This window comes from Bombyx mandarina, chromosome 10, assembly GCF_030267445.1.
Source record: "Bombyx mandarina strain Sakado chromosome 10, ASM3026744v2".
NCBI lineage: Eukaryota > Metazoa > Arthropoda > Insecta > Lepidoptera > Bombycidae > Bombyx > Bombyx mandarina.
The window spans coordinates 7,048,651-7,120,739 of NC_143217.1; the positions used below are offsets into that span (position 1 = coordinate 7,048,651).

The 72,089-nt window shown below is 38.3% G+C and overlaps 1 protein-coding gene across 6 annotated transcripts; it reads right to left on the bottom strand.

The window, feature by feature from the left end:
* Positions 1-7,878: 7,878 nt before the first annotated feature.
* On the bottom strand, positions 7,879-55,468 carry NGR-A13 (neuropeptide receptor A13). 6 transcript variants are annotated; one of them, XM_089730341.1, is made up of 8 exons: positions 55,274-55,468; positions 30,451-31,313; positions 26,667-26,847; positions 12,664-12,830; positions 12,493-12,585; positions 11,391-11,457; positions 10,817-10,893; positions 7,879-8,476 (listed from the first exon to the last, which is right to left on the bottom strand). In XM_089730341.1, the coding sequence occupies exons 2-5, from the start codon at positions 31,210-31,212 to the stop codon at positions 12,529-12,531; spliced, it is 1,167 nt and encodes a 388-aa protein (XP_089586467.1). In that variant the 5' UTR covers positions 31,213-31,313; positions 55,274-55,468; the 3' UTR covers positions 7,879-8,476; positions 10,817-10,893; positions 11,391-11,457; positions 12,493-12,528. The 6 variants fall into 6 exon arrangements, with proteins under 6 accessions (XP_089586467.1, XP_028041415.1, XP_089586466.1 ...); XM_028185614.2 differs by lacking the exon at positions 12,493-12,585; XM_089730340.1 differs by lacking the exon at positions 11,391-11,457.
* Positions 55,469-72,089: the final 16,621 nt, after the last annotated feature.

Here is a 72,089-nt window from a genome sequence, read left to right on the forward strand (position 1 = left end):
CGCCCCCAGCCCGTGCCACTCCGTCGCCGCGTCCGGTGGCACAAAATAAAACCCAGACCCCTCCCTCGGTTATCCTTCAGGAGAAGGCAGCTTGGGATCGAGTTTGCCTGGCCCTTAAGGCCAAAAATATAAATTTCACGAATGCCCGTAACCTCGCGAACGGCATTCAAATTAAGGTTCAAACACCCGACGACCATAGGGCCCTCTCTTCTTACCTCCGTAAGGAACGTATAAGTTTCCATACTTATACGCTCCAGGAGGAGCGCGAACTCCGCGTTGTAATACGCGGAATCCCTAAAGAGTTAGATGTAGAGCTCGTCAAGGCCGATCTGTTAGAACAGGGCTTTCCAGTGAATTCTGTGCACCGTATGCACACCGGTCGCGGTAGGGAGCCATATAATATGGTTCTAGTCACCCTCCAGCCTACCCCCGAGGGTAAGAAAATCTTCAACACACAGACCGTCTGTAGGCTCTCCGGTATCGCAATCGAAGCCCCCCATAAAAAAGGCACTCCTAGCCAGTGCCATAACTGTCAATTGTACGGGCACTCTTCCCGTAACTGTCACGCGCGCCCCCGATGTGTTAAGTGTTTGGGCGATCACGCCACGGCCCTCTGCGCTCGCGACCAAAAAACCGCGACGGAATCGCCTAGCTGCGTCCTGTGTCGAACACAGGGTCACCCCGCGAATTACCGTGGTTGCCCCCGAGCCCCTAAAATAAATCGCCGCGTCGCCCGCCAAAACCGCCTCCGAGCTTCCGGCCCAGACATCAAAGCCTCGGCACCCTCTGCGTCGCAGGCTAAGCCAGCGTTCGTTCCGGCGGCGGTCTTTCAGTCGATCAACTTTGAGCGCGTTAACGCTTTGGGCGACGCCATTCGCGCTGCCTCCACCGCACAACACTTTATCGCCGTTGTGCAAGAATACGCCGACGTATACGCGTCATTAAATACGTACGTCCTCCCCTCACTCCGCCGGTAATCAATGGCGTATATAAGTAGAATAAAGCCCCTATCCGTAACGATAGGATTTTTTAACGCTTACGGTCTCGCAAATCAACGTGATCAGGTTTCTAACTTTTTGCGTGACCATCAAATTGATATCTTTTTAGTGCAGGAGACCCTACTTAAGCCCGCGCGCCGTGACCCTAAAATCGCGAACTATAACATGGTCAGGAACGACAGGCTCTCTGCTCGTGGTGGTGGTACCGTCATTTACTATAGAAGAGCCCTGCATTGCGTCCCGCTCGATCCTCCCGCGCTCGCTAATATCGAAGCATCAGTGTGCCGAATCTCACTGACGGGACACGCACCGATCGTTATCGCGTCCGTTTATCTTCAACCGGATAAGATCGTTCTAAGCAGTGATATCGAGGCGCTGCTCGGCATGGGGAGCTCTGTCATTCTTGCGGGCGACCTAAATTGTAAACACATCAGGTGGAACTCACACACCACAACTCCGAATGGCAGGCGGCTTGACGCGTTAGTCGATGATCTCGCCTTCGATATCGTCGCTCCGCTAACCCCGACTCACTACCCGCTAAATATCCCGCATCGCCCGGATATACTCGACATAGCATTATTAAAAAACGTAACTCTGCGCTTACACTCGATCGAAGTAGTTTCAGAGTTAGATTCAGACCACCGTCCCGTCGTTATGAAGCTCGGTCGCGCTCCCGATTCCGTTCCCGTCACGAGGACTGTGGTGGATTGGCACACGCTGGGCATCAGCCTGGCTGAATCTGATCCACCATCGCTCCCGTTTAACCCGGACACTATCCCGTCTCCTCAGGATACCGCTGAAGCCATAAACATCTTAACGTCACACATCACCTCGACATTAGATAGATCATCGAAACAAGTTGTAGCGGAGGACTTCCTTCACCGCTTCAAATTGTCCGACGATATTAGGGAACTCCTTAGAGCTAAGAACGCCTCGATACGCACCTACGACAGGTATCCTACCGCGGAAAATCGTATTCGAATGCGTGCCCTACAACGCGACGTAAAGTCTCGCATCGCCGAAGTCCGAGATGCCAGATGGTCTGATTTCTTAGAAGGACTCGCGCCCTCCCAAAGGTCTTACTACCGCTTAGCTCGTACTCTCAAATCGGATACGGTAGTAACTATGCCCCCCCTCGTAGGCCCCTCAGGCCGACTCGCGGCGTTCGATGATGACGAAAAAGCAGAGCTGCTGGCCGATACATTGCAAACCCAGTGCACGCCCAGCACTCAATCCGTGGACCCTGTTCATGTAGAATTAGTAGACAGTGAGGTAGAACGCAGAGCTTCCTTGCCACCATCGGATGCGTTACCACCCGTCACCCGATAGAAGTTAAAGACTTGATCAAAGACCTACGTCCTCGCAAGGCTCCCGGTTCCGACGGTATATCTAACCGCGTTATTAAACTTCTACCCGTCCAACTCATCGTAATGTTGGCATCTATTTTCAATGCCGCTATGGCGAACTGTATCTTTCCCGCGGTGTGGAAAGAAGCGGACGTTATCGGCATACATAAACCCGGTAAACCAAAAAATCATCCGACGAGTTACCGCCCGATTAGCCTCCTCATGTCTCTAGGCAAACTGTATGAGCGTCTGCTCTACAAACGCCTCAGAGACTTCGTCTCATCCAAGGGCATTCTCATCGATGAACAATTCGGATTCCGTACAAATCACTCATGCGTTCAACAGGTGCACCGCCTCACGGAGCACATTCTTGTGGGGCTTAATCGACCAAAACCGTTATACACGGGAGCTCTCTTCTTCGACGTCGCAAAAGCGTTCGACAAAGTCTGGCACAATGGTTTGATTTTCAAACTATTCAACATGGGCGTGCCGGATAGACTCGTGCTCATCATACGGGACTTCTTGTCGAACCGCTCTTTTCGATATCGAGTCGAGGGAACCCGCTCCTCCCCACGACCTCTCACAGCTGGAGTCCCGCAAGGCTCTGTCCTCTCACCCCTCCTATTTAGCTTATTCGTCAACGATATTCCCCGGTCGCCGCCGACCCATTTAGCTTTATTCGCCGACGACACGACTGTTTACTATTCTAGTAGAAATAAGTCCCTAATCGCGAAGAAGCTTCAGAGCGCAGTCCTAGTCCTAGGACAGTGGTTCCGAAAATGGCGCATAGACATCAACCCAGCGAAAAGTACTGCGGTGCTATTTCAGAGGGGAAGCTCCACACGGATTTCCTCCCGGATTAGGAGGAGGAATCTCACACCCCCGATTACTCTCTTTAGACAACCCATACCCTGGGCCAGGAAGGTCAAGTACCTGGGCGTTACCCTGGATGCATCGATGACATTCCGCCCACATATAAAATCAGTCCGTGACCGTGCCGCGTTTATTCTCGGTAGACTCTACCCCATGATCTGTAAGCGGAGTAAAATGTCCCTTCGGAACAAGGTGACACTTTACAAAACTTGCATAAGGCCCGTCATGACTTACGCGAGTGTGGTGTTCGCTCACGCGGCCCGCACACACATAGACACCCTCCAATCCCTACAATCCCGCTTTTGCAGGTTAGCTGTCGGGGCTCCGTGGTTCGTGAGGAACGTTGACCTACACGACGACCTGGGCCTCGAATCAATTCGGAAATACATGAAGTCAGCGTCGGAACGATACTTCGATAAGGCTATGCGTCATGATAATCGCCTTATCGTTGCCGCCGCTGACTACTCCCCGAATCCTGATCATGCAGGAGCCAGTCACCGTCGACGCCCTAGACATGTCCTTACGGATCCATCAGATCCAATAACCTTTGCATTAGATGCCTTCAGCTCTAATACTAGGGGCAGGTTTAGGGACCCCGGTAACCGTACTCGTCGAACTCGACAAAGAGGTCGACGTGCAACCTAACCCATGCATCAGCCCGCTGAGTTTCTCGCCGGATCTTCTCATCGGGTCGCGATTCCGATCCGGTAGTAGATTCATTCGCGAAACAATTGCTCTTGAGTTGTTAGGTCTCCTTCGGAGGCGCTCGGGCAGTTGTTAGCAAATCCCACCCCTCTTGGCTGAGCCTTTGCTCGCCCACCTGTTCTGGTGAAACTGGAAAGGCCTTCGGGCCACCAGTAAACTTTCAATCATAAAAAAAAAAAAAAATCGATAAACGAAAGACCTACACTTTTGTGTAAAATAAACTTAAAACAAACAGAAGGAATCCGTCCGACGGGGGACACATCAAAGGGAAAACAAAATGCATTTTCATATTTATCTACCTTTTAAAGCTTCTCTGGACTTTCACAAATAATTCAAGACCAAAATTAACCAAATCGGTTCAGCCGTTCTCGAGTTTTAGTGAGACTAACGAACAGCAATTCATTTATATATATATATAGATTTTTCCATAATTTGTCTTAAATCAAAACCAAAATCCTGTTCACATGACTCTTAAGGACTATTTTTTTATTTTACACTTTCAATGGAGAAACGAGGAGACAAGCTTGCGGGTCTGGAACAGCGGCTCTCAAAGCTCATATACATCGTGACATGAATCAGACCGCTTAATTTGTGCCTTGAGGTCGAACTCTCAACTGATTTGACACACATACTATTGAAAAATGTTAGAATCAGAACAAGTTTTATTGCAGAATGAGTCTTGATGATTATACCGACCGAGCACAGTTATAACGTCGTCTCGAGACAAATATATAAATTTCGAAGTTTTTTAATCTTCATCTTCTTTCGAAAATAATTATTTTGTCAATCGGTCTGATTTAGCTTTCGAAGGCCGTAAAGCTGACGGTATACACCAGTTATTATCAAGAATAAATGATTGTACTATTATTATTTGGCTTTGTGATTTACAATCCAAGCACCTACTGCGATCACCGTATTATCGAAAACCTATTGTGAGACCCGCAGTAAATTGCTTATACGTACAAATCTGTTCGGCTCTCTATTACCTTCAGAAGGTTTGTCATTACAATATTATTTTTCACCTGAAAGGTTTCACCGTAACCCTTTGAGATCCTTGCACCATGTGCGTGAGCGAACTAATATCACTATACAGGTTTATTTTAACGAGTATTCGACTATAAATGTGACTTTGGATATGCTTTTGGGCGACGTTTGGCATTTCTGTAATGCGAAACTCTGTGTCTAAAAAAATAATAAATGTGTCGCTAGTAATTTAAGATAAGATAGACATATAGAATAGGATAGAATTTATAGTGGAGAAATTTATTGATTCGTTGAAATTTATTGAAAATATTGATCTCATAAACAATTCAACATTTTCACTTTTACGTTATGCCGCCTAGGATTTGATTTAAAAATTTGTACAGGTGCTATTTCAAGATATGTTATTATAACATATCCAACTTATTCATAAATTAAAACCGGGGACGTTAAAAAATTACATAGCCGCGTAAAAAAATTGCTATACTTAACTTGATATGTGCGATCTCATAAAAGTCCTAATAGGCCAAAATGAACGAACGAACTACTCATAGATACACCAACAATTAACCACACAAGACATTTTGTGTTGCTATCCATGTTTACCATGTCACATTTTAGTATTATTAAGATTTATTTAGTGATAATATTGAAGGATCTTTCTTATAAGAGATCCATTTTTAACAAGTTTTAGTTTAATTTAAAACCACGTTTACGGCTTTACAACTTGTTTTTTTTGTTTTTTTTTTTACCTAAGCTGATGGTCTGCTGAGAGAGATGCTGAGAGACCATGACAGCGTCGCCGGGCTAGTAGGTGAGCTAATAGGCTGAGCTCACTGGGCTCAAACCTGACGATGCTGCTAACATGAAGAGAGAGAAGTGCTGTTCTTCGCAGAATCTACCAACGGATCGGAAACGCGACCCACTGAGAAGATCCGGCGAGAAACTCAGTGGGCTGTGTCTGTGGGCTAATTTATTAGGCAAGCCCTTCGTCGCAAGCGACGGGTTCGACGAGAACGATGCTTGGGGTACCTAAAAGCACCGTTAGTGGATCGGGAAGACCCGATCCGTGTTTTGGGCGACGTCAACTGTTTACCATTTGGTCCACAGGGTCGGCTATGTAGGCGGCCACGATGAGAGGGTTCTCGTGTCGTACCGCTTTATCGAAATGTACGACGACGAACGTAAGCTTACGGCTTACGTTTACTTTTACTGTATTACTTTACAGTAAAAGTAAACATACTTTATTCGCGGTAAAATAGCATTTATATCGCTAACTTTGTTTTGTTATTAGTGTCCAGTTGCTTATTGCAGCTTAACATTGTCAGCCAATTAAACCTAATAAATAAATAAATAAAAACTCAAAGACGAAAACAATGTAAATGTCATGTAGTCAAGTTACGTATTATGAAAATGAATGGGAGCGGTTTCACTCGTTGAAATTATGCTAACAACATTCGTACGTTTCGTGACATAAATTAAAAACGAATAGGTGTGTCCGAACACAATCAACCCTTTCGTACCATTGCCGTTTAAATTAGCGTACGTTTTGTAACATATGAGTATATAACATGATTTTAAACATGAAAAACTGACCGGGTGTTTTCTGCTAAACATGGTGTGCAATTAAAAACCATGCATAGTAAGGTGCTATACCGGCATTTCGTTTTTACCATCGCACCGCCCGCCACCGGAGTAGATAGAGTTCATCCATACTACCTGGAGCCACTGCGGTCGGATGACCGCATTGTGTATACAATGCGTTTCCAGAGGTCTTTTTTGCCACGTACCATCCGGCTATGGAATGAGCTCCCCTCCACGGTGTTTCCCGAGCGCTATGACATGTCCTTCTGCAAACGAGGCTTGTGGAGAGTATTAAGCGGTAGGCAGCGGCTTGGCTCTGCCCTTGGCATTGCTGAAGTCCATGGGCGACGGTAACCACTCACCATCAGGTGGGCCGTATGCTCGTCTGCCTACAAGGGCAATAAAAAAAAAAAGGTGGCTGGTTCATATGTAGACATCGAGTCATGCGACTATACTGTGATTCACATTCTATGTCCTTCTTAAAACATGTTTATTCACTGATGACTTTAACATTAAGCAAAACCAAAACAGGCACAATTTTATCCTCTGTCTGTGTGGTCACTGTTGTTTGCGGCGAGGCTTGGGGGACGCTAATGTCTTGTAGTGGACGTCTGTGGGCTGGAAGATATATTGATAGACTGTTTATATTTAATATTATCTATAACATTTTCGGAAGTAGTTTTTTTTTCAAATTCTCAATTGAATACTAAAAGAAAAAAAATTAGACTTAATTTAATTTTCGGTTTTGAAGTTGTATCGACGATACTTAAATTTCAAATATTGAGCGAGCACTAGTCTGCAAAACAACGTCAATGCTACCGTCCGTCCACCTTGGCATCAGAGCTGGAATACTCAATAATATTTTAATACCTATATTTTACATCGCAACACACGATTGCAGCAGAAAAAGCTATTATAGAAATATCCACCTCGGCGTTCAATGAGCATCCAGTTTTTAGTGTATGAGTGAGCAGAACCCATGATATATACTATCCTAATATGACCTTAAAGTATATTGTAATAACGACGTGTGAACGCAAAAAACAAGAACAAAAACAAAAAAGCGACTGTTATCTATGTGCTGTCAAAAGATAGTAGAACAGAATATAAATGACTAATAAGATAATTATGTTCGATAATTTCTAAACCATTTCCGCTGGTCATTTGAATAATAAAATGAAACTAGATCGTTTACTTGACTAAAAGCTAAGAGTTGTTCTTTTATTTACGCTGAAGGAATAAATACCACCTGAGATGTTTGAAGATAGAATCGAATGCTAGTTCTGTTAATTACTACTACTACTACTGTGATAGGCACTTTACAACGTGTGGCGATGTTACTTTGAAACAAAAATTTCTAATTCAGGAAGGAACGGAAAAATATATGGATCTTTTTCAATTATCATTTATTTACGACACAAATCATGCTGAAGTTACATAAATTACAATGTTCGTTTTTATTATCGTTACAATAACTAGATACGTTTAATAATGTTGAAATAATAAAACTATTAAACTTTAGACGTTACATATTTACAATTATTATAATAGGCACATAATACTATTAAAAATACGCGGTTTTATATTTAAGAATGAATACAAATTTAATTTTAGACATATATTTAAATTCGTTAAAGCTACCTTTAGTTAACTATGAAAACATTTACGGATACAAAACATTGATTACAAATATTCATTTTATTTTAAACATAAAATTGGACCCTACGTAATATGTATGTACACAATAATTGAAATTTCTTTCGAAAACTTTAGTAGATGAAAATAGGTAGATTTACAGGTTTAATGTTTGCGTCGTGGCTCAAAGACGCAAATATTAAGTAAATCATCAACAATCATGTAACTAAGCAATTAATGATTGCTAAGAATAAATTAATCTTATTCATTAATCTAAGATTACATTCTTAATTAAAATAAAAAGATGTTGCTAAAATTCAGCTATATTCCTACGAGTTTAGAGAGCGAAGCTACCTGGAAAAGAGACAGAATGGGCATGGATTAAAAATTAGATCGTAGTATTTTAATCAGTTTTGTAAAAATAATATATTGTTTTCTTTCAAAGAAATTTTTATTAGTTGTATTGCTGGGAGGCTTGTCAGTTTTGGTTAAACTTGAACCTGGAGGCTGTCAGAGAAATTAATAACATTACAAACTAAACATCTTCAAAGTGGCTTTCTGAAGTTTTGAGAGTTCAGCAGGAGTTTTCAGAGCTTTCGTACATTATGAAGATTTTTTTCTGAGAAAATATTTTTAGAGGTAACCTTCTGGACATTCAATATTATTCTTATCCGCTTCACCGGATGTAACATTTACATAATATTTCGTAGCCCTTCTACAACTCTGAGATTTCATTACCATATAATTAAATGTTTTGGAAATACCATTTGTATTGTTTCATTGAACAGGCTGACGTAACAGAACAAACAAAGTAAATACTAAATCGACTGTAAACAACAGTCACTTGTGAAATATTCGGCTAGTTATTTTAATAACGAACGGTCATGATGAAGTGAATAGCTTATGCATAGTACATCCGTAATAGGTGTAAACAAAATGGAAGTATTATTACATTTCAAATCAGAAAGACGATTTATGTAAGTTAAGTAGGTACGTAAAACATTCGAAACTTATCCTCGATGTTTGTAGCACTAACAAAAGGCATTAGAGTAAAGTTCCATGAATACTAGAAGATTTTTGCACGTAATCTGTTAATGTTACGTGCGGCTATTACGGGCTCTAGATAGATAAATTGAGGTAGCTCCAAACACAAAGTTCACAAATCCACCTGTGACTAATGCGTCTGGAACATCCAATCCTTTAGTCAAGGTTAACGTGCTGAATTAATGTTGCTTTATTAGTTCTAAATTCCAATTTTCAATAGTATTGTTACTGATTGTTATAAGTAAACTGTCTGGCCAACGGCAATCAGGAAAAGATAAGTTCAAAAGTTTCATACTGTGTTTATAGAAATATTGGTTTTTAGAACTCTTTGTGTTATGTGGTTACTGAAGCTAATAGACATAACGCAAAATATCGTCATTCAACTGAACACAATAAAGTGAAGTCATAATTTCTAACGCATGAGCCATGAGGTCTACCATGACCGTCTAGTCATGAGGCCTTACAATACGGTTTTGCATTAGTAAATGCCGGTTGGTGATCGCCTTACCTTGGAAAGATACACATAAAATGCTGCTATATACTGATTGGTAGCCCTTAGTCGTCTTTTATACCCGGGGGAAGAGATGGGGTGGTTCTATACTAGGTTAACACGATAAAAATATTTGTTTTCTCGCATTGTAGACAAGTAATGAAAATGATAATTGAGAGTAGAACAGGTCAATAAATGTACAACGAGTACGATGCTTATGAGACGTATTTTACATAAAGCCCATGTTCAAATGCTCTTAAATCTAGCGCACCTACCAAAACCCAGATTTTTATTGGAAAGTATTTATTATAAATCAAAATCATGACGATTAACTGCGCTATATCAACCCGTCCTACCAGTATGCTAGTAGTAAGTAGAAAATCTCGATGATTTTACTTCTCGATTCAGTCTTAATATTTCTAGAGTAGCTGATGTCTGAAGAGGGATGGCAATAGACAGAAGACTGGACGAACAACTTAGATGAACGAGGGATCAAATAAAAGAGAAATAGAAGTGAAGTCAGAACCGCTCGTTTTTTATCTTCTATGCACTTCTTTATTGGTCGAAGACTTGGAAACGGCCCATCATGAACGCATTGAAGGATTCGGATTCTTGTGCTGGTGAATGCCAAGAATATTTTTGTATACCCTTAATTGGATTGAGAATGAAACAAAGTTGACACATGTACTAGTGACTAATGGTATACAAATTGTTGATGCGTAAATGAGTTTTAGGTGTGTTTCCTTTTAAAATTATGTTTTTAATTGTTCATGCGGTGGTATGTTTTAACATGAACGTAATTTATAAACGGAATACGTAATTATGTAGATAGCAACTTCAATCCATTTTTTGCATACACTATATAAAAAATATAACGTTATATTTAAAGTGAAAAGAAGTCGGAATAAATTTTTTAATTTTTTTTTTTTTTTATTGCCCTTGTAGGCAGACTAGCATACGACCCACCCGATGGTGAGTGGTTATCGTCGCCCATGGACTTCAGCAATGCCAGGGGCAGAGCCAAGCCGCTGCCTACCAAAATACGATACGATATACTTATATTTACATTATAAATAAATACGATATACCTATATTTCAACTTCAAGTTTAGTAAGCTACACAAAAGAACATCTAATGCGATAAAAGTCGATCTAACTCACCTTTTGAACACTTACATGATACTCTCCTCAACCACCCTAATGAGGGCGGGAATTTGTCGCTAAAGCGGCCCAGTGACCTGTTTGTGACAGAAATAATAAATCATTAGACATTGCGACAATATTCGTAGTACGCAACGGTGCGATCCATCACCACACAGAGCGTGTCCATATTACTCAAATTAATTCATAGCGATAGACATTTTAAATGTATTTTTAAGTGATCATTTTTGTCAAATATAGATAAATACCTATCTAAAAAGGTATTTATGTGTGTTTTAGATTCATAATTATTTGTGTATTTGGTAAGAACTCATGTAGTTCAGACATACACGAACGTAAACTGTTTGTATAAGAAAACCAAACCGATATAAAGCGCAGATAGAGTTCTTTATAACGGTTAATTTTTTTGAAAAAATATTTCCAAAAACCCCAACTACATATATATTTAAGAAATATTCGGTGATTCGCATTAACTCCAAAATTTAGTAACGAATGAGAGAACTTTTATGGTTCCTTCTCAAAAACGTAATTGTTTCAATACATCACAAGACATAAATTCCATAGATAATTTTACCTATTGGTCAGGATTTGTAAGAACGCATGCTCCGGCACACTTCAAAGTATTTTTCAAGCTTTCCTTTCTGGAAACCATTGAGAAATTATTTAAGGTATAATACAGAGCTTCAACAATTTTCAACGAAGGTTGAGAACGGCTTCTTTGGAATGTAGCAAAAAATTACAGTTATATTTGGTTACTTATCATTATTATTGTATGTGTAATTAATTTCTTTTGACTTGGTAACTAATAATTTTCAAGGTTATTATAATTAGAGCTCAAAACGTCTAAGTGTATGTAACTGGAATCTGAATCTTTACCGACAAAATCTAGTATTTTAAAATGTAGGGTTGGAAACCTTTGCTAAATATTTACGTATAATATATATGTACATCCTAAATTAGCAACATTATATACTTGACATTGGCGAAATCTAAAAGGAAACGCCATAATCCTAAGAGATATATTTTTCGTTGAATTCAAGGACCAAACATCTCCAGTAAGGCAGTGAGAAAGATGTACGCTGTTATCTCGGTACAACAATGAAAATGACTTTGAAAATCTTTTCGGTTTTGCTGTATAAATAATTGGCACATTATGGATTTTCTGTCCATTTTTTTCCTTTTTGTCGCATTCTCCAACCTTGGATTAGTGTAAGAAAATGCCGGCTTAGCCAACCCGCATTTCACTAGGTCCTATCTCATAATCTTTGGCAGCTGGTCAAATGGACAGCAAAACCATATATGTATATGTATTTTAACACTAGATGGATAAACGAGCACAAAGCTTACCTAATGTTAAGTGTACCAAAGCCCATGTAACAACATAAATCCCTCTGCATACCTTGAGATATGAAATAGACAGAATAATGGAGACTCAAATAACGCCAAGTTAAACGAATATCTAATTACTTTATTTCAGTTCACCAAAAATCTCCGACGCGATTTCAGCATAGTATTGAGTTTTTTAAGATCTTCTTTATTTGAATAGCAGACAACACTAAAATAAGAAGCAATAAATTTTCTTCTGTGACATTTAGTTATTAAAGTTAGTGTTTAATTATTGGATGTTAAATTAGTTATTTTATCCACATTCACATATAAAGAGGATAGGTACCTACCTATGTGTCTGTATACCGCTAATCCTAATCTCATCTTTACTTCTTCTCTTCATGACCAAGGACGTAATCGCATGTTTCGTTTCCCAATTTTGCCTTAAATTCATTGAAACACATCTATAATTGCACACATGATTTGTGTACGCTGCTGTTATTGAATTGAAGCTTAATTACTTGAGTGGTAGGCTCCAATTTCGCAGCAAATTTGGCTGGTTCTTCGGCGGCGTACAACATTCGTCTGGCCAGGCGAGCGAACGTGCACCTGAACTGACGGCTCATGCTGCAGTACAGCACGAAGTTCACGGAGGACGTGAAGAGCGCCAACATATCCATGAGGTCGCCTGATAACAAACACAAGTTTTTTATACTTCACGCTCGCAAACAAGACCGCTTTTGATTGACATACTGACATTCTTAAGAAATCTATTATTTTTTGTGTATGTCAAATTTATTTTAGAACTTGCTGACCAGCCAGGCTTCGTAGTGCAAAATACATAAACTTTTGTATAAAATAAACTTAAAACAAACAAAAGGAATCCGTCCGACGGGGGACATATCAAAGGGAAAACAAAATTGTTATTTTTATTTAATTCCGAGCATTTTTATATTTATCTACCTTTTAAACTTTCTCTGGACTTCCACAAATAATTCAAGACTAAAATTAGCCAAATCGGTCCAGCTGTTCTGGAGTTTTAGCGAGACTAACGAACAGCAATTCATTTTTATATATATCGATAGATCGATAGATTACGTTAAAAAAAAACTCCGCTACGGGATATAATGGGCAATCTTTTTTTTATGATTGAGAGCTTACTACTGGTCCTGAGGCCTTTCCAGTTTTACAAGGACAGGTGGGCGAGCAAGGGCTCAGCCAGAAGGGGCGGGATTTGCTAACAGCTTCCCGAGCGCCTTCAGGGGAGACCTAGCAACTCAAGAGTAGCTGCTTCACGAATGAATATTGGGCAATCATATACTCTCACACACTCTGAAGACTATTACAACGCTTCTTGCAGAAGAACACGCAATTATTAATTACAAACTACATTAGAATTTATTCAGATTATTGTGTATTTATTTATCATATATGTATGTACAAATGTAGTTAGAGTAGATTAACAAATAAGAAAACTGTCAAACATTCGAAAAACTTTTAATTTACGGCACCGAAATAGTTCCCGAGGAACGTCGCTTCTCTCATTTCTGGTAATGTGGTGCTCAACTTTTATAACTTCCAAGAGTAGTTCGCATTAACGTTGGTAACATTTTAGCCAAACTAAGTAGGATGGCTGAAACGTACTTCTAACTGAGTTTTAACCCAGAACTATCTCTTTGTTGTGGAATCTTTAGTGTTAAACCAATAAAAAAATTAATAGAATAAGTTTTGGACAGTTACAAATTTACTATACTCAATCTACAAAATTATATTATTAATAAAAATTACATCAGTCTTTGAGATTAGCTAATATAATAAAATAGTCACTAGGCATGACCTTTTAAACCCTTAAGACGAGTTTTTTGGGAACAAAAAGTCGGGTGGGATATTTCAGAGTACAATTTACCTCATTCGTTTTTACTTTGCTTATTTTATCTGACATAAACAACATTTACGGTTTGTTAATTTAAGTAGTGGATTTTTTTGTCTCCTTTCTAACTACTATGGAGTGGTATCAGATGATTTAAAAAAATAAAGCCCGCATCTAAAAGTCTTTAGTCGTCTTCGGACGTGGAAAAAACCCATTGCATTGGAATAGCTGTTCTACAAAAAGTTGAAAATTTGACTACCTCGTAAAGGACATTGGCTGGATGAAGGTTTCAATTTTCTGGGGTACATGACTTCACTACAGATGTTTCTATTAATTAGGCTCATATGATTTCACCAAACCATAAAAACCTTTAAATTTACCAAAAAAGAAGTCTGTTAAAATTATTACTGAAAAGCTCACTTGATACTCAATTTCTTAGATAAGCATAAAGAGCTATTTGTCGTTTTAATAAGTTCCTATTTCACGAATAGGAAATCTAAAGAGAAGGCAGCGGATCGCCCAGAATCTGCGCCGCCGTGTCGCACTAGACTAATCTAAAATATAACTTTTGGATCGCAACGTTTTAATATCAACATTTAAGAGGTATCCACCATTAACACCAATGGTCTTGGTTTTAATTCTCATTTGATTTTTTTTTTTTTTATTGCTTAGATGGGTGGACGAGCTCACAGCCCACCTGGTGTTAAGTGGTTACTGGAGCCCATAGACATCCACAACGTAAATGCGCCACCCACCTTGAGATACAAGTTCTAAGGTCTCAAGTATAGTTACAACGGCTGCCCCACCCTTCAAACCGAAACGCATTACTGCTTCACGGCAGAAATAGGCAGGGCGGTGGTACCCACCCGCGCGGACTCACAAGAGGTCCTACCACCAGTAATTACGCAAATTATAATTTTGCGGGTTTCATTTTTATTACACGATGTTATTCCTTCACCGTGGAAGTCAATCGTCAACATTTGTTGAGTACGTATTTCATTAGAAAAATTGGTACCCGCCTGCGGGATTCGAACACCGGTGCATCGCTTCAACACGAATATACCGGACGTCTTATCCGTTAGGCCACGACGACGATTTTGGATGCTACGCGTCATTTAATCACTACATTTAATGGTTACGTAATTCCAATTAAGTATTCTCATGTTTGCTACACGTGCATGCATGACAATGCGATGATATTTGTTTTATTGTTGATAAGTCAAGTCTGTTGTATGTAGGTGTTGTGATCAAATTGATTTGATAATTCCCTTGTTCGTGTAACATAGTCATTAATTTAGAAAGCTAACGTATCTTCTTTCCTAATGTTCGTAGGATTGCGGAGTCGGATTAGGGCGCTTAGGGGCAAGCTATTGTGTTCACGTCTTTAGATTATCTCTGTTATTTGAGTTGTAAATAGCGCCCATTTCTCATCTCAAGTATACTAGGTTAACGGTGAGTTGCTCATGCTGATTTTAAAAACTCTGTAATATAGAGGATTTTCCAGATAATTCCTAATCACAAAATAACTTAATTTTTAAACGAAATAAAAATACGCTGCTTTCGAGAATAATTGAATATTTAAAATTCAAGCGGTTATAGTAGAGAGTTACAGCAGAGATTCACATTAATATGTACCTCAATTTACTTTCCTTCCTTTAAAAAGATTTTTCATTAGACGAGTACTAGTAGGGGGATCAAAATTTACAATGACCAGTTGTTCAGCTATTCATTTACCCTCTTATTAATCGCTTAACCAATAAACAATTTACAAGATTGAAATCGGAATATTATATTGATTTACACAATGAAAACTATGAAATGAACTGTAGTATGGTACTGTAAAAATAATTTTAATTATGTCAAAGACTCGCAATCGTGGCGTCGATGCTTGGCGGCGATGTATCCTGGAAGGCTATACTGGACTTCTGCGAGTGCACAATCTCGCAGAAGGAGGCGGCGGGGCGAGTGAGGCAAAGCTCTCCTCACTACGCAGAAATCCACCGTCGCCGAGCAGGGGGTCGGGACCGGGGTCGCTTCCGTGAATCGGACCCCTAAGAGCCTGGGGTCCCACCCGCTTCGTGCGGGGAGGGACCCAGGCATGGGGCGGCGTGCTTTGCACAATCGCCCGCAGTAGGAAGCCGGGTGATGGCAGATCAAGTTCCCCCGACCGCTCCGAAGAAGGTGTAGCGCGGCGCCATCAAGGTGGGCTCTCGGCTCGCCGACCGCGGGAACCTGTGGTCGTGTCGCCGGTCCGGTGTCTGGGGGACGGCGGGATGGATGTAATATGCTCTGCGTCAACACTGTCCCGCCGTCTCAATAGCCACGACTGGGCTTCGGCCCGGTCTGGGGTAGGGCGCCGGTTATGAGCGGCAGGAGTTTTTAATGAGGTTCAACTCCCACATACCCCACCTGCCGCGTGGGTAGGGTACCGGCGATTCTCTCATGTGGAAAAAAAAACGACTCGCAAAATAGGAAAGAATGAAAAAATGTCTTGGAAGTTTTAACTTCATGGTATTTTGATACTTTTTAACTGACAAAAAAACGTTAGGTAATTATATTTTGTTTTGAATAATTACAAACTCTTAAACGAAAATATAATTGATCTCCCAGCAGCTAGAAGAGGTGCATTTTTATCGCAGAAAACATCCGCTAAGAATGCAATCGCCATACTTCCGACGGAAGCGGTGTTTCTAATTTACCGGAATATACAAAACAGGCAGATGCGACCGAGCGAAAAGATTTTGAACGATTTCAAAATTCCAGGTGGGATTTTTTGTTGAAAGCCTTTGTGTTATACCTATATGAAAAGAAAAACGATATCTTTAATAAATTACAATGTGTGGTAGGGAGTGTCAGCCCCACGTAAAACAAAAATGTATTCAGACGAAATATGAGACAGAGGTGTAGCGCGTTGTAATAGCATGTTATTATTGAACATACATTTTGTTTATTTTTGCTTATAACAAGCTGCTTTTAATCTAGTTTGGTTGTTTTGGCAAATTACTTTGTTTATATTACTAGAACCAAATTGTTATTAGCACCTACCTGTACCGCTTTTGACGTTAAGCGCAAGAAAAATCGTATTAATATTAGATACGTAGAACAGAGCACTATAGGGTTTTAAAATACTAAAACGTTGTTTTTAAATAGTTCTGGAGTGGATATTGCCATTATTTTGTATAAAATCTCGACAAGTTTAATTCGAAAGTTGTTCAAATTCTTAATCATTTATTTTCATCGGTATATAAAACTAGATATGTTGATATTTCGTTTTGCTAGGTAATTTAGTAATGATAAGCGCAGTACATCATATAATTAATATAGTAAATTGAGAGAAATTAGCTCCACTAGATGAGTTAAATAGCTTGTTGAGACTGAGACGTATCTCACTTGATGATGAGACAAGCGGTCGAACCTACAATTAGATACCTTTTATTAGTTTGGCCTTTAACTTATTTCCAAACATTTACACAAAATATTATTTAGTTATCAGCAACATGCTTCGTCAAAAAGTACAATACTTACTTTCAGCTACAAGCATCCTCATACAATTAGTTCGCAATACAATTAGATTGTCTTGCAAATGTCCTACCCTTAACGCAGCACCCACTAATGCTCCGCGAGCGTATTAGACCCTTAACTACACACCTACTAACGCTCCGCGAGAGTATTAGAAATGGGATCTTCTACTATTAGATAGAATTTTTGTGGATCTAAACTTCTATTCAGATTACGTTAGAGAACAAAATCTAACATAGAGCACGTAGCACGGGGACGTGTTGTGAAAATAAATTGGGAGTACAAACAAAATGGGAAATGGAAATATTGAACCATATAATAATAGTATATCAAATTGTCCCTTAAAATAAGCCTACAATTTGAACCAAGGACATTAAAAAAAAGGTATTTTTTCTGATTGTAGAAACTTTGAATTGAGTCTTTTCGAAATGAATTAATTTAATTATTAAGTAAAGAAAATAAGCTACAAAAAGTAATACTTACTTTGTTGTGACAGAGAATGGAATTCTAAATTTCCAAATGAATTTACTAATCCAAATACTTATTTTAAATTACTAAGCCACGGTAGAAAGTTACTATAATTAATTGTTTCACTCAAAAGTAATTAAATCTTAACCCAATCCATTATGTTTTGGTTTAATAAGTTTCTACCTAATTTAAATAACCGAACGTGATTTTCCTAGTGTACCGGTTAAAGTCTTAATCTTTTTTTTTTTTTAAGTTTAATACACGCTTTCTAAGTACTGTAGTTGAAAGCACAAAACTGTTACAATGCATTATCTTTCACAGTGAGAAACATATTATAAGTCATGGACCATGCTATAAATTTTCTAGTTCCAAAATTCAATCAGCTCCACTTTACATGTCATCCGAAGTACACGGAAATGGAATATTTCATTATAATGGGAGGTGACGAAGACCCATGGGAGATGAATTAAGCTGGTTTTCAGCTCACAGACGTCCACTGCTGCCCAAAGGCCTCCTTTAAGCCTCGCCACAACGATTGGATCTACTGATTGGATTTAAATAGGTCGTCCGTCTAACTTGTGGGAGGCCTACCCACGTCTTTCGGCACGTGGAGAGTTTTTGGCCCCAGCAGCCATCTGTTCTATGAGCAATGCACCCTGCCTACTGCCACTTCAACTTCGCAATCCTTTAAATTGTGTCGGATATCATGGTTTTTCTGCGAATCTTCTCACTCCTGATTCAATCTTGCAGGGAGACTCCAAGTATAGTCCTCTCCATTGCTCTTTGGGTGACTTTGAGTTCATCACCACTGGTTTTGGTGGAGCTTTAATCAATACTAGTGGTCCCGCAGTAGTCGAAATTCGACTATAATTAATTGAAATTATAAGCTTGAACATTATTATGGTTATATTGTCAAAGACTACTTCTACAGATTTAGCCAAGACTACACTACAGACAAATAATATTAAAGATAAAATTAACCTATTCTCAATTTTGACCACAAACTTTAAGCATTAACTTTTTTTTTTTTTTTATAACAACTAAGAGGCAAACGAGCAAGACGGGTCACCTGCTGGTAAGTGATTCACCGCCGCCCACGGTCACCAGCGTTTACGCCAGTGCGTTGCCTACCCTTCAGATAAGAATATGCTCTTTTCTTGAATAACCCAATGTCGCAGTTGTTGGGGAAGACCGCTGATGGCAACGAATTCCAGAGATTTACTGTGCGTGGCAGAAAACTGTTTTTAAAACGCATTGTAGTGGAACGCCAACCATCCAGATGGTGCGGATGATAGTTCCGGCGAGACGATCGGTTGCGAAAGTCAGCGGCTTCTATTAAATTGAACAACTCCTCGGAACACTCCCCATTGTAAATTCTGTAAAGTATGCATAGGGAAGATAGATCCCTACGTAGTGCCAAAGGATCTAGCCGATCGGCAAGTACAGGATCGTCGACAATCCGAGATGCCCTACGTTGGATTCGGTCAAAGGGAGATAGCTGATAACCCGGAGCCCCGGCCCAAAGGTGGCAGCAATACTCCATGTGAGGCCGCACCTGCGCCTTATACAGCTTAAGGCGGTGAGCCGGCTTGAAGTACTGTTTGGCCCTGTTGAGTACTCCGAGTTTTTTGGAGGCCATTTTAGCCTTGCTCTCCAAATGACCGCCAAACTGGACAACACTCGAAATGTCTACGCCCAGAATGCCCATGTTCGACTTGGCACAAAGGTGAGTGTTTCCGAAGAGTGGCGATGCGACAAAGGGGGCTTTTTTAGCGGTGAACGCGCAAACTTGAGTCTTGGAAGGGTTAAACTGGACTAGATTTAGTCCCCCCCAATCAGAAATCTTCACAATTGATGATTCGATTTCAGACACAAGTTTGTTCCGACACTCATCGACGTGATCCCGAGAGATATTGCTGCGGCCGAAATACAGTGCATCCACGGTACTGTCATCCGCATAGCAATGAATGCCACTGGTATGCAACAAATCATTGATATGCAGAATGAACAATGTCGGGGATAACACGCAGCCTTGGGGAACACCAGCATTTACGGTCCGGGGGTCCGAGCATGAGCCGTCTACGACGACTTTAACTCTCCGTTCCGCAAGGAAACTGCCGATCCACCTACAACGTCTCTCAGGAAGCCCATAGGAAGGAAGCTTCGATAGTAAGGCTTTATGCCAAACCCGATCGAAGGCTTTCGCAATATCCAAACTAACGCCTAGTGCCTCACCCCTACTCTCAACCGCCTGCGCCCAACGGTGAGTTACTAAAGCCAAAAGATCACCAGCTGATCGGCCTTTGCGGAAGCCATATTGGCGGTCGCTGATCAGCTGATGCTCTTCCAGGTAGCCCATGAGCTGGCGGTTGATTATGGATTCCATAATTTTGGAGAGTAAGGAGGTAATAGCGATAGGCCTGTAGTTGGACGGATCTGAGCGGTCGCCTTTTTTAGGGATCGGGTGTACTAGAGCCGTCTTCCATGAATGTGGGACAACGCCGAGGACATAAGAGTGTCTGAATAAGCGCGTTAAAACCGGTGCCAGCTCTGGAGCACACACCTTCAGCACAATAGGAGATATTCCATCGGGCCCACTCGACTTGTTGACATCCAGGGAGAATAGTGCTTTCCGCACAGCACACTGTGTAAAGCGGACGTCCGCCATTGTGGTTTCACACCTCGGGATGGTAGGAGGAGTGTTCCCCCTGTCGTTAAGAGTCGAGTTTTCCGCAAAGATAGAGCCAAGAAGATCGGCTTTCTCCCTTGCGGAATAGGCCAATGAACCATCCTCCCCGCGCAAAGGTGGAAGCGTCGACCGACAGAAATTACCCTGGACAGCCTTGGCTCTCGCCAGAACGCACGAGAGCCAGATGGCAGGCGCGCCAGTCTCTCGCCAATTCTCCCAACGTAATTTGATTTTGCCAATGCAATTTGCTTCTTAAAGAACCTGGAAGCAGAGTTGTACTTCTTCTTGAGTGAGTCAGAGTTTACATCCTTAGCGGCCTTTGCCCTAGCCCAAGCCTGGTAGCATTCCCGCTTGCGACGATGTGCGTCACGGCAGGACCCACCAAACCAGGGCCGAGACCTGCCACCGACAGGCACCGCTGAGCTAGGAACAAATAATTCCATGCCCTGCAGCACGACGCCGGCAACCGAGTCAGCGCAGGTGCTAGGATCCTCTGACTTGAAGCAAATCTGCCCCCATGGGTAGGATGCAAAGAAAGAGCGCATCCCGTTCCAGTCTGCTGACCTGTAGTGCCAAACACGTCGTCTACCAGATGGAAGTGGTTGTGACGAGACGGTGAGAGGCACCACGCTCCGAACTAGGCAATGGTCCGATGACCCGAGAGGAGCATCGACCCATACCCGAATGGGTTCGGGGCGAGAGGTCAGCAGAAGGTCCAATAAGGAAGGCGAATGGTCTTCCACATCCGGCACACGTGTGGGAGAAGGCACCATCTGCGTCAGACCATTGGCAATGGCAAAATCGTGAGCAGACCTTCCCGCATGGTCAGTACGTGTTGACCCAAGCCAGTCAGAGTGGTGGGCATTAAAGTCGCCCAAAACCACAATTTCTGCGGTAGGAATTTGCTCAAGTATTCTGTCAGTGGACACCTGCAGGTTCTCGAAGAGCCGGTCAATTTCCGAATTTCCGCTATGAGACCTGTAAAGGCACGCGTAGACGCGAATGTGATCCTCACAATCGACGCGCACCCAAAGGGTCGACAGGTCTCTGCCTTCAAGACTGCTGAGCCTACGGTAACAAATTCCCTCCCTGATGTACACACACACGCCGGCGCGTGGCACAAAAATGTGCTCCAGGCTATAGGCCGGGTACTTTAGATATGAAGTGTCAGTTGGGGAGGAAATCTGCGTCTCCGTCAGGAAAAGCAAATCTGGCCTTTCCGTCTCGAGATGGTGGTGGACGGCATTTAAGTTCGAGTGAAGTCCCCTGATGTTAGAAAAATCCACTGCTAAAGTGGAGGGGGACTTCCTCGTTATTGGGCTCAGTTTGCACCCAGCAGCTGTGATAAACGACGCTTGATGTGCCCCCCCCAGAATACGATGGGCAGCCTGAGCCAGAGCGAGAGGATAGCATCTCTCGCTCTCGCTCAGAGAGGGATTCTCCAGTCTCTAAGAGACTGGTACCCTCCTGGGGTATTTTATTTGTATCACTCGTCGCCATCACAAAAATCAAAAATAGCATAAGGGGTGGGGAAGGAAAGGGAAGGAGAAAGGTCACAGAAGGTGAGGAATTGTGGGACAGGGAATAAAAAGACAGGAAGGGGCCAACTGATACTCATTCCCACACGCAACGCAACAGTCCCTAGAAAATCTGTTGCGATACGTGTAGTATAATGAAAGTGCCAGTTGCTATTTGGGCCCCGAGGTAGAGGGATAAGGGCGCCGGGACTCTCACTCACCAGTCGAAACGCGGTGGCCTCTAGGAGGCCACCACTTCACGCTGATTTTCTGTGAGATTTCTGTGAACTAAAGTTTGACAATAAACAAAGAGTATATATACATATGTGTGTGTGTGTCAAATACATGGCAGTGTGTGTAATGTTCTTTTTAATGATTTAATGTATCTTTTATGCATTAATTAAAAAAAATATTAGCATTGTGCACTCCTTCTCTATATTCTCTATAAGTGTGGAAAATTTCATACTCCTCCGTCCGCGCAATTTTCGTAAAAAGGGGTACAAAGTTTTTGCTTCACGTATTAATTTAAAGATACAATCGAATTTAGAAACATTTAAAAAAAAATTGTCGTTTCTATCACAATTTGATATTATAATATGTATGTCATGCAATTAAAAATGTTGCTAAATTTCAATATTATATTATATAATTATTATATTGTAGTTCATTTAAAATAGACCTTAAATACAAAATCATACAAAATATTACGAAGCCAAGAACTGTAGCAATTTCATATCATTCGTCTGTTGCTCTTTGATCTCGTAAAATATGGAAATTGGAGAGTCGCTATCAGCATATTGGTAGGGCATGAATCGTGTTTTTCAGTCTTACATGTTGAATTAATTGTCAACGATTTCGTAAAGGTTAAAAATTTTAGTCAACAGCCAAGGGCCCGATAAATGGACTAAAATTTTCCAAGTGTCATAACTTCGACAACAATGAAAAAAAAAAATTCTTTATCTATGGAAAGACTTTTTGGCGGGAACGCGAAGAGCGAAGTTCTGTTGTTTTATTTTGTCTATTTAATGTTTCACCGCCCTGCCTATTTCTGCCGTGAAGCAGTAATACGTTTCGGTCTGAAGGGTAGGGCAACCGTTGTAACTATACTGAAATCTTAGAACTTATATCTCAAGGTGGGTGGTGCATTTATGGTGTAGATGTCTACGGGCTCCAGTAACTACTTAACACCAGGTGGGCTGTAAACTCGTCCACCCATCTCTCCTCCTTGCGTCGGTTTCCTCATTACTGAGGGTCGTGGTCATGGCCTTGAAACAGATTGTTTTTTATAGTGCACCGCCAGCTGTTCCTATCTGCAGCTGAGTGCAGAGCATCGTGCACTGTGGTATCCGGGGCTGCACGAATCACCCATCTAAGCAATAAAAAAAAACTTCAGGTTTAAATGTGTAATAACGGTGGTCTATTAACCGTTTAGTATCTTTAAAAATGCACAAATGTGGGTAAAATGTGATAAAGCTGCTGGACGTAGCTTCTCGGGATCCCCCAAAAAGTCCACTGAAAGAGTTTCAGTAAATAGCAACCATTTTGCGGAGATTATATTTCATCCCATACCATCTCATCACATTTTAATTCATTTAATTTCATGCCAATTGATTAATGTTCCATATTAATCAACCTCATTTCATTTCACTTCATATTAACATTTTCCTTAAAAAAACAATTATAAAAAATTTGACTGTATAATAAGATACTCTTGCCTTTTCAGTTGGAAAAATAGAACTGCTACTACTATCTATGAAAAGGATTAACTACAAGTCTTTTTTATTATTATAGCAAAACAATTTTACTATGCGAAGTATTTTTTTATAATACTAGAATGGAGTTAATCGATATTCTATCTACCTTTAGCTACCAAGAAAAAATGTAATACTTTTCTTCTCTCCTGTTTCCAATACGTCCAAATACTGTACGGGAGTATATATGTGAACCATTTAACATATTACATGTACTTATTCCGAGGTTTTATCGTACAATACGGGTCTTCCCGGAATTTCATAAGTTAATTTTGAAGCTAAATTTTGTTACTTTACATTGGTTATCAAAGGCAATGATGAAAATAAATTTTAATTACTGAAGCAACGAAAATCAATACAAGAATACATCGGAGTATTTTAATTAATTAGTTAATTAAAACGGTACGAGATTTCAAAGAACAAATTTACTCTTGAACCTTAATACATAGCTTTATATACGTAACTAAATACGTAAAATACGTAACTTTCAAAAATATCATGAAGCTTAATTAATATTGAAGAGTGTGCGTAAAATATAGCTATATGGTTGCACGCTATGTGTGAAGAAATATGTACATAATATGTACATACGCTAGTTGCATTCATTGTTTAATTTCTTTTTCATAAATGTTATAAAAAATCATAATAAAACTTTACGTGTTAAATATTATAAAAGTGTTCGTATCGGCAACAAAATTGACAGCGAATAGACATTTCTGGAGACGGCTGTAAAAGCCGTAATCTGTTTGATGCATTAACCATTATTACCAGTGATAAAATCATAAATAGTCCGCCACTTTGTATACACGTTGAAACGCCAGAAAAATCCAACAAGGATCGCGCATCGGTTCGTTTTACGACTACCGTGAATTAGCTATAAACATTTTTATTCGGACCCAACGTCACAAACAACATGTACACTTTAAATTGAACAGTTGAGAGATAGCAAAATAGGGTTTCATGACCTCTGTCCGTCATAAAACGAAATGTAGGGACACGACGTCCTTTTCATTAACTAACGGCGTACTCTTTAACGATTTCACTTCAGCGGGATTCAGACCCTCAGACACTCAGACACTCAGACACTCGATTATATAATTATTTATACAAAAATCTTTTGCTGTTTTTAAATTGGCACTGTCAACTTCAAATCTTCATCATTGCAAACATCAAATTCATTGAAACTAATAAGTATTTACTTTCATAAATTTCATTGTTCATTCGTTCATTCAAGGCTCTCAATAATAATCTATATTATAAATTCCATCCGTTAGAGATAATCTAAGCAAAACTTATTTAATCAATGTTGATCTGCGTGTCGGTTATAAGTTAAAACGATTGAGCTTCTAAGAGATTAGTAACCGAAAGCCGATCCTAATTTATTTTGATGAATAGGATACTTATAATAATTAAAATACATAATATTGGTTGAGATAATGCTAGAAGACTTGCTTGAACTTACCAATTATGTAAAGTTTAATTTAACAGCAAATTTATGCTAAATATTTGTTTGTTTGTTCTTAATCTACTATCAAGAATAAAAAAAAAAGAAAATTACTACATAATGACAAGTATACTTAAATATCGTAATATATTTATATTATACCAGTAAGTTAAATAGCTGGAAATATTTAAAAAAATGACCAGAATTTATATTTAACTAAAAGTTGTTCGTAGCTTGCTCAGTGTTTGCCCAGCCCTCTGGCCGACCCCGCCTACGTCCAGACCGTCCAGGTGGTCCGCCCCGTCCTGTCGGACTGGGTGAATGCTGCTGTTTCGGCTGCTACCTGCACTTCATCACCCGGAGGGAGCCGAGAGTACCACCACACCACTGTAGTGGCTGCGACGAAGACACGGCGGAGCACGCACTCGCGTACTTACCTACTTTTTTCTAAGAGAATCTTCCTCTCATTTGCAGCGACATAAGTGTGCCATATGTTAATATAAATTTTGTACGAATGTCATCTAAATCAGTTCAACTATATTTTCGTGATTTAGTAACATACATGCAAACATATAATACAAACTTTTATGAATACTCGTACAATATTAGTGTAGGTGAATTTATCTTAATTTATATAAATCACGTATCACGTTGTTTGTCCGCGATGGACTCCTAAACTACTTAACCATTTTAAATTAAATTTATACATTGTGTGCAGTTTGATCCAATTTGAAAGATAGGATGGTTTTTATTTCGATTAATGGTCGCAATATTTATTAATTAACAATAAAATGATTTCATAAGTTGATTTTTGTTATTAATTGTAAGTTTCATAAGTATAAAACAGATGGCGCCTAAAATCAGTTTTTACAGACAATTGTAATACGAAGTATGTTGCGGATAATAACATGTACTTTTAGGTTAGGAATATTAATATTGTGTTCTTTTTTATAATAAATAAAGTATTTTGTAGATTACAATACTGTCTGACATTAATATCTCATAGATGGCGCCGTGTTAAAAATACCAACATTTCACATAAGCTACATTTTAATGGCATAAACACCACGTGTTGCTGAGGCTAAAGTATAAGTGAAATTTATTTCGTAGTAAACACAATACAGTGAAATCCAATTGTTCTTACTTTGTCAATTTTTGGTATTAATATAGCCGGCCGCGTGTTATTTAGAAACAAAAACCTTAGCCCCAGCAACGCGTGGGCGGTTCTGCTAGTAATAATATAAAAGAAAGAGCTTTATTTCTTACCGAACATACTGTAGCAGTTTTTGAAAAAGTCCGGAGCTACTGCGCTTGCTAGTCCAAGTAGACCTTGAGGCACTTCTGTAGAGAGGAAGAGGCCTAGCACGGCCAGTAGCATCCGTGTGGTGCGGTCTGTTCGGCTGGATCGTCGTGTATTTGAGTCATCTGCAAGACACTGCTTTTCTGGCTAAAAACACAAATAAATAATTTTAATCATTAATCAAATTTTAATCATTTAATCCTGGGAGATTTTTTGAAAGACACGCTTGTTTGTTGTATTTTCAGATTATTTTGCTAATTAAAAATAAATAAAAATTGATATATCGACGCAAATCGTCTGTGACTTAATAGACAAAACGCTGGAAGTATTCCTATTTAGTGACACTATCATCATCGTTATTATTATAATCATCATTGCTCGATTTTGCTAAAATGACTGATCCTGTACCGCCTTTGTCCAGAAAATTCCCACGACTCTCAACATGTCGTCCGTTATTGGAGTCCCACTCACGCTTCGTCTTCCAAGGCGCGGTTGCCACTCGAAAAAATTTTTGGTCTCAGCGGTCATTTATTCGACGAGCAATGTGTCCGGCCTACTGCCATTGCAATGGTACTATGTCAAGGCTCAAATTTTCTAACGGGGACAAATTTTTTGGTAAGTTTTAACATATCTAAAACTTGTTTACGGACGACTGCCAAGATGAAGGACTTAGTCCATTATCGTGCAATAACTTTATATTGTAAGGTATTCTGACCTTCATGAACACTGCGCTGCATTTTGTAACGAAAATATGTATAATCTGGACGTGTACAGCGCATATATACAGTCACCATGTATGCCAATAAGCCGACCTTAAGATATGAAGTCTCAATAAAATTGTATCTTAATGCTATCTTAGAGCACATGCACAATAACAGGTTTTACGTATGAAGTTTACTGTTTTACTATACTGGCCATTTGAAAAGTTTAAAAAAATGAATCCATTATTCTCAAATTCAGTCATTTATGAATTAGTTAGTGTTTTATTTTCACTAAATTTCTATAGTTTTAATCAATATGGACTCAATAACAATACGAATCGTTATGGAATAAATATAATAGTCACCAGTTGCGTCACATTAGCATTGCCCGCGCAAACGGCTCACAACATTAGTGACGTGTACGAAGTAAACACTACAAACTAACACACGAAAGCGTTATTGGTTTAAACGCTTTCTACATGGAAATTTTTATCTAAAAAATGTATCCGGTGGTCGCTCGAAACCTAAAGCCTACCATAACGGATTAAAGACGATAGTGCAAGCTAACGATACTCAATCTACCGCTGAGCTAGTAGCAGCTTTCAATGTTAGCATCAAAACAATATTGGTCCATTTCTGTGAAATTGGCAAGTTAAAAAAACTTGACAAGTGGATGTGGCAAGAACTGAACGATCGCCAACGCGACGAACTTGTTAAGGTATGTCTTGAGTTGTTTAACAGGCCCAGAAACGATGGGGTTTGTGAACCACATTGTCACTAACCATAAAAATAGATTGTTTTTGATAATCGTAAGAGGTCATTACGTTGGTTAGAACCTGGTTCAGCACCTAGGCGATACCCGAAGCGAACATTTACCCCTAAAAACTCATCATCACTGTTTGATGGTCTAGTGTCGGTATAATTTATCATAGATTCTTACTAAATGGTACCAACATTACGTCAGATATGTACTGTGAGGAGGTGGATACAAAGACGGAGAAGTTCGTGAAACTCCGGCAGCCTTGGTTAATACCCGTCCCCACTGCTCCCACAGTACATCGCAATGGAAGTATTGCGTCATTCAAAGCTCTTACCAGATTTTACACCGACAGACCTACTATTTCCTAAGTTTGGACAACTTCTTGGGAAAAATTCAATACGCGAGAGTAAAATGCCCTTGAAAAGCTTGCTGGCTTCCATACACCTAACTTCTTGAAATAGGGCATTGAAAAATTACCACTTCGCTGGCAGAGATGTATCGATACAATGGGTGGACAATTTGATTGACATACATAAAAAAGATTTTAAAAAAACATTAGCTTTCTGTATACTAAACGGTAATTTTGTAATTAAAGACCTAATGTATCTTATGATTAGACCAAAATAATCTATCTTGGTCTAATTGAACATTTATTTCTTAACTACCAATAGTAATTAAATTGTACCCTCGCTTAAATATCCCGCAGCTGTCGTCAATTAATAGGACCACTAATTTGAACGTAGTTGGACCCTTAAAGCTATGTAATTCAGTTTTGTAGTAATGTAATGTTTTTGTATCCGATTGAAGAAAATGATTGCGGCCTTTAGCCATCCTCAAAAGGCAGCTTCATTTATGTTATCAATGCCAATGGTTAAACATGGTAAGGCATTATACCAATAAAGCACAGTCTTTTACCAAGACAAATTTCTCGACGACCGTGATCTCCAAATATCGAATTTGAATGGCCAGTATTTTGACGATTAAAATTCTATGCTTTATTTTAATATCAAATAAAGTAATTTCATATGAAAATCAATGACTGAACAGATAAAGAAAATGGAGTCCAATGTTTATAACACTAAGTTGGTGGAGTATATGTTATTGGTGAGGTGGCGGTGGATTCATAAATATAATGGCACTTGCGTTATGAGCTGCTATGCTATTAATGGTGTCAATAATACTTAGTGGTGAGGCGTCAGAATGTACATATGAAAGCTTCTTCTCGTTGCCAATCGATTTGTAGAATAAACGACACCAGAGTCGACGCATAAAGAATTGAACATATCAATATCTTGAATGAAATGGATTCCTATAGGACATGAAGGGTTGTTTCGCGTAGGCTGCCTGCTCGTATCTATGCAGATACGAGCAGGCAAACAACCCATCACATCGAGCATTTGTATGTTGATCAATCGCAATAAGGTCACTCGACAACTTGAATGAGTACGAACCTAATATCAGAAACTGCGGGCACGAAACTACGCAATAATCTTATCTCTATCATAATTTCAACCCTACTGAGATTGTTTAAATTATTTTTGATTTAATGAGTTGCTGCACCGTGCAACTTTTATTAAATTATAAAACAATTAAATTCTTCTTTTGTATTTTGCAGATACACTCAGTATATATTCCTTAATACATTGTAATTTAGGGTACAAATGCCTTAACTGATACAAACCTACTAAAGTAAGTACTAAATGTGCAGTAACATGGAAAGCTAGCTGTAATCGCCCGCTTCGCTGGGCATTTAAAATTAACATTATTATTAATTGTCATTATTATTAGGAAGTCCAACGCTCAAATAAATATTAACCTATCCATTAAGTACATGTATGTTCTACATGGATACCAAGTTTCAAGTCAATCGAATGTATGGTTCAATAGTTATAACGGAACATCCGTAAAAACCACTGTAGATTTATATATTAGTATAGCTAAAGTGGATAATGTTACGTTATCTACAATAATAAAAACAATATTTTATAACAGAATATCAGTGGAAACGTGAAAATTGTTGACTTATAGGTTTTACGCCAAACTTAATAAGCTTTGAGTTCTTCTTGCTGAATCATGCTTCAATATTGAATATTGAATTTCTATCTAGAAGATCTATCAGATCCCTGACGACAACTTTTTAAGCTGCTATCCAGCAAAATAATGCATTAGGCCAGCGGTATCCAAGTCGTCTCGTTACTTTATTAAGCTCTAAATAAGCTAGAAGTAAGTATGTAGTTATAAGCTAGTAGGAGTAGTAAGTATGCTATCACAGATGTCTATTCAACTTACCTCATTTGGCCCAACTGTTGATCGCTTGAGAAGATTTTGCCTCCTTCTCTCAGTCGTTGTCAACTTAGATATCAAACACGTACTCAGTATCGACAACGCTATACTCGGAACTAGTTTTAATATTACACTGTAAATCCACATGATCGCTGTGACTAATTCAACGTTTTTGGACATTTCTAATAGATAAACGGTCCGATTTTGGGGTAAAGCTAAGTCCTCTGCAAATTCGGAATTGTTCTTCGATGTCACTTCACTAGGCACGATGGTCATAGCGAAATAAATAGGTAAACACAAAAAAGGACAGATCACGTACGCGCTCACTATAGCGGTAATTGTATTTTTCCTGTTGCACCACGTTCTATTTCGTTGTGGAAACGCAATGGCAACATAGCGCCAAACCGCCAAAGTCACAGCCAACCAAATTGAAATTGTGTGGAACGTTTGACTAAATATTGAGTGGAAGTAAACAAAGACTGTCCATGCATACGTATTCTTGTTCACTTGAGGTCCTATTTTGATATTCATATGAAGAGCGTAAGGGATGTATTCAAGCATGACGAGAAGGTCTGCAACGGCCAGTCCAGTCAATATGGAATTCGTGGAGCTTGACATTTCCCGACGACTCAAAACGGCAATGTTTATGGAGTTCGTTGCGGACCCGACGATGCATATCACTAGTGCGATATAGCCGTGAAGTCTGCTGTACGCCTTGTTGAAATTTGTGGCGCCGGGCACGCAATATGCGTCGGTGTCGTTCGCCATACTCTTCAACTAATGTAGCCCCACCACAGCAAATCATCGGCTCTCTTCGAATTTATCTCTCTTCGCTCAATCCGAGTTGTATTCTTCCACTTTCGATTGATCTATAAATAAAATAAGTACTATCACAAAATTGAATCACATGTTTTAAATTAATCCTCTGGGCAGAGGAATGTACATTGTCTGCCTAAATCGAAATTGACGTATGTGACACGTAGAAAAGATTGACCAGCGCGACTGTAATTGAGTAACAATGGGCGCTAAATTCTATTGATGGATACTGAGTAATTTTAGTGACCGTGAAAATTCGACACGAAATCAGAGCACTCCTTTGCAGAATGGCATGCTCTTGTACACATTCGATAAAACCTCAAGGCCGAACGCAAACGTCGAGACGTGTGTGTAACTATTGTAAATATTTTTTGATCATTCGCAAGGCCTCGTCAATTACAAATACAGGTGTCAAACGTGGCTAGAGATCTTCTTTGTCAGATTTTTAATAAACGAAACAAATAAATAAATAAAAACACTTTTTCCAAAAACTGCATTCAAACTAGTCGTAAATGACGTTGCAATTATTATTATAAAAATGGTCTAATGGAAGAGTAGGTGTCTGGGGAGAAGTTTCGTCATCTATCTCGCGTGCCAGCTCTTTAACGATGGGATGTGATGTACCATGGTTTTCTAATAAATTACTTAGTTTTTCGTATTTAAGAGCTACCTCATCTTTAGAGGGGTAAAATTATTACATACCAAAACGAGATTGATAATTAATGGACGTTAATTAATTGTATGTACGAAAAATCTACATTGCTAATATTTACTGGTTTTTTCAAGTAAAAGGAACGAAATCTTTTCAGAAAATATGTCTTTTAAAGTGAAATTACATCAACATGACTAAAATGTGTTAGCATGAATTGGAACCATCTACGTGCTGTGGCGAACACTAACGAAATTATCGGTCGTGGCCCATAGGCGAGGTGAACTAGGTGAATTAATAGAGACATCGTACCAAAATTTGATGGAGAAATAAGAATTTTAATGGCAACTTTAAGCCAATATTTGTCGTATAAAATGTACATGCATTCGAGAAATACTTTTAACTTAATCATTTTATATTAAAATTTTATGTGAGTAGTCACATTAAAATTTTTTCATTAAAGTGCTACACATTCTTATATAAGCTGTTTAAAATGTCTGCATATTTTCGTGTGAATGTGTTTGTGTGGTGACTGCGTATGCGTATCTGTGTTCACGTGGTCCAGAACAATTGGTTTTCAAGCCTTCAACCTCAGTTCCTAAGGCAGAATTCTCCTTATGATATCTACATATAAGCTTTAATAACGTCTTAACACAGGATGTGAAGGAATCTTGTCCATATTATGTTCCTTTTAATGAATATAAATAAACAATCACATCTTATTAGATTGAGTTGAAACTTTGTACAGTTAGATTTAGTGCATCTGAATTTTTTTCCATATTGCAGAATTGTTTTCAACACATAGATATATCTCAAATATGGTGGTAACGAAGCGCAACCGGGGTTCGCTAGAAAACATATTATTGCATGTTTTATAGTTTTAAAGAAGCACTTTCTCAAACTTTCTCAAAAAGGGAAAGAAAGAAAAAGGAGCAGCTTGAAATGAAAAATTTTGTGATATTAACTGACTGACTCGGTGGCGCAGTAATTAAATTGCGCCTGACTCCGGGACAGAAAGTCGTGGGCTCAATTCCCGCATCGGGCAAACATTCGCGTGGCAAATGGTTTGTTTGCTAGTCCTCTGGGCTATATGTATACATTAAAACATATATCAGTATGTAAATCAGTTTCGGGCTCTAATCGTATAGGGAATCCTAGTTTGAAGTCAGATAATGATGTTTGTCTCTAGTTGTTCATTTTTTTTAGGTTACTGCATAGCTTTTATCGTGGGCTTCGAGCGCGGCGACTGAATCAAGAAATTCCGTAACGAAAATAAAACCTAACACTCCCCACTCCGCCTACCATATAGCTCGCGTTCAACTAATTCACACGTTGCGCTTGTGCGGTGTTTGTGAATAAGCGGGACGTTGTACTGCATGCGCATCATGAAAAGTCTGCCCGTCTCTCTCGTGCGATCTTGCTTATGAGTGTGAAGGGGACAGTTAATGTTTTGCTTTTGTTAATGTTTATAAATATAGCGTAGTCTTATTTTATTATTGTTTTAATATTAAATTATTATTATCTAATTATAGTTTGCATAAGTTGATAAAAAATGCTATGCAATAGCTTTACCGCGGCTGTCCCAGAGTGCCACAAAATAATTCAATATGAGTACTGACTTTGGCTATACCGGGCTTTATATTGTTTAAATGATAGTGTGCAAAATAAAACGCATTTCGTTGTATTTAAACCACATTTATCGAGAATGTTTGTACAGTCTAAAAGTGTAATTGACAAAAGAATAGCAGGTAATTTACGGAGTAAATTTTCACATTGGTTACCGATGTTTTTTTATTTTTTATTGCTTAGATGAGTGGACGAGCTCACAGCCCACCTGGTGTTAAGTGGTTACTGGAGCCCATAGACATCTACAACGTAAATGCGCCACCCACCTTGCTACAGCTTGTAAGCTACAAATGTCGTTTCTTTTGTTATAAAACAACTTTATTGATGATTATTCTTTGCTTTGTCTTCATCACTCCTCATCCAATTTATGTATCGCCGTAATAATACTAAAATTGAAAAAATACCAGCGGCCTATAAAGACGGTGTGATATAAAAAGAGTGACACTTTTGGATGGAAGAAGTATAGTCCATATTTTCTCTTAAACTACGAAGATCGATTCGAGCACGGAACCATTTCATTTGAATTTTGAATAGCTTAAAATAATACGAATCTTTAACCGTTTCTTAAATAAGTCACTTACCATCCACGTAAATGGATTAACTTGAATTTACAGAACTTTAAAACGAAATCAGTTATAGCTCAGACTTGATTAATATTCAAATGCATCGAACTCTGAGTACGCAAGTAAGCAAGAACAGAATGAAATAGTAGAATTTAAAGTTTCGTATAAATTAATCATAGACCCTACATCTTGAGACATGAGGCCGTATTCTCCATAATACTGTTTCATGGCTGTCTCAGTTTCACAAACCCAGCTACATGATCGCTTCGTAAGAGAAACTGGTAGGATGGTGGTAAAAATACGTGCGGACTTACAATACGCCTTGCCATCAGTACATGCCAATTAGCGATTGTTTAACCATATAAGTAATAAAAAAGAGGTCTCTCTCTTCCCCTAGTGACACGACTATCGAAATGCACTTCCTAAACAAACATAGTAACGTAACAAAAATAGTAACTTAACTGATTTTATCTATTAGATAATATAAAGCCAATAATAATCCATCACAATCGAAAATAGTCTTTAACACTATATAGGCAATTCTTTCCAAGTTGAACTATCGTCATCACATCATATAATATTTTAGTTATACACGCCGTCATACGTAAGCCGCAGCCAAACACTATGTGTTGAATTTATTACTTAGAATTCCGTTACGACTGAATGTACAGTTTACACGATTCGTTATTTCACTGTCGCGATATTCTTCCCCAAGGCACCCGACTCCATATTTATTAATTTCATTAAGAACTTTTGATCAAAATAAATGATTTTCCGACAATTTTACTTGAACAACTCCTATTATGTATAAAGTTTCAATTTTACTCTGAAAAGTAAATTATTTTTGACTTCAAACATGTACAGCTCAATCATCCATCAATCAAAGCTATTACTGAATATAATGATTTACGTCACCGCCCTATTTTGGTATTCAGCTCGGTATATAACGTACCTATTCGATTTTCATAAAAAAAATCAGCGTTAAACCGAATCGTTCTAAATTTAATTTTAAAAGTATTTTTTACTTTATTCTAGTTAATAATATTTTATGATTAATTCATAAAAGGATGAAAAACAAAGGATTAAATGGAGTAAACTAAAAAAATATTATGTAAGTTGATCGTAAACATACAGACGAGGTTCCATCTTTTAGTTTTGTAATGTGTTTCCTTCGAGATACGTCATTTAAGATTAGATCCGAGATCACGGATTTGGTTGGGTTCGAAAATAACAGTAATCTATACTTACATACCCTTCTAGTTCTGTAACAAAAAGTGGATCTTGTGTGCCGAAATGAGATCTCTGCATTCCTCCAATCTTTCGCCTTGTCATGCTAGGCTAATCAATGCATGATTAAAATACTTTCACAGTTGAATTTCTCGGTTTTTTTTTACAATTTGAGTACTTTATAGTTTTCGGAGACATCATCATCATTAGCCACTGTGTTTTCGATATGGATATATTATATTATATATTCATGTCCAATATGTTATACCTTTAAACGAGCAATTATTGTATATATAATACCTAGTCAGGTCATAAATTCTGTCACATGTTTAATGTAAAATAATTGAAACAAGTTTATTCATTATGTAACCATTCATATACCAAAATTAATTTAACAAAACATAGATTCTTATGACACTAAAGTTTATTCAAAATGACCCCCGTGATTTTGAATACAGGCCTTCAATCTGCGCGGCCAGTCGTCTATCGCAGCACGAACGAGGTCCATGTCAATATCGGCGGCTGCCTTAATCAAGGATGTCTTGAGTGACTCCAAATTGGGATGAGGCTTTGAGCACGCCTTTTCCTCCAAGTGTTGCCATATCTTGTAATCTAACGGATTCAAATCTGGACTGGAGGAGGACCAGTCTTCGTGCCGGATGAAGTCGATTTCACGCGCCGCCAGCCAGTCTTGTGTGCTCTTCGCTCTATGAGCTGGCGCCGAATCTTGTTGGAATACCCAGTGCCTGTTATTGAACATGGTATGAGAAACAGGTTCCACAAGGTTCGTCAGGACTGTATTTTGATACACAACTGCATTCGTTTTTACACCTTTCTCACAAAAATGTACCTCTGTTAAGCCCCAATAAGAAACTCCCAACCATACCATGAGCGAGGATGGAAAATGACCTCGTTGGACACGCGGAATACGGTTGCTCGCTTCTTCACTACTGTGTGCATACACCTTATCATTTTGTTTATTGTAGCTCTCTTCTACGGTAAAAATTTTTTCATCCGAAAAAAGAATTTCCCGAGATTTTTTTCCCGCGTACCGCTTCAACAAAGCGCGGCATCTCTTCAGTCTCAGGTCCATTAGACGAGCATTCAAACGATGTCCTGTTTTTCTTCGATATGCCCGAAGCCCTAAGTCTTCATTTAACACCCTTTTCACCGTGGTTCTGCTTAACCCCATCTGAAGGGCCAGCAGTTTCTGCTTACGTTTGGGATTTCTTTGAATTCGCGCCTTCACAGCTTTTATCACTGCTGGAGTCCTAACAGACCGAGGGCGACCACTTCTTGACCTGACATCTACACTAGAGTCTTCATTGTATCGTTTGATGGTACGATAAACGAATATTTTGGTTATATTAAATTTTTTCAGTATGTTAAAAATTTGAATTGGCGCGTAATCGCAACGATGCAACGCAATAACTGCAACACGGTCTTCTTTAAGCGTCCACTCCATATTAAAAAATGAGTAAAATTCTAAAAAGTATACATTTTTATTTTCATGAACAATTCGAAATTCGAATTCAATAAACTTTTTTGTGGCCAGCATTCTAAAAGAAAAGTTTTTACTGTGTGACAGTACTTATTACCTGACTAGTTATATATAATCTGAATCTCGGAAACGGCTCCAACGACTTTCATAAAATTTAGTATACAGGGTATTTCGGGTGCGATAAATCGATCTAGCTACGATTTATTTTCAGAAAATGTTGTTTTATTCGTGTTTTCAATAATCAACTCTTCCCGACATCTATTGGCGAATAATAATACTATTTTTCTTAATTGAGGGCAACTAACCGCTTTAAAGACGCAACAAGATGGCGTTATCCAAAAAGAAAACCGTCTGGTCATCGTCTGGTATATTATTATACAACATATCCACACTTATCAAACCGCAATAGTTTTAATTATTGCAACGACTCGCGGAAACGGCAGAAAATGCTATAAACACAACACATACCTATATTCTTATTATCTTCTTAACCTTCTCAATTTTTGTCAACTGATTTTAATTCTTTTTTTTTTTAATTTATTAGCCATTGACATGCTTTAGTGTTGTCAGTAAAACAATTAAAAGAGTTATAATAATATTATTTATTCCTTTGATTTCCTTTTTTATTTAGCATCTACGGATGGTTTTGGTGTAGTGATTTATTTTCGGAATTTTCGGAATTTTTCACATTTTTATTTTTGCTTGCCAATAATAAATAAAAGAAAATATTTATTATATAAATAGGATCCAAATCTTTGTTTGTCAGTGTTCAAGGAGAGAGCTTCGATCATTGTGCAAACGCAAGCTTAATTTAAATGATAACTACTGTTTGCCCACGGTAAAATTCACCAAAGCTGAATCAACATACATGTGGTTTTTAGTTGTGTGTTAAGATAATTTTGTGCTAATAACATTTGTTTGATTCGAATAAGTAGCAAATAAAAAGATAACAAAGAAGTAAGATTAAAACTCGCTCGTTTCGACCGGCTAACAAATCAGAATGAATTAGGCTTATATATTTTTTCATACTTACCTATTGCATTAGTTTTATTTTATAATAAAATTAATTTTATACAAAAACTAACATTAGATAGTTATATTAAGGAAATAAATGGAAGATTCCTGCTAAATGTAATCTTGACAATGTTTTGAACTGCCAAACAAAAGTTGTTTAGGTATTTTCTTTCTTTGGTACGACCCACCCATTAGCATCGCCGCTTAAAGTACGGTCATTTAGTAAGTTAGCATAACTATGGATTTATGGATACGGATATAAGCTACGTGCAGGTTGAGAGTTTTCTTTCTTTTATTCTAAAATTCTAATTTTTTTTTTATTCTATGGTATGATGAACTTTGTTCATCCCTAGTTAAAATATTAAACCTAACGGCCTATAGTAGAATTATTTTGTCCGTGCAGTTTGGGTTTTTTTTTTTTTTTTTTTTTTTTTATTGCTTAGCTGTGTGGACGAGCTCACAGCCCACCTGATGTTAAGTGGTTACTGGAGCCCATAGACATTTACAACGTAAATGCGCCACACACCTTGAGATATAGTTCTAAGGTCTCAGTATAGTCACAACGGCTGCCCCACCCTTCAAACCGAAACGCATTACTGCTTCACGGCAGAAATAGGCGGGGCGGTGGTACCTACCCGTGCGGACTCACAAGAGGTCCTACCACCAGTAATTACGCAAATTATAATTTTGCGGGTTTCATTTTTATTACACGATGTTATTCCTTCACCGTGGAAGTCAATCGTGAACATTTGTTGAGTACGTATTTCATTAGAAAAATTGGTACCCGCCTGCGGGATTCGAACACCGGTGCATCGCTTCAACACGAATGCACCGGACGTCTTATCCGTTAGGCCACGACGACCACAAAAATCATAAAAAATCGGAGCGGTGAAGCGAGTATTTCGCTCTCTCTTCCACTCACGAGCCTTATGGACGGGCATAGTGATGCGCATTATTGTGGTCGATAAGCGTTATCGATACTGTTTTTAGTTTTGTCAGTTTGTGGGTTAATGATAAAAATGAAAGAAAACATCACTGATCGAACACTTACACCACATATCGCCGCAGCAAGTTAACGAGAACGGCAGAAATTAACACTTTGTAACTTTTCGGGATCTATTCTTATTTCAGTGGAAAATTTTAACACATTGTTGATAACAACACGTGCAAACATTATTTTGAATAAATTCTGCCGTTTTGATACAAAACAAAGGAGTAGCCATTGTGTCACTAAAGAAATTCAGAGAACGAATGCATAAAAACACATTTCTCTTCGACATAATGTACTATAATTTGCAGGTAAGTACAAATGACTCATAAAATAACAATGTCTCACCACCCTTCGTATACCAGCCCGCTGCCGTATACCTGCCTTCGATGACTTATTTGTTTTTATCGATAATGGCGTTGCGCCCGCGCAACAAGCTCACCGCCCTAGCCGGGCTATGTTTTATGACCCAAACTGCACGGACAAAATAATTCTACTAAAGTGAAGTTCATATGTAGGTATCGAAAATATGCTAAGCCGTATATTCCCATTTTTCTACGTTAGATTCCAGGGCATTTTCGTACAAAAATGGAGATTTTTATGACATCTACATGAGATTTTGAACTCATCCGCAAGTAGGGGACGTTATGGTTGAAACGCTACTTTGCAACAGCGAAGTGAAAAAATATGCTTCTTAATGAGATAAATTAAAGACACCACTGATGCGATTTACGCAGAATCCAGCCACTGTTCGTGTCCAAGACTCCACAATCAGTGCTCTTAGACGCCACTAGATCTCACGCTAGTAGCATCCAAATGTTCTTATTCCATGGTAGTGCTTGGTAGTTTCTCGTCTGATTTTCTCAGCGGATCGCGATGAAGTCATTGTGGCCTAAATGATAAGAAGCCCAGTGCATCCGCATCAAGTGATGCGAGTGTGCCGGCGTTCTCGAAGGCAAGTACCAATTTGTCTAATGAAATAGGATCTAGAATAGATAGTCATGTTCACGAATGACTCCCACGATGAAGGAATAACATCGTGTAATGAAAATCAAACCCGCGAAAACTATAATTTACTTAAGTACTAACGATAAAGCCTAAAGCGGGCCTAATGAGTAGATATTGGCATCGTGCCTATTTAAGTTGCAGAGCAGTCACGCCTTTTGCTTTGTATCGAATAAGGGATTAGCCTCAACTGAAACTTTGTGAAATAAAAATAAGCTTTTTTTGTATTAGTATGTTCACTATCGTTATATGAAACACAGAAACGTTCTAATACACAAAGACCTTTAATCTGAAAATAGCATTGGAGATTTGTCGTTGCTATGAATAACTCGTAATTAAGTTTTGTTATTTGCGTTTGGGATCACTGCGTTCCTATTAGCCATTTGTCTTTTGGAGGAAATCTTTATTTAAACCTTTAAGAGTCAAAACTGTCTACCTATATAATAATATAGACATTCGTAAATTTAATGCCATATCGATTCATCCTCTATTTAACCGAATCGAAAAACAAAATCATAAACCCAATTTAAAACGTATTTTGATTGGACTTTTAAACAAAACTATCTCATTATCTACTATCAACTGCTATCTGTGTTTATTGACCATTTAATACCGGTTTATCTACCTAAAATTTTAAGACATTTACGCCTAAAAGAAATTAAAAAAATTACAAATAGAATCTCACTTTCTTTCCTTTCTTGTAATTTCGTAGTTCTTGAGATCGTAGCTCAATTTGAAAATTAAAACGTCATTTTGACTTTTAATAAACGGTGACCTAATTTTGTAATCCCCGTCGTCCTGTCCGTTTCGACAAAGTATAGCCATCCATCTAAACCATGGCCAATAGCAGTGACGAGTAAGGAAAGTAAATATGTCCATCAATCTACGTATTGACGGCGCCTTTTAAAGTAGTGTACACAAAAAACGTGGACTCATCGAAACGTTTTGTTTACCACTACTAAAAAAAGCATTTGAGTATTATTAAACAAAAGTTTTTAATGGTTTAATCTTATCTGTTCCGATATTTTCTATTATACCATGTTCTTAAAAACGAAATGTAACTATTATAAACTAGAGGTCCCGCAGTAGTCGAAATTCGACTATAATTAATTGGAATTGTAAGCTTCTACACTATTATTATTGTATTTTCAACACCAAGACTACACTATAGGAAAATATTAATAATGACAAACAATATTTAATCTATTCTCAATATAACTACAGAAAGAAAAGTCAAGAAAAAAAGTTTGACAATAAATAAATACTATGCATGCGTGTGTTCTTTATTGATTTAATGTATCTTTTATGCATTATTTAAAAAAAATATTAGCATTGTGCACTTCTTCTCTGTATTCTCTATAAGTGTGGAAAATTTCATACCCCTCCGTCCGCGCAATTTTCGTAAAAAGGGATACAAAGTTTTTGCTTCACGTATTAATATAAAGATAAATAATAGTGTAAAATTCATAAACGAATCATCAGATTTTTCTGCGTTGCACTCTACAAAAACGAATCTAAAGCAAAGTGGAATTCAAGGATATTTAAAAAACTGTTTACATTATTTAACATTTTGTATTTTCATTTTAACACTTGCTTCATTTAACAAAACCTTCGCTACGTTGTCCACAAAACAAACGTCGAAACTTCATTACGAAATTGAAACAGATAAGTTCAATGGTGATTTATTGGAACTGATAATATCGAGTGCCCTCTCCAAACACAAACTAATTCCAATTTCCCAACTCTTACGAACTATTTCGAACGACTTTAAATATCTCGCAATCGATTCAAAAGTACTAATTGCTTGTGCTTTGTATACTAATGCTTCAATATAAAATTAACCGATTCTCTGTAATGAAACTGGTTTTAGAAGCTGCCTTTTATTCAGTCACTTCAAAGAAGAGATTGCTATATATTATAAAGGTCTTGCCTTCAGGATGGACCCATTTCAATTCGGACAAGATCTGATGACACATTTAACTTTGACTCTGAACGGTCAGTAGGATACGTTTAGAAGGATACTACCTGCTTATAGTTCCTAATTTAGTTTCTAATTTTATCTATAACTAGTTGTACCCGTCCGCTTCGCTGGGCATTTAAAATAAACATTATTATTTCTCACCCCCACAAAGATTCTCATCATTAACGCCCCCGCAACTAGTGTAGGGAGCCCAACACTCATATAAATATTAGCCTATCCATTAAGTACACGTATTTTCCACATGGATACCAAGTTTGAAGTCAATCGGATGCATGGTTCAGTAGTTACCTATATAACGGAACATCCGTAAAAACCACTGTAGATTTATATATTAGTATAGATTCACAATAAACTATTTTTTTATTATAATATTATTTCCTCAATTTACATAAGGGCTGTTAGTTTTGTTTGACAATTTGTTTTTTGCGTTGAACAGAATAAACATGATCTTGAGTCATATACGAATTACAATATATTGTTGAGGTAGCTAATACAAGAAAAAGCTATTCAAATTGTCGATGATCTTAATGTAGATTGTTTGGAACCTCTATTTACGGGGATATTAGTATTTTGTGTGTTTTTACCGTACTGGATCGTCGTATCTGATTTATCATCCCACACTACACACCACCGCAAGCAAAGTTCATCCGTACTTTCTGTAACCATTACGCTCATTTAGATTTACTGGAATTATTTTTACGAAGTAAATTACGGTATTTCCCGAGAGTTACAACTGAGACTCAAAGAGATTCCTCAGTGACAGGCAGCGGCTTGCCTGTACTTACCTACCCATGAGCGACGAATGCAATAATCATCAGGTAAACCTTTTTCTTCATTCATCTTTTTTTTATTGCCCTTGTAGGCAGACGAGCATACGGCCCGGCCCACCTGATGGTGAGTGGTTACCGACGCCCATGAACTTCAGCAATGCCAGGGGCAGAGCCAAGTCGCTGACTACCTGGTTTTACTGCCTTCGAAGACAGTAAAATCATTAAAAGAGAATTATAAGATCTATTTAAATTCTGGTATTGTGTGATCGCTGAGAATATTAATTGATATACTTAGTTAGCATCATGTTGGCGGTCGTATACTGAATTTGTACTATAATTATTTTGTCGCAATAAAATAAAAATATAAAACAAGTACGTTTACGTACCTATTATAAGAAAATCTTACAGGAAGGCATAGGAAGATATTTAAATGGTATGAAATTATGTTCAGTTTTATAAAATCATACTTTTTATTTTACTCTAACTTCAATATATTGTTTTTTTTTCATAGTGGTCGTCGTGGCCTAACGGATAAGACGTCCGGTGCATTCGTGTTGAAGCGATGCACCGGAGTTCGAATCCCGCAGGCGGGTACCAATTTTTCAAATGAAATACGTACTCAACAAATGTTCACGATTGACTTCCACGGTGAGGGAATAACATCGTGTAATAAAAATCAAACCCGCAAAATTATAATTTGCGTAATTACTGGTGGTAGGACCTCTTGTGAGTCCGCGCGGGTGGGTACCACCACCCTGCCTATTTCTGCCGTGAAGCAGTAATGCGTTTCGGTTTGAAGGTTGGGGCAGCCGTCGTTACTATAAATGAGACCTTAGAACTTGTATCTCAAGGTGGGTGGCGCATTTACGTTGTGGATGTCTATGGGCTCCAGTTACCACTTAACACCAGGTGGGCTGTGAGCTCGTCCACCCATCTAAGCAATAAAAAAACAAAAACACTAAAAGCAACACTAAGAATTATCGAACGTCGTATTAGTAGCAACGCCCAGTTGCTCCCGGCTAATAGATAACATTTTCATAGCCTAGTAGGCACGGAACGTTAATCCGAAAATAGCATCGTAATTACATGGCCCAATGGGGTAAATAGTTCGGTCACGATTTTTTGTTGTCTCTGGGTTTAATTACAAGCAACACTATTAGGCATATTTTTGATAGCTTTTTTATTTAATATCTCGTATTAGAGATTAAAGTCTATAACACAGACAAATTCGTACTTGTGACAATGATTGTTTTTATAGCAAACATGATGCATGTAATCAAATGTGCATTTAAAAAAGTTTATTAGTACTAGATGCGCCCTCGGAGGTGATTCGTGTTCACCTAATGATAAAAATTTTGTAGCTGGAAATTATAATATAATAATAATAAGGTTACAAACTTAAACTTACTACATAATAACGAATGGAAAGGAGGAATAATACATAATAAAGACAAACAGAAATCTGACCTATTTGTTCATCTACGGTATCAAAGCGAGTTTTCTTCCTTTCATTTTTGTTTTAATGTTTATATTAGTTCAATCGGTATTTATGTAACGAATTCTTTTAATTTAATTTTCACCATCTTCATGAGTTCACCTTAAAAATGGCGTATCCAGAAACATACAATAATGATGACCAGGTTGTCTAGGATAACAAAAAAAAAAAACCTAGTCTTGCCATAAATACTGAGACATAAAAACATATTTACTTTTCAGTTAAGGCTTGTTATTAAAGCATGCGATTTTTACATTGAAACTTCTTTCTTTCACTTTTATTCGAGCGACCTTTTAGTTTTATTTGTTCGTTGTCGATAATAGCAAACTACATACTAACAACGACAAATCTACATGATTGTAAATGGTTACCGTGACTAATATGTAGAAGTCGGATATGCCGGATATGCGCAGCTATGTCATATTAGGTATCGCAAACCCACAATTATAATAACTTCAAAAACTAATTCTCCTTCCTCAAATTTCGAACCAGATTTCCTAAAACATGCCAGTGTAATAATACCTGCGATTCTATTCCATTTTTCTAACACTACATATTGTTACCTATTTATAAATGGCATAGTAACATCAAGATAAAATAGGGGGCATGCGAGTGGATTCAATAAATGTTTGTGTTTCGTTTATTCAGAGATAGTCACAGTAAAGCGTGGCCGGATTTCACTAGTAGCTAATAATAAAAGACTATAGAAATAGAAACCGTTTGAAGAATGGAATGTGATGAATTATGCTGTGTAGATATACGTAAGAGCTTAGAAAGTGATAAGTGACTTATGAACACGAGTTGACGAGGGAAATACCATATTTTATTATTGTGTAGAACATATGATAACACATTAGATTAATTTCGTTGTGATACAACATCTTAAATGTTAGGAAAGTGGCAACTTAACAGTAATTTTTGAGTCGTCGTGGCCTAAAGGATAAGACGTCCGGTGCATTCGTATCGAGCGATGCAATGGTGTTCGAATCCCGCAGGCGGGTACCAATTTTTCTAATGAAATACGTACTCAACAAGTGTTCACGATTGACTTCCAAGGTGAAGGAATAACATCGTGTAATAAAAATCAAACCCGCAAAATTATAATTTGCGTAATTACTGGTGGTAGGACATCTTGTGAGTCCGCACGGGTAGGTACCACCACCCCGCCTATTTCTGCCGTGAAGCAGTAATGCGTTTCGGTTTGAAGGGTGGGGTAGCCGTTGTAACTATACTGAGACCTTAGAACTTATATCTCAAGGTGGGTGGCGCATTTACGTCGTAGATGTCTATGGGCTCCAGTAACCACTCAACACCAGGTGGGCTATGAACTCGTCCACTCACCTAAGCAATAAAAAAGAAAAAAAAAAAATCGAATAATACATGCCAAGTTTTTTTTTACTTTTATCAGCCTATTTCTGGACCATAGAAGTTGTTCAGCACATATCACTATCTCTTTACTTATTTGTCTGTGCCCGACATCATTTACACAAATTGTATTTTGATTCATTTAAAGTGATTATACATAAGCCACAAACAAACCAAGTAAATAAACAGCTTAAATCGAATTGGTTCCCGTATTTATAAGGCTTTACTTTCATTATCGTCGAAGGCAGTCGAGCTCACAGTCCACTTGATGTTTGTGATCGCTATTGACTTTTTAAGCCTCGTTTAAATTGATATTTAGTGGAAGGCTCTACTAAACTACTAAATGACTAAAATAGGAAACTAGGAAAAGAAATGGGTTAACTCCACTTGTGGTGGGGAGTTTAGTATGTTCACCAGGATATGTGTGTGTGTGTGTTCTTGTCTATTTCTAGCGCAAATTTCAGTCGCAGCCTGGAGCAGCCGTTAAATAATACAAAAGGAATTGAGTAGCTATTATTTACTAAAATTGTAGCGCAAGCTGTGGTAGGGCCACTGGACAGGACAGATAGGTAGGACAACTCGTGGTAGGACCTCTTGTGAGTCCGCGTGAGTTGGTACCACCACCCTACTTATTTCTGCCGTGAAGCAGTAATGCGTTTCGGCTTGAAGGGTGGGGCAGCCGTTGTAACTAAACTCAGACCTTAGAACTTATCTCAAGGTGGGTGGCGCATTTACGTTGTAGATGTCTATGGGCTCCACTAACCACTTAACACCAGGTGGGCTGTGAGCTCGTCCACCCATCTAAGCAATAAAAAAAAGTTCGTGTGATATGTGGATGTGTGACGTCATTTGAGGCTAAAACGTAGCACGATCTAACGATCAATCATGAACTGATACAAAACTATTGTCAACATAACTAGTCAGGTCATAAGTATTGTCACACAGTAAAAACTTTTCTTTTAGAATGCTGGCCACAAAAAAGTTTATTGAATTCGAATTTCGAATTGTTCATGAAAATAAAAATGTATACTTTTATAATTTTACTCCTTTTTAAATATGGAGTGGACGCTTAAAGAAGACCGTGTTGCAGTTATTGCGTTGCATCGTTGCGGTTACGCGCCAATTCAAATTTTTAACATACTGAAAATTTTGAATATAACCAAAAGATTCGTTTATCGTACCATCAAACGATACAATGAAGACTCTAGTGTAGATGACAGGTCAAAAAGTGGTCGCCCTCGGTCTGTTAGGACTCCAGCAGTAATAAAAGCTGTGAAGGCGCGAATTCAAAGAAATCCCAAACGTAAGCAGAAACTGTTGGCCCTTCAGATGGGGTTAAGCAGAACCACGGTGAAAAGGGTGTTAAATGAAGACTTAAGGCTTCGGTCATATCGAAGAAAAACAGGACATCGTTTGAATGCTCGTCTAATGGACCTGAGACTGAAGAGATGCCGCGCTTTGTTGAAGCGGTACGCGGGAAAAAAATCTCGGGAAATTCTTTTTTCGGATGAAAAAATTTTTACCGTAGAAGAGAGCTACAACAAACAAAATGATAAGGTGTACGCACACAGTAGTGAAGAAGCGAGCAACCGTATTCCGCGTGTCCAACGAGGTCATTTTCCATCCTCGCTCATGGTATGGTTGGGAGTTTCTTATTGGGGCTTAACAGAGGTACATTTTTGTGAGAAAAGTGTAAAAACGAATGCAGTTGTGTATCAAAATACAGTCCTGACGAACCTTGTGGAACCTGTTTCTCATACCATGTTCAATAACAGGCACTGGGTATTCCAACAAGATTCGGCGCCAGCTCATAGAGCGAAGAGCGCACAAGACTGGCTGGCGGTGCGTGAAATCGACTTCATCCGGCACGAAGACTGGCCCTCCTCCAGTCCTGATTTGAATCCGTTAGATTACAAGATATGGCAACACTTGGAAGAAAAGGCGTGCTCAAAGCCTCATCCCAATTTGGAGTCACTCAAGACATCCTTGATTAAGGCAGCCGCCGATATTGACATGGACCTCGTTCGTGCTGCGATAGACGACTGGCCGCGCAGATTGAAGGCCTGTATTCAAAATCACGGAGGTCATTTTGAATAAACTTTAGTGTCATAAGGATCTATGTTTTGTTAAGTTCATTTTGGTATATGAATGTTTACATAATGAATAAAGTTGTTTCAATTATTTTACATTAAACATGTGACAGAATTTATGACCTGACTAGGTATAATCTCATACATTGCGTTTGCTGTTTAACTTTACATGCAAAAATTTCTTGTTGTTTAAGGTCCGAAGGTCCTCAGGTGGTGCAGAGAGCTTCAACAGTATTTCGTCTCCGCGATCGGTTAGCCCGATTGTCTTCGTTTCCTCTGTCACAATGCGCCACCAGGTCTGTCTGGGATAGCGTACTTTCTGTTTTCCCCGGGAGTCAATTAACAATTCCCAGCACGTCCTCCGCAGCGTTCGTTAGAAGACTTCTTAGGGCAGAAAATGTTTTAATGTTTGCCGCAAGTAGCGGTGGATGAAAACTTGAATCGGCTGCGTGATCTTTTTGGTTACCTTCCACGTTTTGCACAAGTTCACCAAGACCGACTTAATAATTGGATCGGAAAATTGTGAGATTAACTTTGGGAATCATCGAGAAAATTAACAAGCTTAAAATTTGGTGGGCCAATTAGTATTACTATAGATTGCTCTTTTAGAAACAATTATGATCACAACGATAAATTACACCCAAAACAATCGGCAACTGCACCGACCGTTTTTTCTTGTTTACGATCTATTTAATAAATAAAATCAGAACTGAGAACTTTGTACTAATAACTTCTCTCTAAGATGTACGTTACCTGGTTACATAGTTATATTGTAATTGCTTTCAGTGATAAATTTCATCCTTTATTTTCGGCTTGGTTGCCGAACCTCCTACGAAGTCCTCACACCTAGGCGCGCGAGCAAGATCACATATCCTGCGCGCCGGGTCACTGATCCGCGACTTTTTATTTTATTTTATTGCATAGATGGGCGGACGAGCTCACAGCCGACCTGGTGTTAAGTGGTTACTGGAGCTCATAGACATCTACAACGTAAATGCGCCACCCATCTTGAGTTATTCCTTCACCGTGGAAGTCAATCGTGAACATTCGTTGAGTACGTATTTCATTAGAAAAATTGGTTCCCGCCTGAGATTCGAACACCGGTGCATCGCTCAACACGTATGCACCGGACGTCTTATCCTTTAGGCCACGACAACTTTTAAACCGTGGGCGATACGAATAGGATACGAATTTTAGGACCCTACCAACTAAATGACTCCCCTGCACTCTTCGCCCCAGCGTTCGATTCCCTCCGAGGTCAGGACCCGAATGAGGTAAGGGGGTTACCGCGCTCAACGCTTCAACCAGACAGCGCAGCTCATCCCAAGGACACTCGGCCAACGAAGCCTTCGAGACGAATCGAAGGCTCTGAAACGTCGGCCATCTAGGTATGACAGCCCGTCGGGCCGCCCAACCGGTTACCGCGGAGACCGACGTCGTTGGTCGTCGACTATCGCCTTGACCACCCGTCGGTCATGCGTTTTCAGGGTGTCGCCGCGTATTTGGTTGTAGTGTTGACCGCGGGAAACCCCCTACTTTGACCGGGTTTTGACCCCGGACGAAGATCGGACGTCGGGTGTAAGAGTGCAGGGGAGTCGTTTAGTGGGTGGGCCTTAAATTCCTTGGGCCCGCGGTCTGCTCCCGTCGAGTCCCACAAACCCCGCGCGCACCCTAGGCGCGGGGACCTCGTAGGAGGCCCGAAAAAAAGCCCAACCGGTAGCCCTGTTCACGATATTTATATTTCTCCTTGGTAGGGCGCTAGAGTGCTCTGGTAGCGCGCCGCGCAGTCTCAACCTCCTCAGGTCGCCCCATGACCTTCACCGGGGGGATAAATTTCAGCTAGTTATAACACTCTTTTTAATTGCTAAGCTAATCAAAAGCAAAATGTAAAGGTTTTGACTTTACATTTTGCTTTTGATGCTCAAGAGGTTACAATTATATTCTTTTTAGAACAAAATATTGGACAAAAAACATCGTAACGCTGAAAATTATTACAGCCATTACCTTATTTGCATGCCCGAGCAAATAGGATCATTTAGATATTTGAAAAAATGTCAACACCTACGTATATCGAGATAACGAATGCCTTAAATAGACTTTAAATATTTTTTTTAATTCTTAAGGAATTTTTTAGTCGAAATGAAACTAAATGGAAAATTGGAAATGTTTTAGTAATATGTACTGTGATATATATGATATAGGTTACGTGAAGGAATGCCCGACTCAAGCGAAGCTTTCGGGTATTTTTGGATAGAAAATAACTATTAGCAGGAGTATATTTATGTTTTATTTTAAGCTTTAGAACCAAACACGAGCTTGCATAGTGGCAGCATTTGGTAGGATGGTAATATAAACCAGTGCAACATCTGAAAATCTATCTGCTCATAACTTAGCATCTCTAGTTATCTATACCAACATTATAAATGTGAAATGTATGTTTGAATACTTTGCGAACCGGAAAGGCTGAATAAATAAATTTTCGTATAAACGTATTATAGTTTATAACCTGGATTAACACATAAGATATTTTTTATCATATTATATTAAAGTAAATGACATGATGTGAGCAATGTGCGTATATTATAGTAGATATAAATGCGACAATGTGATCGCTGGTTCGTGATTTACGAATCGACAGTTCTTCAAATCGGCTGGCACTGGATAGCAGTATCTTTTTATAGCGCGAAAATCCAATGTATTTCTTTTATTTTTAATTACAATTGTAACGCGGGGCACATCTAATAAATAATAATGACAATAATCGCCATACATTCAACGGCCTCAGGTTAGAATATTCTGCTATGTTACCAGCACCGGAAACCAGAAAAAAGTGTACCATGTGTCCAGATGGTGTTGATCTTTATGTTAAAGTGAACAAAGATTCACTTCATCATTCATTCTGTATGATTACTTAAAAAATTTATACCTTGTCCCAGTCTATATCTACAAGTGCAACGGGGCCATGAATGTTTCACTATTTTGTGTTTATAAAAGCAATCTATTATAGTAGACTAGATTTCAATACAAAAACAAACCGTCAGGAGATCAGTTTTTTTTGCTTTTAAAACAGAGGTCATCGTAAATCCGTTTTATGACTTATAACCTCAACATACATAAAACGCGTTTCACGTCACGTATTTTTCATTTATAGCGTTTTGTAATTAGCATAGTAATGTTGTCGTTTAAAACAAATAGGTTTAAATTTTCATAACGCAAAAAAATATCGAGAACTTTGAATAACGCCTCACGAAACATACTTTAAAACAGGGTTTCGCTTTTAAGAGCTAAATTAAAATTGCCGCCATCTGAGCTCTCAACATAGCCTTAATTACACGAACTCTGCAAAAAGAACATATAAAATTATTTTTTAATACAAAGAGGAGACTGCCGCGCCTTCATGTTTAACCATATTAAATTATTTTTGCAGAAAACCTCTGAAGCGAATGATCAGTATACTCAGTCTGTTTTACATTTTAACAAAAACGCTTTTATGTTCGAACCGTATGTTCCACGACTAGTGCTATAAAGAATTGCTCCAGAACCCCGTCATCCCGTTATCTCCTTTCACGACCGCACCGGTACAGAGTTTATTCATAATATCAAGACCTAGTGCCTTCATTCATAGTACGTTTTCAGAGATTATTTTAGCATGCACCATCTGGCTTATGTATGAACTCCTATTCAAGGCATTTCCTGAACTTTATGACATGTGCTTCATCAAACAATTATTTATTTAAATAATATATAGTATGAGATGAGCGGGATTTAGGTTATTACACATGATAAAATCATTAGTTCGAAGGTTCTAAAGTTTATTGTGATGGCGCGTCGGAGAATATTTAATTTATACATTAAATTAGTCATTACGCAAATGGGGCCTTGAAACTATTGTTGTATGGTTTGCATTCATCAAATGTCTGTCTATGTGTGGGAGCTACTAGTGGACCGCTAGCTCGATCAAAGTACATTGTATTTTCTCTGAAATAACTTATTTTTTTCTAATAATATAAAGAAATAATTCAAAAATAGCCAAAGTATTTAGCGCCTACACGCGCACCCACTATCACGTTTTCTAATGATTTATTCTATGGCATATCCATATTTCATGATGAAAATGCCATTTGTATTTCAGTACGACACAAATATAACTGACCAGATATTGAAAGCGACAATAAAACGTGGATAGTGGATCAATCTCAACAATTTAGCAAAAATTAAAGAAATAAGAAAAAGTAATAAAATAAAAAAGAAATAATGTTGACTTTCAATGACAACTGATTGACTAGGCGGTATAAGTCTTAGGTCATGGTGTGGAACTATGTGAAAGAGCCTATAACATTTTTGGGAAAGAGATAAAATCATCCATCCAATTTGAGAGCGTTTATGACAACAGACAAAAAGTCTTATATGCAATGAAATTTAATGAGATTTTATAATTTTCAAATTAGTCTTTTGTTTCGTTCTATCTCTTTTTTATTTTAATAAGTGCCACGCGATTTCGACGTTTGTTATATAAATACTCAACCTCTATAAATAATTTCTCCTCGCGTCGTTTCCTGCTGAGGGTCGTGACCATTATATTTCGACAGGACTTGACTTCTTGTAATGTCCCTCCAGCGTCTCCGATCATTGGCCGCATGAAGGGCTTCATGGAATGGGATCTCTCTAGTGTGGTGTAGGTTTAATATAACCACCTTGTCAGACTGCGCTCGCGCGGCCTCTTTCCCTCGATCTTCCCTGTCACTATTTATATTTTCCAAGCAATATGACCCAAGTACTCGAGTGCGCGGCAAAGGCAGAGTGTAGATAGTCTTATCTTGATCTGCAGTTGGACTAAGATAGACACATTGGTTCTCTTCCCTGTCCAAGGTATCCGGAGCATTCTTCTCTAGCACCACATTGACATCCAAAAGCACCCACGCGTTTGCGATCAGCCGCTTTAAGGGTCCAGATCTCCACTCCATATAGAAAATGGAAAAGACCAGAGTGAGCACCAGTTTTATCTTTGTTTTCTGGGTAATATTACGGTCTTGCCAGATTTTACTGAGCGGGGTTTTTATTTTTTATTACTTAGGTCGGTGGACGAGCTCACAGTCCACCTGGTGTTAAGTGGTTACTGGAGCCCATGGATATCTACAACGTAAATGCGCCACCCACCTTGAGATATAAGTTCTACGATCTCAGTATAGTTACAACGGCTGCTCTACCCTTCAAACCGAAACGCATTACTGCTTCACGGCAGAAATAGGCAGGGCGGTGGTACCTAGCCGCGCGGACTCACAAGAGGTCCTACCACCAGTAAGTCATGGCTCCCTTTGCCATTCCGATACGCCGTCGTATCTCAGGTTCGCTGGATCCGGTATTGTGAATGTTGGAGCCTAGGTAAATAAAGCTGTCAACAAGCTCAAGGTTTAGTGCTCCACTAAGCTTCAACTTTTTTGTGCGATCAACGACCATGATTTTAGTTTTGTATCTGTTGATGGCGAGATCTGTTGATGGCGATAGCAATAGCAACTATACACTTTGAAGCGACTTCAAATAAAGGAGAACATTCTCAATTCGACTGTACTATGTACTGGTAAGTACTTCGACTGTACTACTCATATGATCGCCTCTAAATATCAAGTTCTGACGAATCGTTTTTGAGTTATCCTTAATAATGTCTTATATAAGTGACTTCGACCACATTCATGATTGTCTAATTATAATTTATTGAAGCCGGTTTTTTTTTTTCGTTAATATTTTTTATTATTATTGTCGATTAGTTATGTTACCCAGTGAAGATCACCAGGTTATATTTGATGCGTGACAAGAGGAGCAAAGTAATTACATAATGTTTGTATTTATTTTGTTTAGATCATTAAGTGATTAGTGGACAGGGGAGCCCATAGACATAGCAACGTGAATACCACTAAATATCTTGAGATACAAAACATTCATGAACACCTATTCGATACGAATTTTCTGAATAATTGTAATATTGAATAATTGAATAATTGTAAAATTGAAAAATTGAAAATAATTGTACTCACCTACGAGATATAAACATAATCGCATAGTCGCATCGTTTGATGCGGCACATCTAAGAGTTTTATCAAAGTATAACTATACGATTAACGGATGACACAATTCGGTAGTTGAAGTAGTCTTGGGATAAAGATTGTAAAAATAATTTAGCGTGGAAACTGGTGTTAGTATAACACCAAAACCCATCCGAAGAAGAGTGGCAAAAGACAGACAATGGAAATTTTTGGCCGGAGCCAAATAGTATATTGCGATTAAGTAATAGTAATTATTAGTAATAGTATTTATAATATGTAGTAATTATACTATACCACTATTTTTTACTGTGTCCTATATATACTGCTTATAATGGAAAAAAATACTATTTAAAATTTGGCGCTATGAGTTTTCTTTTCTACCTTTTATGTTAGTTACCGAAAATGCGTTGTTAATTCTAAATCTAAAAGTAAACTTTTGCATTTGTCTGACTGGTTTCTAAGCATACTTTTTATATTCGAGTTTTTTTATTGTGCATGGTTTATTGAATAACAGTCCTTTTAGTGTATGTATGTATTTACTGTCTGATTAATGATGGATTTTGCTATGGACCCGTTTCTTGTTTTTGACTAATCGGTCGATAAAAAAGTTCTCTTAAATATTAAGTGTATATATATAAGTCTGTGTGTATAAGTGTATATAATATAAGTGTAATCTATGCAAAGGTGTTTGTGCCTTGAAGTAACCGCGTGTTCCGGTTTGACGGGTAGATCAACCGATATTCTTTTGCCATTGAGACTTTGACCTCACGCGTCAATGTGACAGGAGCATTTGTGTTATCTGTGGACTTTGATGATTTCTTTACATTCAGTGAGCAAGAACTTGTCAGCAAATAGTTGACAAAATCGAATACATAATAACAATAATAAATAAAAAAACATGCATAAAATGTTATCATGTCTGTTTTTGTGAAATAAAATGCTGCAGCCATCCCATCCGCCGGATAAGCCATAGATTAAATAATAAATTAATTTATAAGAGAATGTCTTCTGCTAATAAAAAAACGCCGACGAGACCGAATGATGTTGTTAGTTGTTAAATCATACGTGGCAAACAGTGGGTATATTATACGGTTCAACAGAAAACGTAGAACAATATTTGTACTGCTCAGTTTTGGAAATATCCGAATTCAAACAACCAAATTTCACATTTTATGCGTTCTTATCGCTTATCAGGATTTAGGTTTCTAATCAAACATCAAAGGGGATTTGGAGACATTCACGCGCATTTTAACTGATTTGCTTGATGAAATTTAAAACTAATGTTTATTATTTAAAAAAAAAATGTAAAGAATAAAATCATTAGTTTAAAAACCACACCATCTTAACTGCTTAAGAATATCTGCGTGAGTGATCATTCGAAATATTTTGTTTCCAAAATACTATTTTTAGTGTTGTGAGCCCAAATATTATTAAACCCTTCGGTATTGTATGGAGGATCACCGCCCCTACACCCTGTTTGACAATGACCTGACCCAACGATATCCGGATTTGATAATTACATCATATTACAACAATAAGAACTAGATAAAGTAGGTTAACATCAGAGATGATTCTATTATACGGTTTTTTGCAATTTTTTTAAGAAACTCGTTTCGATTAAATTTTCCTTAAAACATTCGGTTTTTTTTCTGTTAATTGTAAAGCTAAAAATATATTATTTATAACGATGTAGCTTACCGAAAGTAAAACGAAGCAAATTCCATTGTCCACATTTCATAGATGAAGCATGAAGCGGGGGTAGATTTTAACTGAACACGAGTTTAGGAAATCGGAAAAGCGTGTCGCGAGGGCGGGCACGTATTACTCTGTCGATGTTTCACTTCGCACTGCCGTAAATCGCCATAAACGTATCGGAGCGACGCCTTGCTAGTCGCTACATCACTCAAAACATCTAAAACGCCTTCATTACAGTCGTTCTCAACTATTCACACAACGTTATTCAATAACTCTTACGGAGCAGCCGTATCAACTAAAGTTTGGGAATAACTAAAATAAATTGCCAATCGCGATCGTTTTACAGGGCGATACCAATAAAACTAGAATTCATGTTACTCGTTATCAAATTTCTATGGTAATTTACTCGTAAGATAATGATGATATTGGTTACATGTATGTTAAGTGGAAGTAATTCGTACTTAACAATACTTTGTCGATTCAATTTATTTATTTATTTTACATGAGATTTTATTGATGTCACAAAAATAATTAATACTGTTATCTAGATTTTGTTAGCTTGCTGTTTTGTTAGTCTCTTATCAAAGTGGACTACGTGATGTACGTGATATGCGAAAACTGTTTTATCTATTTATCTAAATAGTAATGATGATTCAAAAAAACAATAGCCTATAAGGTTTCTAAATTACTAAGATTATCGGAATGAATTTTAAGTACAATTATTTAATTCCGTTTAAGCGCTTAATATCTACATTTTTAATAACAGTAATGATATTATTGTCGCTTTTTATACAGATATGTTTTTCTTTCATATCTTGGCTCTAATTTAGTAATCATGATAGAACGTAAAGTTGGTATTATTTTTTAGATTATTTTTTGGTCTATGCCCGGGTAATGGGGCTCGCCTCTTTATTTTCCTGCCTGTGCCGATAGCCTTGAGAGGCTATTTCAGCTTCTCCTTGACGTGTAGGTAAGCTCACGGGGCTCAAACCGGAGTGTTGCTAACACCGGCCCTAGCAAGAGCAGTGCTTCGCAGAATTTACCACCGGATCGGAAACGCGACCCACTGAGAAGATCCGACGACAAACTCAGTGGGATGTGTCTATGGATTAATTTACTAGTCGAGCTCTTCGTCGCAAGGTTCGGCGAGGACGGTGACCCGTTCCATGCTCTCGCGAGGGAGCATAACCCCTATCTTATTCTGGTCTATATAGGTAGACAATTTTGCTATATATATACTGGAACCCAATATTACAACAACGTCAATGCCGCCGTAAGGTTTGAGGTTGAAGTTTCGATTGTGTTGGATTGTGTTGTATTAACGGGTGACCTGCCCTTCAAAACGGAAAGTCTCATTCCTTCGTGACATAAACAGACAAAACGCTGATACGTATTCGTGCTTACTTATTAAAGTTCGTTCTTTACCTTAAGAATAGATTAACACATCAAGTATTTTAAAGAATATTAAAATGATCTACGTTTTTTTTAAATTTAATTCTATTGTTCACTCAATTGTCGAAATTCAACCAAGTTTAAATTCATAAATTAATTACAGTAATAAAACGGCAATAGCTACAAAACAAAAACAAAACCGTAATGTCTTTTCTTAAGTATATATAATCAACAAAAATCACATCGCAAAAACCTCGACTTCTTGTTGCCTAACATAAAAGAGAAAAACGGAAACATATGATAGCAGTAAGCATGAATAATGATCTATAGTTTGGACAGATGTTCCTATACGTCTCGTATGTCTTATTCAGTCTGTACACTACGCTTAACGGATCAAAGGTTTTAATTCTTATTTTTATTATGACGCTACGTTGATTGATTGAACTTTTTTTTTGTATATGAGCAGATATTCTCTCTCTCTCTCTATCTCTCTCTGCCTGCCTGGACTTAGTATAACGGTACCCGATCCTGTAAACACCGTAACGTGAATATAAAAGCCCATCTCGATATGTAAAGTCGAAATCTCGATCAAAATTGCAGTGTTGGCTTATTAAAAAAAGCTTTTACCTGTTGCGTAAGCTTAACCTTTAATCGATAACCACTAGACTGTTATAGCCGTGCTTTCGTACACTCTATAAATAGATAAGAGGGTGCCAATTCTCAAAGAGTTCAACATTAATATATTTTAACTAGTGTCTCTCCACTACGCACATTTATTCTAATTTAACTATTAATGTAAATTTCGTCCGAAGAATTGGATTTATTAGCATTGGTTCGTCAAAGTCTAATTTTAAAGTATTAAGTAATCAGCTCCGAAAAGACGGTTGCATTATAAAAATATTTTTCCATTTTCATTTAATATCAGCCATTTCGAAGTTTCTTTTGAAATAATCTTTGTCTATGGATGTGTTCTTTAGGTATGTACATAGTTCTGATATGAAATTCTACAAGCCCAATACATAGACGTGAGGAACAAGGTGCGTCAATTTTATATTGTAAATGAAAGCTACTGGTGGTAGGACCTTGTGAATCCGCGCGGGTAGGTACCACCACCCTGTCCATTTCTGCCGTGAAGCAGTAATGCGTTTTGGTCTGAAGGGTAGGGCAGCCGTTGTAGCTATACTGAGATCTTAGAACTTATATCTCGAGGTGGGTGGCGCATTTACGTTGTAGATATCTATGGGCTCCAGTAACCACTTAACACCAGCTGGGCTGTGAGCTCATCCATCCATCTAAGCAATAAGAAAAAAAACGAAACTTTTTTTATAGTTTGTTACTGAAACGATGTAAAATTACTAATCTGGCGTAACAGACAAAAATCCTTATTCAAAATGTAGGTACTTTATTAAAAAATAATAAATAATAAATAAATACAAAATGGCAGCAATTTGTCGTTTTCGTGATCATATTATGTGAACCAGCAATGTAACGCGAATGAAGCCAGGCGCCAAACGCATGTGATTGTGAATAACGCGCGTTATTTAATTTTAATTGTATTAATTATTTTAAATTTTTTTATTGTATTTTCTATAAGCGTGTTTTTTATTTATTTATTTTTTTCTCTAACAGTTCCAAATTGTGTATTAGAACATTCAGTAACAATTCGTCTTATATAAAATTTCATGAACTCGTATTAAACTCGTAAAACCATTAGTTAGTATTGAAAATTACATGAACTAATTCTAATATGCAATATTTCTTTCAAGTAATATTTTAGCGTCCTCAATAAAGATCTGTATCTCAATCAAGCCAATATTCGATGAAGAATTTCTAGCTATTTGTGAACATCTACAGTTGCTACGGTTTGTATAATTCATAGCCAATGTTCCTTATTGCCGTATGAATCAACCTCAAAATTAATTCCACATCTTCGAGTGAACACTTTGATCTATTTAAGTCAATTTGTCTCAGTTTAGAGTTGCTGTTTCCTCCAAACATACCAATTCCATGAAATAATCAAATTAAATTAAGATGATTTAAATCGTTAACATTTTTAGAACTTTTAGTTTAGATATTATAAGGATTACTGTAAAATTTTCTTCAAGTTCAGTTCAGTCTTAAAAACAGTTTTAACAACATTTTTTTACGTGTACTAAGTCCAGACTTTAAGAATAATTTCATTAAAAAGACTAAACACTTTTTTACTTTTTAAAAATAATGAAAATGGATTATTAGAAATTTGAACATAAAACTGAAACTTGGCTACCTTCTGCTGGGAAAATAACAAACAATCGACCTCAAACTCAGAGATAAATCTATCACTGACACGAAATTTATAACTTAATTGCTTTTTCATTCGGTGACAATTTAAATTGGAATTGGAAAGAAAACGTTGGATCTAAGCCAACTGTTACAAAGACGATTCTCGAAAATCGTGAGTTATAGGAAACTACCATAATGCGCTTTCGCGACTACGCAAGCTAAAGAGTTATAGATAGTAAACAAAAATGTTCAGAGGACTTAACTAGGTAAAAGTTTTTCTGGATATATATCGAAGAGACCCCGGCCTCTAAGCGCTATCTGCTAATTCGTTGTAATCTATTAAAGTTAACATTATACTCACGTGTTTTATTTCTTAGCTTTATCTACCTTTTTTTATTGCTTGGATGGGTGGACGAGCTCGCAGCCCACCCGGTGTTAAGTGGTTATTGGAGCCCATAAACATTTACAACGTAAATGCGTCACCCACCTTGAGATGTAAGTTCTAAGGTCTTAGTATAGTTACAACGGCTGCCCCACTCTTCAATCCGAAACGCATAACTGCTTCACGGCAGAAATAGGCAGGGTGGTGCGGACTCACAAGAGGTCCTAACACAAGTAATAGTAATCGCTGTGTTTTCTATTCTCAGTAATGTAAGGCGTATTAGGCGTATATATGAGTGACCGAGTTCACAGTGATGGTGTTTAGTAGTCACCGGGCGGGGCCAACTGACATCAAAACGCGAATATCACCATTCGCCTTGGGACATGGGGCCTCAATTGAATAGTTTGTCGTTCTGCCAACTTCCTTTGCTAAGCAATCATGCTTTTGTGACTAAAGAGAGATTCTCGCTATGTCTATGCAATTAAGAATTCTTCATCGGATATCTCAAGCAGAGCAGGGACATCCGTATACGGAGTCCGAATGCCATTCAACATCATGCAGGCCATAAGCTTGAATGTCTTTATACCCTAATAAAATGTGAATAAAATCTTCTCAACTCTTAAAACTAAATATTATGTCGAATTGCCTCGACAATCCGTCGACGCAAGTAATATTTCATACAGAAGCCATATTACGAGTTTAAGTTACCCCGAATGGCAGGCGGCTTGACGCGTTAGTCGATGATCTCGCCTTCGATATCGTCGCTCCGCTAACCCCGACTCACTACCCGCTAAACATCGCGCATCGCCCGGATTTACTCGACATAGCGTTATTAAAAAACGTAACTCTGCGCTTACACTCGATCGAAGTAGTTTCAGAGTTAGATTCAGACCACCGTCCCGTCGTTATGAAGCTCGGTCGCGCTCCCGATTCCGTTCCCGTCACGAGGACTGTGGTGGATTGGCACACGCTGGGCATCAGCCTGGCTGAATCTGATCCACCATCGCTCCCGTTTAACCCGGACTCTATCCCGTCTCCTCAGGATACCGCTGAAGCCATAGACATCTTAACGTCACACATCATCTCGACATTAGATAGGTCATCGAAACAAGTTGTAGCGGAGGACTTCCTTCACCGCTTCAAATTGTCCGACGATATTAGGGAACTCCTTAGAGCTAAGAACGCCTCGATACGCACCTACGACAGGTATCCTACCGCGGAAAATCGTATTCGAATGCGTGCCCTACAACGCGACGTAAAGTCTCGCATCGCCGAAGTCCGAGATGCCAGATGGTCTGATTTCTTAGAAGGACTCGCGCCCTCCCAAAGGTCTTACTACCGCTTAGCTCGTACTCTCAAATCGGATACGGTAGTAACTATGCCCCCCCTCGTAGGCCCCTCAGGCCGACTCGCGGCGTTCGATGATGACGAAAAAGCAGAGCTGCTGGCCGATACATTGCAAACCCAGTGCACGCCCAGCACTCAATCCGTGGACCCTGTTCATGTAGAATTAGTAGACAGTGAGGTAGAACGCAGAGCCTCCTTGCCACCATCGGATGCGTTACCACCCGTCACCCCGATAGAAGTTAAAGACTTGATCAAATACCTACGTCCTCGCAAGGCTCCCGGTTCCGACGGTATATCTAACCGCGTTATTAAACTTCTACCCGTCCAACTCATCGTGATGTTGGCATCTATTTTCAATGCCGCTATGGCGAACTGTATCTTTCCCGCGGTGTGGAAAGAAGCGGACGTTATCGGCATACATAAACCCGGTAAACCAAAAAATCATCCGACGAGCTACCGCCCGATTAGCCTCCTCATGTCTCTAGGCAAACTGTATGAGCGTCTGCTCTACAAACGCCTCAGATACTTCGTCTCATCCAAGGGCATTCTCATCGATGAACAATTCGGATTCCGTACAAATCACTCATGCATTCAACAGGTGCACCGCCTCACGGAGCACATTCTTGTGGGGCTTAATCGACCAAAACCGTTATACACGGGAGCTCTCTTCTTCGACGTCGCAAAAGCGTTCGACAAAGTCTGGCACAATGGTTTGATTTTCAAACTATTCAACATGGGCGTGCCGGATAGTCTCGTGCTCATCATACGGGACTTCTTGTCGAACCGCTCTTTTCGATATCGAGTCGAGGGAACCCGCTCCTCCCCACGACCTCTCACAGCTGGAGTCCCGCAAGGCTCTGTCCTCTCACCTCTCCTATTTAGCTTATTCGTCAACGATATTCCCCGGTCGCCGCCGACCCATTTAGCTTTATTCGCCGACGACACGACTGTCTACTATTCTAGTAGAAATAAGTCCCTAATCGCGAAGAAGCTTCAGAGCGCAGCCCTAGCCCTAGGACAGTGGTTCCGAAAATGGCGCATAGACATCAACCCAGCGAAAAGTACTGCGGTGCTATTTCAGAGGGGAAGCTCCACACGGATTTCCTCCCGGATTAGGAGGAGGAATCTCACACCCCCGATTACTCTCTTTAGACAACCCATACCCTGGGCCAGGAAGGTCAAGTACCTGGGCGTTACCCTGGATGCATCGATGACATTCCGCCCGCATATAAAATCAGTCCGTGACCGTGCCGCGTTTATTCTCGGTAGACTCTACCCCATGATCTGTAAGCGGAGTAAAATGTCCCTTCGGAACAAGGTGACACTTTACAAAACTTGCATAAGGCCCGTCATGACTTACGCGAGTGTGGTGTTCGCTCACGCGGCCCGCACACACATAGACACCCTCCAATCCCTACAATCCCGCTTTTGCAGGTTAGCTGTCGGGGCTCCGTGGTTCGTGAGGAACGTTGACCTACACGACGACCTGGGCCTCGAATCAATTCGGAAATACATGAAGTCAGCGTCGGAACGATACTTCGATAAGGCTATGCGTCATGATAATCGCCTTATCGTTGCCGCCGCTGACTACTCCCCGAATCCTGATCATGCAGGAGCCAGTCACCGTCGACGCCCTAGACACGTCCTTACGGATCCATCAGATCCAATAACCTTTGCATTAGATGCCTTCAGCTCTAATACTAGGGGCAGGCTTAGGGACCCCGGTAACCGTACTCGTCGAACTCGACAAAGAGGTCGACGTGCAACCTAACCCATGCATCAGCCCGCTGAGTTTCTCGCCGGATCTTCTCAGCGGGTCGCGATTCCGATCCGGTAGTAGATTCATTCGCGAAACAATTGCTCTTGAGTTGTTAGGTCTCCTTCGGAGGCGCTCGGGCAGTTGTTAGCAAATCCCACCCCTCTTGGCTGAGCCTTTGCTCGCCCACCTGTCCTGGTGAAACTGGAAAGGCCTTCGGGCCACCAGTAAAGTTTCAATCATAAAAAAATAAAAAAAAAAAAAAAAAAAAGAGTTTAAGTTTAGTCAAGTGTTAATACATAAACTGTCAAAGATTTTTGTTACATGATCGATGATGGATACTCTACAGACACAAGATCTAATACGTATTAACCGAATATCTAACGGTAGCAGCATGTAGTTATAGTAACAAGATAGATATTAATTTGGACTGCAGTAATGCGTTTCACACAAAGTGAATAAAGAAAACATATCCGATTCAATTTCAAAATGATCAGTATTATTATCTAGTTAAACAAGACCACACTCTACTGTGAACTTTTTTACTGGTGGTAGGACCTCTTATGAGTCCGCACGGGTAGGTACCACCGCCCCGCCTATTTCTGCCGTGAAGCAGTAGTGCGTTTCGGTTTGAAGGGTGGGGCAGCCGTTGTGACTATACTGAGACCTTAGAACTTATATCTCAAGGTGTGTGGCGCATTTACGTTGTAGATGTCTATGGGCTCCACTAACCATGGCTAAACATATGGCTATATGTATAAAGTACACTTATTTTTGCAAAAGCATGCCGTACTTTGATGAGAGCTCTAACCCCGGTAACCGTACTTGTTGAACTCGGCAAAGAGTTCGACGTGCAACTTAACCCGTGCATCAGCCCGATGAATTTCTCACCGGATTTTCTCAGCGGGTCGCGATTCCAATCCGGTGGTAGATTCAGCGAAGCACTGCTAGCAAGCTAGGGCAGATTTTAGTTACATAATATAAATACATATAATCTTTTATATTATGTATATTATTAAAAAATCGTTTTTAACATAAAATTACTAATTAACTTAAATATATCTTCTAAAGTTTTATTAAAAATGTGTTTAGTATCTAATCAATTTCAAGTAAAAAGATCGACTCACGAAGAGAATTATATCTCAGGCAATGTGAATTCACAAAAAGAAGTAAAACGCTCGTACAACCGAAACATAACATTCATCATCATAAAATGCAAATTTGCTCGAATAAAAATAATGAAAAATAGCAAACACGAACCGACTTCTGAAATTATTACATAAAATACGACGTTATCAAACATAAAACAAATACGAAACGACAACTTTTATTTAATACTTCTGAACGAGCTGTAAACTCTTTTACAGTACGTGATAAAACACATCAATCTCGCAACGTTTCCCTCATCGATCTATTACAATTCTAACTCCCGATGACAACTCTCGAGGGATTTCACAAAACATTTCCACGCTAAAACATGCCATACAAAATTCATTGTGTAAAATTTGACTCTATAAAATTAACCAGCCTTGATATTGTTAGGCATGAAATGGGACAATAATAAAAATATTGCATATTCTGAGCTTGCTTCGAACCAGCTTCGTATCAGAGTCCTAGCAAGGTTCGATTATTGAGATTGCAACGGAGAGCTCCCTTTGGCGACATATGACATACAGCGGTTCTATACTACACTACGGTAATCCACAGTGCGTTTCTAGAGGTCTTTTTGCCACGTACCATTCGACTATGGGATGAGCTCCCCTCCACGGTGTTTCCCGAGCGCTATGACATGTCCTTCTTCAAACGAGGCTTGTGGAGAGTATTAAGCGGTAGGCAGCGGCTTGGCTCTGCTCCTGGCATTGCTGAAATCCATGGGCGACGGTAACCACTCACCATCAAGTGGGCCGTATGCTCGTCTGCCTGCAAGGGCAATAAAAATAAAATAAAAAAGTAACCGCTAGCAGGAAGGGCCGTGAATACATGCGTCTATTCGCGTTAAAAGAAACATTAAAAAAACTTGAGAAATTTATTCAAATTTTGCCACTGAAATTGTATCCACTCATTTATTAACTGTCTCGTTTCAATCAATGTCAATTATACGATACTTTATGCTAAAATATTTACTTAAGCTTGTCCTGTAGCCGTGTGAAATAAAACAGGAATTTTATTTTGTTCTCTTGTAGTTTTCTTTTCTAATGCCGAACGTGTTTCAAATTGTTGTTTATCTATATTTTGTGCAGACGATAAAACAACAAGTTACAAAGGAACTTGAGTAAACGATCTTGGAGTTCAAGTTTTCTTTGTGAAATCATGCTGACTTTTATACGTATATTTATAGTATCGGTGAAAGAAAATAAATTGAAGAAGGCGTTCATATCCAGCACGCATGGTTCAGGTGATAAAATTTACAGGTATTATTATTAGCTATTAAAACTCCGATATTTTTGTTGCCTCCCCTATAATTGTATTCAATTATGGGTCATAGGATTCGTAGAATATTTAATTTAAGTTTTGTACATACTTACTGCAGAGATCTTATGAACAAAATAACTTTTTACGATTTTTTTTTCTTAATCAAAGTTTACGTTAATACAATTGAATTTCTGATCAAAAATTGTTTTACATGGTTAATGTTGTAATTGTAATTGCTGTACATGTTATAATATGCAATGATAATTGCTGTACTTAATTCATTTTAAGGGGTAGTAGAGTACAGAAAGAGAGACTGCGATCTCTTCCACATAGCCTTTTTTATCTAAAGAAGGCTGAGAATAACGACTTTTTTTTTTGTTAACACAGATTGATAATCTTGCAAGCCACCTAATCTTAGACAGCTACCGAAACTTATAGACCCTAAATCGTGAATACCGCGGCCCAACATGATATCCATTCAACATATTTCCTATCTTCCAAATTTAGACACACGATAGTTTCACGGGAGAAATATGCAGAACAATGTACACACCCAAGGGGGGAAGGTACTGGAGGATACTAATAAAAAAAAACTACTTGAATGTAGAATCTTATGTCAATTTCAATTCGATATTAAGTTACACAGCTCGTGAAAACATTATTTCTTTAGTCATTCTGTGTACACACTGGTGGTAGCATTTTTTTATTATTTGTTAAACCAGAGAAATGTTCTCTGACATCTTAATGCCAATCAATACATTCGATACTCTGCTTCGTGTATCCTTTATTGGAAAATTGTAAATGGACTTATTTGAAGAAAGAGCAATGATCGGAAACAAATGCTGTATTTCTCACGTCTTGTTGCTTTGGATAGCGTTCGCTCGAAGCCTTTTCATCTAATTTGCTCAGCCGACGATACAGAAAATTGATGGATAGTTCATTTATCTTTTAGTAGAAATAGTTGCATTATTTTCATTGAAAATAAATATATTTTTCACTGGTTTACGTTTTATGTCCCGTTTTTTATTCAACCATTTGTTACTTTTAGACTTTCAATGAAAACTTTTAAATTTGAATTCAATTTCAATTTTACATTTATTTTTGCCGCTTTACAATATCCAGCTAAACATTTAGGTCGGTTATTCATAATAGTTTCATTGCTGAAATTTTAACAAAAAATAAGTGTTATTTTTGTTCAATTTTGGAAATCAAAGAGCAATTAATAGGGCTATGCTCAGGATTTCTCTGGAAAATCTAATCAGGAATCAGAAGATTCGCAGGAAAACCATAGTAACCGACATAGCCCAAAGGATTGCGATCTTAAAGTAACAGTGGGCAGGGCACATTCCTCGTAGAACAGATGGCCGCTGGGATCGAAAACAACTCGAGGGGCGACCGCGTACTGGAAGACGTAGCGTGAGTAGATCTCCCATAAGGTAGACTGATGTCCTCTTAAGGTTCGCGGAAATCTCGCATCGTTGTTGAGGCGCAATTCCAAAAGCTTTCCCTAGAACGACAAAAATAACTGCGTAAAATTCGATCGGATAATCTTCGGTTTGATATTTTTCGATCTACATACCAAAATGAATTTAAATAGTATTGAGAAACACTGTTACAAAAAAATACGATATTACTTACAATGTCCTGTAAACCATTTTCTTTTTTTGGGCCTAGCATATACCGCACGCTCATAGACGCGGGAACCTCCGAGAAGGTTCGGCCCTTAGCCCGAACAAGACAGAAATAATGTTCTTACGACGTCCTCTAAGCTTGGAACGAATTATGCTCTAGTTATCATTTATCAATTAGTAATGTACCTTCACTTCTCAAAATTCGCACAATCACATTCACCGCTACTTCAGGACTTAAATCTCTTATCAGTATTTTCTTTGTTGTACTCGTCGAAAATTTTGATGTGACGCTTAGCCTATAGCATCGCTAATTCCGATTCGGTGGTAGATTCACTTTCGAACTAGCTGCCGTTTGCTCTGAAGCCTTTCTCGAAAGCGCTCGAGCAGTTATTGAATTCGATATTCAGTATAAATTGAATAAATTAAAACTTGTTTGCTCTAATGTTAGTTTCCTCACTCGTTTTCGTATATTCTATTTAGAATTTAGGCAAGGTCGAGGGTGATTCAGGTCCAAGCCAAGGGGTAAATAGGGACTGATGAAATTATGTTAGTGACACCGAAGCTAATGTCCGCCTATTCCGTGTCACTTGAAATAGTTTTGTGTGCGTTATTGTGTCTTCATATTTCGATTTAAGACAGTTTCTTATTTCATAGGTAGCTAGCTCATTCTGGTAGGCTAACCACTTTTTAATTATATATTAAGCATGGATTCTTATCCTTCGTCCAAATCATATTTAACTATTATGAGGCGAGCTCTCCAAGTTATTTTAATCGTTGGCAAACAAAAATTTTACAGTTTTTAATAATAAATAAATAAATATTTACTAACAATCACGCCACGTTAACTGGTCCCGTGATAAGTTCGTAAAGAACTTGTGTTACAGGTACCAGATAACGGATATAAATGTAAGATTTTTATTATACACATACATATATTTTTAATATACATCAATAACCCTGGAAAAGACATTTATATTTATCATACAAATATCTTCCCTTGGCGGGATTCGAACCCGCGACCCCCTTGTGTAGTGACCATGTCACTTACCACTACACCAGACGGCCGTTAAGTTGATCAGACTAGCATTGTTATATGGGCGTTAAGCGCTCAGTGACACTTTGGTGGGAGTTTAATTATCAAGGAATTGGATAAGTCATATTTTTACGAAAAAGGTGCCGAACCTTCAAGTCTGATTGATTATACGATGCTTGAGAAAGTGGTTGAGCTCCTAAAGTAATGCTCCTTAACTAAGAAATTTACGGTCAACACTATTAATTTTCAACAAAAATGCTACAAGAAGTAAGCTAATCTATAATCTTGCCTGTTAATGTGCGAGCCGCCTTTAAATAAAAATAATTTATTTTATATTACAAAAAGTTTACCGCATGGTTTTGTTAGCTATTCAGTTAATTAGAAAATGTTCCCGCTTGATTTCGGTACCATTTTCATTTTTTGAACAACCTTGTATTCTAGTTTATCGAAAAGTAACATAAATTTTTCGACACAGTAATAATCCATTTGACTGTGAATCGGAGCCGTTTCTTCAAGCTTCAAGAGCCAGAGTATCTTAAGATGGGAAACCAACTTCTTCCTGATTTCCTACAGGGACGAGTCAAATTTTCGGATCAATTGGAACCGTTAGGGTTGAGGAGAAACTTTGCATACATGCTTACTATTATTTACCCCATGGCCTTAATCCACTTTAAATGGTTTCTCACATTTTAAGTATATATTCCCTCACACAGAATAAAGTCAATATTTATTTCCTTTAATAAATTGCATTTCTATATTATAAAACTTTTCATGTTTAAATAAAAATTATATAATATGATAAATTGACCGATGCAATAAAGGACCAATTGGACTAAAAAAAGAGAGAGAAAGAGTTAATAAGATCTGAAGAAATCATAGAAAGGAAATCGCAGAAAAATAAATATCGCCAATAATCGTCAACATAACCCTTTCTTATCAGTATCATCGAGGCGAACTGGATCGAGAACTATGAAATACAGGTAGTCTAGGTATTAAACAATAAATGGAATAGTTGACCTATTTCTCGAAACAAACAGACCGTAAATTCGAATGCCTAGATCAGAATATAGAAGAGATTAAAATTCTTTAGTAGTATTTCAAGTTCGTTGGAGTTTCAGAAAATTATTAATTAAAATCAAAATAATTTATTTCTATCTAAACGTTAAGCATAGTTTTTGGACTCCAAAACGTGCGGTTCCTAAAAAAACCACATTCCGGTGAAAAGCTCAACGAACTAACTATACTTTTTTTACTACTATTACTTATTAAGTATTTTATATTACTAACGAAAGGTAATATTGTATATTACCTTTCTTTTGAAAGCACTTTTATAATGTTATGTCGAGAATAAAAATAAATAACGAAATTCAAGACAAATTACAAGATGATAATGAATGAACTTAATATTAATATTACTCTTCAGCACAACATTTTCTTTATAGTTTTCTAAAAATTTATAATAGATAGTAAGTAATTGGAAAGTTTGTGGGACATTGTTGTCAAGGCACACAAGCACAAAGGCCTCAAAAGAGTTACTTATCTTATGCATTTGAGCCCCAGCAAGGCAAGCCTGTGCTTGTTTCAAGAATACTATAGACTTAAGTTAGAATTCCGTAATTTTAAACTTAGGGTAGAATTTTAAATTCTTAAATTATACTTCCAAGATTCTTTCAGGTACATGTTAAAAACCGTATGCATAATGACGTTTGCAAAATGAAATTCTATTCAGCATCAGAAGAATTACAATTTACCGCCTCCAATGCGTGGGCGGAGTTGCATCCCTTTACTGGATTTTTTTATTTTATTTTATTGCTTAGATGGGTGGACGAGCTCACAGCCCACCTGATGTTAAGTGGTTACTGGAACCCATAGACATCTACGACGTAAATGCGCCACGCACCTTGAGATATAAGTTCTAAGGTCTCAAGTATAGTTACAACGGCTACCCCACCCTTCAAGCCGAAACGCATTACTGCTTCACGGCAGAAATAGGCGGGGTGGTGGTACCTACCCGTGCGGACTCACAAGAGGTCCTATCACCAGTAAAGATTGATGGATTGATTGCACTGAATTTTTTTGTACTAAAGACGGAATGATAAAGCTAATTTCGGGAATTATTTTTTGATGCTATCTATATCTTTCCGATGTTTAGATTTTACAAAATTCGTTATTAGAGAATTGATAAATTAAGTTTGATTGTTTTCTATAATACAAATAGAAACGACTAAATTTTATTTTATTAACAGCAATAAAAATATTTTTACTTATTTTGAGAATCGCTACACTTTGAAACGAAAAGCTTGCTCGCATCGGAAACCGAACAGCTTCCGATGGAGGATGCTTTTCTGTATTTAAGTGTGTTCCTTTTGTGCGAAATATAAGTGTGCTAAAAACTTCAAACGTATTTTTTTTATTTATTCTTAACCGAAAGTTGTACAAAGATGCAATTTTTTTATATTGTGCTTTTTGCAAAATAACATTTCTTTTAGCACTCTTAAATGGTTTTAGTTTTAATACATTTACAAATGATTATAAAACATCTTTTTTTATTGACCTTTTATGCAGATGAGCATACGGTCCACCTGATGGTAGGCAGCGGCTTGGCTCTGCCCCTGGCATTGCTGAAGTCCATGGGCGACGGTAACCACTCACCATCAGGTGGGCCGTATGCTGGTCTGCCTACAAGGGAAAAAAAATACCTGATGTGGTTACAACATCTATATATCTTTAGGTGGACTGTATTACAAGCCTATATGAGTAAATAAAATATTTTAAGTGTACAAATCTCAAAACTATCATCACTCTATAGCAAATAACAATACAACAATTAGTATGTGCCTATTATATTTGATCTTGTTATAAAATTAAATCTAGCCAATTATTTGTAAAAGTAAAGTGAATATATGTAAAAAAAATTACTTAATAAACTCTAACTCTAATTAATTACAACATTAGATAGGACAAGTGTATTTTAACTTTAACAAGGTTTGAATTTAGAGTATAGGTACTTACTTGTGACACCACCTCTTTGAAATCAAGTGCATTCCTCATTTCATCCCACCTGGTAATCAAAATAACGATAGCCTTGCATTTATGGTAGGCAGCGGCTTGGCTCTGCCCCTGGCATTGCTGACGTCCATGAGCGACGGTGACCACTTACCATCAGGTGGGCCGTATGCTCGTCTGCCTACAAAGGCAATAAAAAAAAATAAAAAAAAATATTTTATAGTTAGACTGTTTTAAAAAAAAAATTACCAGCGATTTTCTCCTGTGGAAAAAAAATATCTCGTGCTTGTGAAGGTATAACTTGAAGCGTCTGATAATGACAGTAGTTGCTATACACAAAGTCGTCCAAAATGTTTTAAGCGACCATTGCCAACTTTACCTCTTAGCCTTTGTAAATTGTTTAAGTAACTTTTAAAACCATAATACTCCATTAAACATACAATATTCAGCGAACGCGTATTTAGTGAACCTTTTTGAGGAACTCTAGAATATCCGTTCCGGACAAATCTAAAAATAAAATCTATACATATAAATAAAGTTAAAGTGCCTGTTTGTAATATTGAAATAACCGCTTTTTACTACATGCATATGAATATACCTAGTCAGGTCATAAATTCTGTCACATGTTTAATGTAAAATAATTGAAACAAGCTTATTCATTATGTAACCGTTCATATACCAAAATGAACTTAACAAAACATAGATTCTTATGACACTAAAGTTTATTCAAAATGACCTCCGTGATTTTGAATACAGGCCTTCAATCTGCGCGGCCAGTCCTCTATCGCAGCACGAACGAGGTCCATGTCAATATCGGCGGCTGCCTTAATCAAGGATGTCTTGAGTGACTCCAAATTGGGATGAGGCTTTGAGCACGCCTTTTCCTCCAAGTGTTGCCATATCTTGTAATCTAACGGATTCAAATCTGGACTGGAGGAGGGCCAGTCTTCGTGCCGGATGAAGTCGATTTCACGCGCCGCCAGCCAGTCTTGTGTGCTCTTCGCTCTATGAGCTGGCGCCGAATCTTGTTGGAATACCCAGTGCCTGTTATTGAACATGGTATGAGAAACAGGTTCCACAAGGTTCGTCAGGACTGTATTTTGATACACAACTGCATTCGTTTTTACACCTTTCTCACAAAAATGTACCTCTGTTAAGCCCTAATAAGAAACTCCCAACCATACCATGAGCGAGGATGGAAAATGACCTCGTTGGACACGCGGAATACGGTTGCTCGCTTCTTCACTACTGTGTGCGTACACCTTATCATTTTGTTTGTTGTAGCTCTCTTCTACGGTAAAAATGTTATCATCAAAATAATTTCCCGATATTTTTTTCCCGCGTACCGCTTCAACAAAGCGCGGCATCTCTTCAGTCTCAGGTCCATTAGACGAGCATTCAAACGATGTCCTGTTTTTCTTCGATATGCCGAAGCCCTAAGTCTTCACTTAACACCCTTTTCACCGTGGTTCTGCTTAACCCCATCTGAAGGGCCAACAGTTTCTGCTTACGTTTGGGATTTCTTTGAATTCGCGCCTTCACAGCTTTTATCACTGCTGGAGTCCTAACAGACCGAGGGCGACCACTTCTTGACCTGT

Bases quoted from the DNA above. Each gene is read 5' to 3' on its own strand.
- NGR-A13 (XM_028185614.2), bottom strand. From the start codon at position 31,212: ATGGCGAACGACACCGACGCATATTGCGTGCCCGGCGCCACAAATTTC. The intron at 12,831-26,666 runs GTAAGAAATAAA...GTTTGTTATCAG, and splicing joins AAACTGCTACAGTATGTTCG to GCGACCTCATGGATATGTTG. The intron at 11,458-12,663 runs GTAATTAAGCTT...AATGGTTTCCAG, and splicing joins AATTGGAGCCTACCACTCAA to AAAGGAAAGCTTGAAAAATA.